Genomic DNA, 72,089 nt, shown 5'->3' with positions numbered 1-72,089 from the left:
GCTGGCCTTGGTGCCTTGGACATGAGCTAGGACCTTAAGATTCTGCATGAAAGGAGGACTAGCACTTGAGTTGCACGGGAGAATGTGAAAAGTGTTCATATGTAGTAAAAACCTGAGAAATCCGTCCGTTTTCGTCATTTGTTATCGAATCGACTTAAAGCCAGATCGTCACTTGGCCGCTCTTCTCTCTGAAATGGTTGTACTTATCGTCTGCAAAGCTATGTCGCGTGCTGCGGTATGCGGAGACACTAAAAGCACCATAGTAGAACACAGATGAAGCTTCTAAGTTGATGTAATAGCCAGTAAGAAGTAGTACAATTCAAGTTTTAGGTACTGATTATTTACTTTTTAGCTGGCTTTGGTGCCTTGGACATGAGCTAGGACGTTAAGATTCTGCATGAAAGGAGGACTAGCAGCCGCGTTGCACGGGAGAATGTGAAATGTGTTCATATGTAGTAAAAACTTGAGAAATCCATCTGTTTCCGTCATTTGTTATCGAATCGACTTAAAGCCCGATCGTCACATTGGCCGCTCTTCTCTCTGAAACGTTGGTACTTATCGTCTGCAAAGCTATGTCGCGTGCTGCGGAATGCGGAGACACTAAAAGCACCATAGTAGAACACAGATGAAGCTTCTATGATGATGTAATAGCCAGTAAGAAGTAGTACAATTCAAGTTTTAGGTACTGATTATTGACTTTTTAGCTGGCTTTGGTGCCTTGGACATGAGCTAGGACCTTAAGATTCTGCATGAAAGGATGACTAGCAGCCGCGTTGGATGGGAGAATGTGAAAAGTGTTCATATGTAGTAAAAACCTGAGAAATCCGTCCGTTTTCGTCATTTGTTATCGAATCGACTTAAAGCCAGATCGTCACATTGGCCGCTCTTCTCTCTGAAACGGTTGTACTTATCGCCTGCAAAGCTATGTCGCGTGATGCGGTATGCGGAGACACTAAAAGCACCATAGTAGAACACAGATGAAGCTTCTAAGTTGATGTAATAGCCAGTAAGAAGTATTACATTTCAAGTTTTAGGTATCGATTATTGACTTTTTAGCTGGCTTTGGTGCCTTGGACATGAGCTAGGACCTTAAGATTCTGCATGAAAGGAGGACTAGCAGCCGAGTTGCACGGGAGAATATGAAAAGTATTCAAATGTAGTAAAAACCTGAGAAATCCGTCCGTTTTCGTCATTTGTTATCGAATCGACTTAAAGCCAGATCGTCACATTGGCCGCTCTTCTCTCTGAAACGGTTGTACTTATCGTCTTCAAAGCTATGTCGCGTGCTGCGGTATGCGGAGACACTAAAAGCACCATAGTAGAACACAGATGAAGCTTCTAAGTTGATGTAATAGCCAGTAAGAAGTAGTACAATTCAAGTTTTACGTATCGATTATTGATTTTTTAGCTGGCTTTGTTGCCTTGGAAATGAGCTAGGACCTTAAGATTCTGCAAGAAAGGAGGACTAGCAGCCGAGTTGCAGGGGAGAATGTGAAAAGTGTTCATATGTAGTAAAAACCTGAGAAATCCGTCCGTTTTCGTCTTTTGTTATCGAATCGACTTAAAGCCAGATCGTCACATTGGCCGCTCTTCTCTCTGAAACGGTTGTACTTATCGTCTTCAAAGCTATGTCGCGTGCTGCGGTATGCGGAGACACTAAAAGCACCATAGTAGAACACTGATGAAGCTTCTAAGTTGATGTAATAGCCAGTAAGAAGTAGTACAATTCAAGTTTTAGGTATCGATTATTGACTTTTTAGCTGGCTTTGGTGCCTTGGACATGAGCTAGGACCTTAAGAATCTGCATGAAAGGACGACTAGCAGCCGAGTTGCACGGGAGAATGTGAAAAGTGTTCATATGTAGTAAAAACCTGAGATATCCGTTCGTTTTCGTCAATTGTTATCGAATCGACTTAAAGCCAGATCGTCACATTGGCCGCTCTTCTCTCTGAAACGGTTCTACTTATCGTCTGCAAAGCTATGTCGCGTGCTGCGGTATGCGGAGACACTAAAAGCACCATAGTAGAACACAGATGAAGCTTCTAAGTTGATGTAATAGCCAGTAAGAAGTAGTACAATTCAAGTTTTAGGTATCGATTATTGACTTTTAGCTGGCTTTGGTGCCTTGGGCATGAGCTAGGACCTTAAGATTCTGCATGAAAGGAGGACTAGCAGCCGAGTTGCACGGGAGAATGTGAAAAGTGTTCATATGTAGTAAAAACCTGAGAAATCCGTCCGTTTTCGTCATTTGTTATCGAATCGACTTAAAGCCAGATCGTCACATTGGCCGCTCTTCTCTCTGAAACGGTTGTACTTATCGTCTGCAAAGCTATGTCGCGTGCTGCGGTATGCGCAGACACTAAAAGCACCATAGTATAAAACAGATGAAGCTTCTAAGTTGATGTAATAGCCAGTAAGAAGTAGTACAACTCAAGTTTTAGGTATCGATTATTGACTTTTTAGCTGGCTTTGGTGCCTTGGACATGAGCTAGGACCTTAAGATTCTGCATGAAAGGAGGACTAGCAGAGGCGTTGCACGGGAGAATGTGAAATGTGTTCATATGTAGTAAAAACCTGAGAAATCCGTCCGTTTTCGTCATTTGTTATCGAATCGACTTAAAGCCAGATCGTCACATTGGCCGCTCTTCTCTCTGAAACGGTTGTACTTATCGTCTTCAAAGCTATGTCGCGTGCTGCGGTATGCGGAGACACTAAAAGCACCATAGTAGAACACAGATGAAGCTTCTAAGTTGATGTAATAGCCAGTAAGAAGTAGTACAATTCAAGTTTTAGGTATCGATTATTGACTTCTTAGCTGGCCTTGGTGCCTTGGACATGAGCTAGGACCTTAAGATTCTGCATGAAAGGAGGACTAGCACTTGAGTTGCACGGGAGAATGTGAAAAGTGTTCATATGTAGTAAAAACCTGAGAAATCCGTCCGTTTTCGTCATTTGTTATCGAATCGACTTAAAGCCAGATCGTCACTTGGCCGCTCTTCTCTCTGAAACGGTTGTACTTATCGTCTGCAAAGCTATGTCGCGTGCTGCGGTATGCGGAGACACTAAAAGCACCATAGTAGAACACAGATGAAGCTTCTAAGTTGATGTAATAGCCAGTAAGAAGTAGTACAATTCAAGTTTTAGGTACTGATTATTTACTTTTTAGCTGGCTTTGGTGCCTTGGACATGAGCTAGGACGTTAAGATTCTGCATGAAAGGAGGACTAGCAGCCGCGTCGCACGGGAGAATGTGAAATGTGTTCATATGTAGTAAAAACTTGAGAAATCCATCTGTTTCCGTCATTTGTTATCGAATCGACTTAAAGCCCGATCGTCACATTGGCCGCTCTTCTCTCTGAAACGTTGGTACTTATCGTCTGCAAAGCTATGTCGCGTGCTGCGGAATGCGGAGACACTAAAAGCACCATAGTAGAACACAGATGAAGCTTCTATGATGATGTAATAGCCAGTAAGAAGTAGTACAATTCAAGTTTTAGGTACTGATTATTGACTTTTTAGCTGGCTTTGGTGCCTTGGACATGAGCTAGGACCTTAAGATTCTGCATGAAAGGATGACTAGCAGCCGCGTTGGATGGGAGAATGTGAAAAGTGTTCATATGTAGTAAAAACCTGAGAAATCCGTCCGTTTTCGTCATTTGTTATCGAATCGACTTAAAGCCAGATCGTCACATTGGCCGCTCTTCTCTCTGAAACGGTTGTACTTATCGCCTGCAAAGCTATGTCGCGTGATGCGGTATGCGGAGACACTAAAAGCACCATAGTAGAACACAGATGAAGCTTCTAAGTTGATGTAATAGCCAGTAAGAAGTATTACATTTCAAGTTTTAGGTATCGATTATTGACTTTTTAGCTGGCTTTGGTGCCTTGGACATGAGCTAGGACCTTAAGATTCTGCATGAAAGGAGGACTAGCAGCCGAGTTGCACGGGAGAATATGAAAAGTATTCAAATGTAGTAAAAACCTGAGAAATCCGTCCGTTTTCGTCATTTGTTATCGAATCGACTTAAAGCCAGATCGTCACATTGGCCGCTCTTCTCTCTGAAACGGTTGTACTTATCGTCTTCAAAGCTATGTCGCGTGCTGCGGTATGCGGAGACACTAAAAGCACCATAGTAGAACACAGATGAAGCTTCTAAGTTGATGTAATAGCCAGTAAGAAGTAGTACAATTCAAGTTTTACGTATCGATTATTGATTTTTTAGCTGGCTTTGTTGCCTTGGAAATGAGCTAGGACCTTAAGATTCTGCAAGAAAGGAGGACTAGCAGCCGAGTTGCAGGGGAGAATGTGAAAAGTGTTCATATGTAGTAAAAACCTGAGAAATCCGTCCGTTTTCGTCTTTTGTTATCGAATCGACTTAAAGCCAGATCGTCACATTGGCCGCTCTTCTCTCTGAAACGGTTGTACTTATCGTCTTCAAAGCTATGTCGCGTGCTGCGGTATGCGGAGACACTAAAAGCACCATAGTAGAACACTGATGAAGCTTCTAAGTTGATGTAATAGCCAGTAAGAAGTAGTACAATTCAAGTTTTAGGTATCGATTATTGACTTTTTAGCTGGCTTTGGTGCCTTGGACATGAGCTAGGACCTTAAGAATCTGCATGAAAGGACGACTAGCAGCCGAGTTGCACGGGAGAATGTGAAAAGTGTTCATATGTAGTAAAAACCTGAGATATCCGTTCGTTTTCGTCAATTGTTATCGAATCGACTTAAAGCCAGATCGTCACATTGGCCGCTCTTCTCTCTGAAACGGTTGTACTTATCGTCTTCAAAGCTATGTCGCGTGCTGCGGTATGCGGAGACACTAAAAGCACCATAGTAGAACACAGATGAAGCTTCTAAGTTGATGTAATAGCCAGTAAGAAGTAGTACAATTCAAGTTTTAGGTATCGATTATTGACTTCTTAGCTGGCCTTGGTGCCTTGGACATGAGCTAGGACCTTAAGATTCTGCATGAAAGGAGGACTAGCACTTGAGTTGCACGGGAGAATGTGAAAAGTGTTCATATGTAGTAAAAACCTGAGAAATCCTTCCGTTTTCGTCATTTGTTATCGAATCGACTTAAAGCCAGATCGTCACTTGGCCGCTCTTCTCTCTGAAACGGTTGTACTTATCGTCTGCAAAGCTATGTCGCGTGCTGCGGTATGCGGAGACACTAAAAGCACCATAGTAGAACACAGATGAAGCTTCTAAGTTGATGTAATAGCCAGTAAGAAGTAGTACAATTCAAGTTTTAGGTACTGATTATTTACTTTTTAGCTGGCTTTGGTGCCTTGGACATGAGCTAGGACGTTAAGATTCTGCATGAAAGGAGGACTAGCAGCCGCGTCGCACGGGAGAATGTGAAATGTGTTCATATGTAGTAAAAACTTGAGAAATCCATCTGTTTCCGTCATTTGTTATCGAATCGACTTAAAGCCCGATCGTCACATTGGCCGCTCTTCTCTCTGAAACGTTTGTACTTATCGTCTGCAAAGCTATGTCGCGTGCTGCGGTATGCGGAGACACTAAAAGCACCATAGTAGAACACAGATGAAGCTTCTATGATGATGTAATAGCCAGTAAGAAGTAGTACAATTCAAGTTTTAGGTACTGATTATTGACTTTTTAGCTGGCTTTGGTGCCTTGGACATGAGCTAGGACCTTAAGATCCTGCATGAAAGGATGACTAGCAGCCGCGTTGGATGGGAGAATGTGAAAAGTGTTCATATGTAGTAAAAACCTGAGAAATCCGTCCGTTTTCGTCATTTGTTATCGAATCGACTTAAAGCCAGATCGTCACATTGGCCGCTCTTCTCTCTGAAACGGTTGTACTTATCGCCTGCAAAGCTATGTCGCGTGATGCGGTATGCGGAGACACTAAAAGCACCATAGTAGAACACAGATGAAGCTTCTAAGTTGATGTAATAGCCAGTAAGAAGTATTACAATTCAAGTTTTAGGTATCGATTATTGACTTTTTAGCTGGCTTTGGTGCCTTGGACATGAGCTAGGACCTTAAGATTCTGCATGAAAGGAGGACTAGCAGCCGAGTTGCACGGGAGAATATGAAAAGTATTCAAATGTAGTAAAAACCTGAGAAATCCGTCCGTTTTCGTCATTTGTTATCGAATCGACTTAAAGCCAGATCGTCACATTGGCCGCTCTTCTCCCTGAAACGGTTGTACTTATCGTCTTCAAAGCTATGTCGCGTGCTGCGGTATGCGGAGACACTAAAAGCACCATAGTAGAACACAGATGAAGCTTCTAAGTTGATGTAATAGCCAGTAAGAAGTAGTACAATTCAAGTTTTAGGTATCGATTATTGATTTTTTAGCTGGCTTTGTTGCCTTGGAAATGAGCTAGGACCTTAAGATTCTGCAAGAAAGGAGGACTAGCAGCCGAGTTGCAGGGGGGAATGTGAAAAGTGTTCATATGTAGTAAAAACCTGAGAAATCCGTCCGTTTTCGTCTTTTGTTATCGAATCGACTTAAAGCCAGATCGTCACATTGGCCGCTCTTCTCTCTGAAACGGTTGTACTTATCGTCTTCAAAGCTATGTCACGTGCTGCGGTATGCGGAGACACTAAAAGCACCATAGTAGAACACAGATGAAGCTTCTAAGTTGATGTAATAGCCAGTAAGAAGTAGTACAATTCAAGTTTTAGGTATCGATTATTGACTTTTTAGCTGGCTTTGGTGCCTTGGACATGAGCTAGGACCTTAAGAATCTGCATGAAAGGACGACTAGCAGCCGAGTTGCACGGGAGAATGTGAAAAGTGTTCATATGTAGTAAGAACCTGAGATATCCGTTCGTTTTCGTCAATTGTTATCGAATCGACTTAAAGCCAGATCGTCACATTGGCCGCTCTTCTCTCTGAAACGGTTCTACTTATCGTCTGCAAAGCTATGTCGCGTGCTGCGATATGCGGAGACACTAAAAGCACCATAGTAGAACACAGATGAAGCTTCTAAGTTGATGTAATAGCCAGTAAGAAGTAGTACAATTCAAGTTTTAGGTATCGATTATTGACTTTTTAGCTGGCTTTGGTGCCTTGGGCATGAGCTAGGACCTTAAGATTCTGCATGAAAGGAGGACTAGCAGCCGAGTTGCATGGGAGAATGTGAAAAGTGTTCATATGTAGTAAAAACCTGAGAAATCCGTCCGTTTTCGTCATTTGTTATCGAATCGACTTAAAGCCAGATCGTCACATTGGCCGCTCTTCTCTCTGAAACGGTTGTACTTATCGTCTGCAAAGCTATGTCGCGTGCTGCGGTATGCGCAGACACTAAAAGCACCATAGTATAAAACAGATGAAGCTTCTAAGTTGATGTAATAGCCAGTAAGAAGTAGTACAACTCAAGTTTTAGGTATCGATTATTGACTTTTTAGCTGGCTTTGGTGCCTTGGACATGAGCTAGGACCTTAAGATTCTGCATGAAAGGAGGACTAGCAGCCGCGTTGAACGGGAGAATGTGAAATGTGTTCATATGTAGTACAAACCTGAGAAATCCGTCCGTTTTCGTCATTTGTTATCGAATCGACTTAAAGCCCGATCGTCACATTGGCCGCTCTTCTCTCTGAAACGGTTGTACTTATCGTCTGCAAAGCTAAGTCGCGTGCTGCGGTATGCGGAGACAATAAAATCACCATAGTAGAACACAGATCAAGCTTCTAAGTCGATGTAATAGCCAGTAAGAAGTAGTACAATTCAAGTTTTAGGTATCGATTATTGACTTCTTAGATGGATTTGGTGCCTTGGACATGAGCTAGGACCTTAAGATTCTGCATGAAAGGAGGACTAGCAGCCGAGTTGCACGGGACAATATGAAAAGTGTTCATATGTAGTAAAAACCTGAGAAATCCGTCCGTTTTCGTCATTTGTTATCGAATCGCCTTAAAGCCAGATCGTCACTTGGCCGCTCTTCTCTCTGAAACGGCTGTACTTATCGTCTGCAAAGCTATGTGGCGTGCTGCGGTATGCGGAGACACTAAAAGCACCATAGTAGAACACAGATTAAGCTTCTAAGTTGATGTAATAGCCAGTAAGAAGTAGTACAATTCAAGTTTTAGGTACTGATTATTGACTTTTTAGCTGGCTTTGGTGCCTTGGACATGAGCTAGGACCTTAAGATTCTGCATGAAAGGAGGACTAGCAGCCGAGTTCCACGGGAGAATGTGAAAAGTGTTCATATGTAGTAAAAACCTGAGAAATCCGTCCGTTTTCGTCATTTGTTATCGAATCGACTTAAAGCCAGATCGTCACATTGGCCGCTCTTCTCTCTGAAACGGTTGTACTTATCGTCTGCAAAGCTATGTCGCGTGCTGCGGTATGCGGAGACACTAAAAGCACCATAGTAGAACACAGATGAAGCTCCTATGATGACGTAATAGCCAGTAAGAAGTAGTACAATTAAAGTTTTAGTTATCGATTATTGACTTTTTAGCTGGCTTTGGTGCCTTGGACATGAGCTAGGACCTTAAGATTCTGCATGAAAGGAGGACTAGCAGTCGCGTTGCACGGGAGAATGTGAAATGTGTTCATATGTAGTAGAAACCTGAGAAATCCGTCCGTTTTCGTCATTTGTTATGGAATCGACTTAAAGCCCGATCGTCACATTGGCCGCTCTTCTCTGTGACACGGTTGTACTTATCGTCTGCAAAGCTAAGTCGCGTGCTGCGGTATGCGGAGACAATAAAATCACCATAGTAGAACACAGATGAAGCTTCTAAGTCGATGTAATAGCCAGTAAGAAGTAGTACAATTCAAGTTTTAGGTATCGATTATTGACTTCTTAGATGGATTTGGTGCCTTGGACATGAGCTAGGACCTTAAGATTCTGCATGAAAGGAGGACTAGCAGCCGAGTTGCACGGGACAATATGAAAAGTGTTCATATGTAGTAAAAACCTGAGAAATCCGTCCGTTTTCGTCATTTGTTATCGAATCGCCTTAAAGCCAGATCGTCACTTGGCCGCTCTTCTCTCTGAAACGGCTGTACTTATCGTCTGCAAAGCTATGTGGCGTGCTGCGGTATGCGGAGACACTAAAAGCACCATAGTAGAACACAGATTAAGCTTCTAAGTTGATGTAATAGCAAGTAAGAAGTAGTACAATTCAAGTTTTAGGTACTGATTATTGACTTTTTAGCTGGCTTTGGTGCCTTGGACATGAGCTAGGACCTCAAGATTCTGCATGAAAGGAGGACTAGCAGCCGAGTTGCACGGGAGAATGTGAAAAGTGTTCATATGTAGTAAAAACCTGAGAAATCCGTCCGTTTTCGTCATTTGTTATCGAATCGACTTAAAGCCAGATCGTCACATTGGCCGCTCTTCTCTCTGAAACGGTTGTACTTATCGTCTGCAAAGCTATGTCGTATGCTGCGGTAGGCGGAGACACTGAAACCACCACAGTAGAACACAGATGAAGCTTCTAATCTGATGTAATAGCCAGTAAGAAATAGTACAATTCAAGTTTTAGGTATCGATTATTGACTTTTTAGCTGGCTTTGATGCCTTGGACATGCGCTAGGACCTTAAGAATCTGCATGAAAGGAGGACTAGCAGCCGCGTTGCACGGGAGAATGTGAAATGTGTTCATATGTAGTAAAAACCTGAGAAATCCGTCCGTTTTCGTCATTTGTGATCGAATCGACTTAAAGCCAGATCGTCACATTGGCCGCTCTTCTCTCCGTAACGGTTGTACATATCGTCTTCAAAGCTATGTCGCGTGCTGCGGTATGCGGAGACACTAAAAGCACCATAGTAGAACACAGATGAAGCTTCTAAGTTGATGTAAGAGCCAGTAAGAAGTAGTACAATTCAAGTTTTAGGTATCGATTATTGACTTTTTAGCTGGCTTTGGTGCCTTGGACATGAGCTAGGACCTTAAGATTCTGCATGAAAGGAGGACTAGTAGCCGCGTTGCACGGGAGAATGTGAAATGTGTTCATATGTAGTAGAAACCTGAGAAATCCGTACGTTTTCGTCATATGTTATCGAATCGACTTAAAGCCCGATCGTCACATTGGCCGCTCTTCTCTCTGAAACGGTTGTACTTATCGTCTGCAAAGCTATGTCGCGTGCTGCGGTATGTGGAGACAATAAAATCACCATAGTAGAACACAGATGAAGTTTTAAGTCGATGTAATAGCCAGTAAGAAGTAGTACAATTCAAGTTTTAGGTATCGATTATTGACTTTTTAGCTGGCTTTGGTGCCTTGGACATGAGCTATGACCTTAAGATTCAGCATGAAAGGAGGACTAGCAGCCGAGTTGCACGGGAGAATGTGAAAAGTGTTCATATGTAGTAAAAACCTGAGAAATCCGTCCGTTTTCGTCATTTGTTATCGAATCGACTTAAAGCCAGATCGTCACATTGGCCGCTCTTCTCTCTGAAACGGTTGTACGTATCGTCTTCAAAGCTATGTCACGTGCTGCGGTATGCGGAGACACTAAAAGCACCATAGTAGAACACAGATGAAGCTTCTAAGTTGATGTAACAGCCAGTAAGAAGTAGTACAATTCAAGTTTTAGGTATCGATTATTGATTTTTTAGCTGGCTTTGGTGCCTTGGACATGAGCTAGGACCTTAAGATTCTGCATCAAAAGGAGGACTAGAAGCCGAGTTGCACGGGAGAATGTGAAAAGTGTTCATATGTAGTAAAAACCTGAGAAATCCGTCCGTTTTCGTCATTTGTTATCGAATCGACTTAAAGCCAGATCGTCACATTGGCCCCTCCTTTCTCTGAAACTGTAGTACTTTTCGTCTGCAAAGCTATGTCGCGTGCTGCGGTGTGCGGAGACACAAAAAGCACCATAGTAGAACACAGATGAAGCTTCTAAGTTGATGTGAGAGCCAGTAAGAAGTAGTACAATTCAAGTTTTAGGTATCGATTATTGACTTTTTAGCTGGCTTTGGTGCCTTGGACATGAGCTAGGACCTTAAGATTCTGCAAGAAAGGAGGACTAGTAGCCGCGTTGCACGGGAGAATGTGAAATGTGTTCATATGTAGTAAAAACCTGAGAAATCCGTCCGTTTTCGTCATTTGTTATCGAATCGACTTAAAGCCGGATCGTCACATTGGAAGCTCTTCTCTCTGAAACGGTTGTACTTATCGTCTGCAAAGCTATGTCGCGTGCTGCGGTATGTGGAGACAATAAAATCACCATAGTAGAACACAGATGAAGTTTTAAGTCGATGTAATAGCCAGTAAGAAGTAGTACAATTCAAGTTTTAGGTATCGATTATTGACTTTTTAGCTGGCTTTGGTGCCTTGGACATGAGCTAGGACCTTAAGATTCTGCATGAAAGGAGGACTAGCAGCCGAGTTGCACGGGAGAATGTGAAAAGTGTTCATATGTAGTAAAAACCTGAGAAATCCGTCAGTTTTCGTCATTTGTTATCGAATCGACTTAAAGCCAGATCGTCACATTTGCCGCTCTTCTCTCTGAAACGGTTGTACATATCGTCTTCAAAGCTATGTCGCGTGCTGCGGTATGCGGAGACACTAAAAGCACCATAGTAGAACACAGATGAAGCTTCTAAGTTGATGTAATAGCCAGTAAGAAGTAGTACAATTCAAGTTTTAGGTATCGATTATTGATTTTTTAGCTGGCTTTGGTGCCTTGGACATGAGCTAGGACCTTATGATTCTGCATCAAAAGGAGGACTAGCAGCCGAGTTGCACGGGAGAATGTGAAAAGTGTTCATATGTAGTAAAAACCTGAGAAATCCGTCCGTTTTCATCATTTGTTATCCAATCGACTTAAAGCCAGATCGTCACATTGGCTGCTCTTCTCTCTGAAACGGTTGTACTTATCGTCTGCAAAGCTATGTCGCGTGCTGCGGTGTGCGGAGACACTAAAAGCACCATAGTAGAACACAGATGAAGCTTCTAAGTTGGTGTAATAGCAAGTAAGAAGTAGTACAATTCAAGTTTTAGGTATCGATTATTGACTTTTTAGCTGGCTTTGGTGCCTTGGACATGAGCTACGACCTTAAGATTCTGCATGAAAGGAGGACTAGCAGCCGAGTTGCACGGGAGAATGTGAAAAGTGTTCATATGTAGTAAAAACCTGAGAAATCCGTCCGTTTTCGTCATTTGTTATCGAATCGACTTAAAGCCAGATCGTTACATTGGCCGCTCTTCTCTCTGAAACGGTTGTACGTATCGTCTTCAAAGCTGTGTCGCGTGCTGTGGTATGCGGAGACACTAAAAGCACCATAGTAGAACACAGATGAAGCTTCTAAGTTGATGTAATAGCCAGTAATATATAGTACAATTCAAGCTTTAGGTATCGATTATTGACTTTTTAGCTGGCTTTGGTGACTTGGACATGAGCTAGGACCTTAAGATTCAGAATGAAAGGAGGACTAGCAGCCGAGTTGCACGGGAGAATGTGAAAAGTGTTCATTTGTAGTAAAAACCTGAGAAATCCGTCCGTATTCGTAATTTGTTATCGAATCGACTTAAAGCCAGATCGTCACATTGGCCGCTCTTCTCTCTGAAACGGTTGTACTTATCGTCTGCAAAGCTATGTCGCGTGCTGCGGTGTGCGGAGACACTAAAAGCACCATAGTAGAACACAGATGAAGCTTCTAAGTTGATGTAATAGCCAGTAAGAAGTAGTACAATTCAAGTTTTAGGTATCGATTATTGACTTTTTAGCTGGCTTTGGTGCCTTGGACATGAGCTAGGACCTTAAGATTCTGCATAGAAGGAGGACTAGCAGCCGCGTTGCACAGGAGAATGTGAAATGTGTTCATATGTAGTAGAAACCTGAGAAATCCGTTCGTTTTCGTCATTTGCTATCGAATCGACTTAAAGCCCGATCGTCACATTGGCCGCTCTTCTCTCTGAAACGGTTGTACTTATCGTTTGCAAAGCTATGTCGTATGCTGCGGTATGCGGAGACACTAAAACCACCACAGTAGAACACAGATGAAGCTTCTAAGTTGATGTAATACCCAGTAAGAAGTAGTACAATTCAAGTTTCAGGTATTGAATATTGACTTTTTAGCTGGCTTTGGTGCCTTGGACATGAGCTAGGACCTTAAGAATCTGCATGAAAGGAGGACTAGCAGCCGAGTTGCACGGGAGAATGTAAAAAGTGTTCATATGTAGTAAAAACCTGAGAAATCCGTCCGTTTTCGTCATTTGTTATCGAATCGACTTAAAGCCAGATCGTAACATTGGCCGCTCTTCTCTCTGAAACGGTTGTACTTATCGTCTGCAAAGCTATTTCGCGTGCTGCGGTACGCGGAGACTCTAAAAGCACCATAGTAGAACACAGATGAAGCTTCTAAGTTGATGTAATAGCCAGTAAGAAGTAGTACAATTCAAGTTTTATGTATCGATTATTGACTGTTTAGCTGGCTTTGGTGCCTTGGACATGAGCTAGGACCTTAAGATTCAGAATGAAAGGAGGACTAGCAGCCGAGTTGCACGGGAGAATGTGAAAAGTGTTCATTTGTAGTAAAAACCTGAGAAATCCGTCCGTTTTCGTAATTTGTTATCGAATCGACTTAAAGCCAGGTCGTCACATTGGCCGCTCTTCTCTCTGAAACGGTTGTACTTATCGTCTGCAAAGCTATGTCGCGTGCTGCGGTGTGCGGAGACACTAAAAGCACCATAGTAGAACACAGATGAAGCTTCTAAGTTGTTGTGATAGCCAGTAAGAAGCAGTACAATTCAAGTTTTAGTTATCGATTACTGACTTTTTAGACGGCTTTGGTGCCTTGGACATGAGCTAGGACGTTAAGATTTTGCATGAGGGAGTTCTAGCAGCCGTCTTTCACGGGGGAATGTGAAATGTGTTCATATGTAGTGTAAACCTGAGAAATCGCCCCGTTTTCGTCAATTGCTATCGAATCGACTAAATGCCAGATCGTCATATTGCCCGCTCTTCTCTCTGAAACGGTTACATTTATCGTGTGCAACGCAATGTCGCGTGCTGCGGTATGCGGAGACACTAAACGCACCATAACAGAACACAAAAGAAGCTTCTAAATTGGTGTGATAGCCAGTCCGAAGCAGTACATTTCAAGTTTCAGTTATCGATTATTGACTTTTTAAACGGCTTTGGCGCCTTGGACATGAGCTAGGACCTTAAGATTTTGCATAAAGGTAGGTCTAGTAGCCGCGTTGCACTGTGGAATGTGAAAACTGTTCATACGTTGTGAAAACCTGAGAAATCCGCCCGTTTTCGTCATTTGCTATCGAATCGACTTAATGCCAGATCGTCATATTGGCCGGTATTCTCTCTGAAGCGGTTACATTTATCGTGTGCAAAGCAATGCCGCTGCTGTGGTATGCGGAGACACTAAAAGCACCATAATATAACACAGAAGAAGCTTCTAAGTTGATGAGATAGTCAGTACTAAGCAGTAATATTGAAGTTTTAGTTATCGATTATTGACTTTTCAGACGATTTTGGTGACTTGGGCATGAGCTAGGACCTTACGACCTTGCATGACGGGAGGTTTAGCAACCGCGTTGGACGGGGGAATGTGAAAAGTGTTCATATGTAGTGTAAACGTGAGAAATCCGCCCATTTTCGTCATTTGCTATCGAATCGACTTAATGCCAGATCGCCATATTGGCAGCTCTTCAGTCTGAAACGGTTACATTTATCGTGTGCAAAGCTATGTCGCGTGCTGTGGAATACGGAGACACTAGAAGCACTATAATAGAACACAGAAAAAGCTTCTAGGTTGATGTGATCGCCAGTACGAAGCAGTTCAATTCAAGATTTAGTTACAGATTATTGACTTTTTAGACGATTTTGGTGCCATGTACATGCGCTAGGACCTTACGTCCTTGCATGAAAGGAGTCTAGCAGCCGCGTTGCACGGGGGAATGTGAAAACTGTTCATATGTAGTGAAATCCTGAGAAATCCGCTCGTTTTCGTCATTTGCTATCGAATCGACTTAATGCCAGATCGTCATATTGGCCGCTCTTCTCTCTGAAATGTTTACATTTCTCGTGTGCAAAGCTATGAAAGCTATGTCGCGTGCTGCGGTATGCGGAGACACTAAAAGCTCCATAATAGAACACAGAATAAGCTTCTAGGTTGATGTGATAGCCAGTACGAAGCAGTACAATTCAAGATTTAGTTATCGATTATTGACTTTTTAGACGATATTTGTGCCTTGGACATGCGCTGGGACCTTAAGACCTTGCATGAAAGCAGTCTAGCTGCCACGTTGGACGGGGGAATGTGAAAAGTGTTCAAATGTAGTGAAATCTTGAGAAATCCACTCGTTTTCGTCATTTGCTATCGAATCGACTTAATGCCAGATCGTCATATTGGCCTCTCTTCTCTCTTAAACGGTTACATTTATCCTGTGCAAAGCTATGTCGCGTGAGGCGGTATGCGGGGACACTAAACGCACCATAACAGAACACAAAACAAGCTTCTAAATTGGTGTGATGGCCAGTACGAAGCAGTACATTTCAAGTTTCAGTTATCGATTATTGACTTTTTAAACGGCTTTGGTGCCTTGGACATGAGCTAGGACCTTAAGATTTTGCATAAAGGTAGGTCTAGTAGCCGCGTTGCACTGTGGAATGTGAAAACTGTTCATACGTTGTGAAAACCTGAGAAATCCGCCCGTTTTCGTCGTTTGCTATCGAATCGACTTAATGCCAGATCGTCATATTGGCCGGTATTCTCTCTGAAACGGTTACATTTATCGTGTGCAAAGCAATGCCGCTGCTGTGGTATGCGGAGACACTAAAAGCACCATAATAGAACACAGAAGAAGCTTCTAAGTTGATGAGATAGTCAGTACTAAGCAGTAATATTGAAGTTTTAGTTATCGATTATTGACTTTTCAGACGATTTTGGTGACTTGGGCGTGAGCTAGGACCTTACGACCTTGCATGACGGGAGGTTTAGCAACCGCGTTGGACGGGGGAATGTGAAAAGTGTTCATATGTAGTGTAAACGTGAGAAATCCGCCCGTTTTCGTCATTTGCTATCGAATCGACTTAATGCCAGATCGCCATATTGGCAGCTCTTCAGTCTGAAACGGTTACATTTATCGTGTGCAAAGCTATGTCGCGTGCTGTGGAATACGGAGACACTAGAAGCACTATAATAGAACACAGAAAAAGCTTCTAGGTTGATGTGATCGCCAGTACGAAGCAGTACAATTCAAGATTTAGTTACAGATTATTGACTTTTTAGACGGCTTTGGTGCCTTGGACATGAGCTTGGACGTTACGACCTTGCATGAAAGGAGTCTAGCACCCGCGTTGCACGGGGGAATGTGAAAAGTGTTCATTTGTAGTGAAATCCTGAGAAATCCGCTCCTTTTCGTCATTTGCTATCAAATCGACTTCATGCCATATCGTCATATTGGACGCTCTTCTCTCGGAAACGATTATTTTTCTCGTGTGCAAAGCTATGTCGCGTGCTGTGGTTGCGGAGGCACTAGAAGCACCATAATAGAACACAGAAGAAGCTTCTAGGTTGATGTGATAGCCAGTACGAAGCAGTACAATTCAAGATTTAGTTATCGATTATTGACTTTTTAGACGATATTTGTGCCTTGGACATGCGCTGGGACCTTAAGACCTTGCATGAAAACAGTCTAGCTGATGCGTTGGACGGGGGAATGTGAAAAGTGTTCAAATGTAGTGAAATCCTGAGAAATCCGTTCGTTTTCGTCATTTGCTATCGAATCGACTTAATGCGAGATCGTCATATTGGCCGCTCTTCTCTCGGAACTATTATTTTTTTCGTGTTCAAAGCTATGTCGCGTGCTGTGGTATGTGGAGACACTAGAAGCACCATAATAGAACACAGAAGCAGCTTCTAGGTTGATTTGATAGCCAGTACGAAGCAGTACAATTCAAGATTTAGTTATCGATTTCTGACTTTTTAGACGATATTGGTGCCTTGGACATGCGCTGGGAGCTTACGACCTTGCATGAAAGCAGTCTAGCTGCCGTGTTGGACGGGGGAATGTGAAAAGTGTTCAAATGTAGTGAAATCCTGAGAAATCCGTTCGTTTTCATCATTTGCTATCGAATCGACTTAATGCCAGATCGTCATATTGGCCGCTCTTCTCTCTTAAACGGTTACATTTATCGTGTGCAAAGCTATGTCGCGTGCTGCGGTATGCGGAGACACTAAAGGCAACATAATAGAACACAGAAGAAGCTTCTAAGTTGATGTCATAGCCAGTACGAAGCAGTACAATTCAAGTTTTAGTTATCGATTATTGACTTTTTAGACGGCTTTGGTGCTTTGGACATGAGCTAGGACCTTAAGATTCTGCATGAAGGGAGATCTAGCAGCCGCGTTGCACGGGGGAATTGAGAAAAGTGGTTATATGCAGTGAAAACGTGAGAAATCTGCCCGTTTTCGACTTTACCTATGGAATCGACTTTTGCCAGATCGTCAATTTGGCCGCTCTTCTCTCTGTAACGGTTACATTTATCGTGTGCAAAGCTATGTTGCGTGCTGCGGTATGCGTAGACACTAAAAGCAACATAATAGAACACAGATGAAGCTTCTAAATTGATGTGATAGCCTGTACGAAGCAGTACAATTCAAGTTTTATTTATCGATTATTGAATTTTTAGACGATTTTGTGCCTTGGACATGGGCTAGGACCTTGTGACCTTGCATGAAGGGAGGTCTAGCATCCGCGTTGCACGGGGGAATGTGAAAAGTGTTCATATGTAGAGAAAACCTGAGAAATCCCCCCGTTTCGTCATTTGCTATCGAATCGACTAAATGCCAGATCGTCATATTGCCCGCTCTTCTCTCTGAAACGGTTACATTTATCGTGTGAAAAGCTATGTCGCGTGATGTGGTATGCGGAGACACTAGAAGCACCATAATAGAACACAGAAAAAGCTTCTAGGTTGATGTGATCGCCAGTACGAAGCAGTACAATTCAAGATTTAGTTACAGATTATTGACTTTTTAGACGATTTTGGTGCCATGTACATGCGCTAGGACCTTACGACCTTGCATGAAAGGAGTCTAGCAGCCGCGTTGCACGGGGGAATGTGAAAAGTGTTCATATGTAGTGAAATCCTGAGAAATCCGCTCGTTTTCTTCATTTGCTATCGAATCGACTTAATGCCAGATCGTCATATTGGCCGCTCTTCTCTCTGAAATGTTTACATTTCTCGTGTGCAAAGCTATGAAATCTATGTCGCGTGCTGCGGTATGCGGAGACACTAAAAGCTCCATAATAGAACACAGAATAAGCTTCTAGGTTGATGTGATAGCCAGTACGAAGCAGTACAATTCAAGATTTAGTTATCGATTATTGACTTTTTAGACGATATTTGTGCCTTGGACATGCGCTGGGACCTTAAGACCTTGCATGAAAGCAGTCTAGCTGCCACGTTGGACGGGGGAATGTGAAAAGTGTTCAAATGTAGTGAAATCCTGAGAAATCCGCCCGTTTTCGTCATTTGCTATCGAATCGACTTAATGCCAGATCGTCATATTGGCCGGAATTCTCTCTGAAACGGTTACATTTGTCGTGTGCAAAGCTATGTCGCGTGCTGCGGTATGCGGAGACACTAAAAGCTCCATAATAGAACACAGAATAAGCTTCTAAGTTGAAGTGATAGAAAGTACGCAGCAGTACAATTCAAGTTTTAGGTATCGATTATTACCTTTTTAGACGGCTTCGGTGCCTTGGACATGATCCAGGACCTTAAGATTTTGCATGAAGCGAGTTCTAGCAACCGCGTTGCACGGGGGAATGTGAAAAGTGTTCATATGTAGTGGAAACATGAGAAATCCGCCCGTTTTCGTCATTTGCTATCGAATCGACTTTTGCCAGATCGTCATATTTGCCACTCTTCTCTATGAAACGGTTACAATTATCGTGTGCAAAGCTATGTCGCGGTCTGCGGAATGCGGAGACACTACAAGCACCATAGTAGAACACAGAAGGAGCTTCTAAGTTGACGTAATAGCCAGTAAGAAGCCGTAAAATAATTCTTTTAGCTATCGATTATTGACATTTTAGTCGGCTTTGGTGCACTGGACATGAGCTAGGATATTAAGATTTTGCATGAGGGAGTTCTAGCAGCCGCGTTGCACGGGGGAATGTGCAAAGTGTTCATATGTAGTAAAAACCGAGAAATCCGCCGATTACGTCATTTGCTATCGAATCGACTTTTGTCAGATCGTCATATTGGCCGCTCTTCTCTCTGAAACGGCTACATTTATCGTGTGCAAAGCTATGTCGCGTGCTGCGGTATGCGGAGACACTAAAGGCAACATAATAGAACACAGAAGAAGCTTCTAAGTTGATGTCATAGCCAGTACGAAGCAGTACAATTCAAGTTTTAGGTATCGATTATTCACTTTTTAGACGGCTTTGGTGCTTTGGACATGAGCTAGGACCTTAAGATTTTGCATGAAGGGAGGTCTTACAGCCGCGTTGCACGGGGGAATGTGAAAAGTGTCCATATGTAGTGAAAACCTGAAATATCCGCCCGTTTTCGTCATTTGTTATCGAATCGACATAATGCCAGATCGCTATATTGGCCGCTCTGCTCTCTGAAACGGTTACATTTATCGTGTGCAAAGCTATGTTGCGTGCTGCGGTATGCGTAGATACTAAAAGCACCATATTAGAACACAGAGGAAGCTTCTATGTTGATGTGATAGCCAGTACGAAGAGGTACAATTCAGGTTTTAGTTATCGATTATTGACTTCTTAGACGGCTTTGGTGCCTTGGACATGAGCTAGGACCTTAAGATTTTGCATGAGGGAGTTCTAGCAGCCACGTTGCCCGGGGGAATGTGAAAAGTGTTCATATGTAGTGAAAACCTGAGAAAACCGCCGATATCGTCATTTGCTATCGAATCGACTTAACGCCAAATCGTCATATTGGCCGCTCTTCTCTATGAAACGGTTGTACTTATCGTCTGCAAAGCTATGTCGCGTACTGCGGTGTGCGGAGACACTAAAAGCACCATAGTAGAACACAGATGAAGCTTCTAAGTTGATGTAATAGCCAGTAAGAAGTAGTACAATTCAAGTTTTAGGTATCGATTATTGACTTCTTAGCTGGCTTTGGTGCCTTGGACATGAGCTAGGACCTTAAGATTCTGCATGAAAGGAGGACTAGCACTTGAGTTGCACGGGTGAATGTGAAAATTGTTCATATGTAGAGAAAACCTGAGATATCCGAGCGTTTTCGTAATTTGCTATCGAATCGACTTAATGCCAGATCGTCATATTGGCCAGTAATCTCTCTGAAACGGTTACATTTATCGTGTGCAAAGCTATGTTGCGTGCTGCGGTATTCGTAGACACTAAAAGCACCATAATAGAACACAGAAGAAGTTTCTAAGTTGATGTGATAGCCAGTAAGGAGCAGTAAAATTCAAGTTTTAGTTATCGATTACTGACTTTTTAGACGTCTTTGGTGCCCTGGACATGAGCTAGGACCTTAAGATTTTGCATGAGGGAGTTCTAGCAGCCGCGTTGCACATGGGAATGTGCAAAGTGTTCATATGTAGTAAAAACCTGATTAATCCACCGATTACGTCATTTGCTATCGAATCGATTTTTGCCAGATCGCCATATTGGCCGCTCTTCTCTTCGAAACGGTTACATTTATCGTGTGAAAAGCTATGTCGCGTGCTGCAGTATGCGGAGACACTAAAAGCACCATAATAGGACACAGAAGAAGTTTCTAAGTTGGTGTGATACCCTAAAGGAAGCAGTACAATTCTAGTTTAAGTTATCGATTACTGATTTTTTAGACGGCTTTGGCGCCTTGGACATGAGCTAGGACCTTACGATTTTGCATGAAGGGAGGTGTAGCAGCCGCGTTGGACGGGGGAATGTGAAAAGTGTTCATATGTAGTGAAAACCGGAGAAATCCGCCCGTTTTCGTCATTTGCTATCGATTCGACTTTTGCCAGAGTGTCATATGGGCCGCTCTTCTCAATGAAACGGTTACAATTATCGTGTGCAAAGCTATGTCGCGTGCTGAGGTATGCAGAGACAATAAAAGCACCATAATAGGTCAGAGAAGTAGCTTCAAAGATGATGTGATAGCCTGTACTAAGCATTACAATTTTTGTTTTAGTTATCGATTAATGACTTTTTACACGTCTTTGGTGCCTTTGACATGAGCTAGGAGCTTAAGGTATTGCATGAAGGGAGGTCTAGGAGCTGTGTTGCACTGGGGAATGTGAAAAGTGTTCACATGTAGTGAAAACCTGAGGAATCCGCCCGTTTTCGTCATTTGCTATCTTATCAGCGTAATGCCAGATCGTCATACTGGCCGCACTTGTCTCTGAAACGGTTACATTCATCGTGTGCAAAGCTATGTCGCGTGCTGCGGTATGCAGAGACACTAGAAGCACAATAATATAAAACAGAAAAAGCTTCTAAGTTGATGTGATAGCCAGTACGAAGCAGTACTATTCAAGATTTAGTTATCGATTATTTAATTTTTAGACGATTTTGGTGCCTTGAACATGAGCTAGGACTTTACGACCTTGCATGAAGTAAGGTCTAGCAGCCGCGTTGCACGGGGGAATGTGAAAAGTGTTCATATGTAGTGAAAACATGAGAATTCCGCCCGTTTTCGTCATTTGCTATCGAATCGACTTAATGCCAAATCGTCATATTGGCCGGTTATCTCTCTGAAACAGTTACATTTATCGTGTGCAAAGCTATGTAGCGTGCTGCGGTATGCGGAGACACTAAAAGCCCCATTATAGATCACAAAAGAAGCTTCTAAGTTGATGTGATAGCCAGTTAGACGCAGTACAATTCAAGTTTCAGTTATCGATTATTGAATTTTTAGACGGCTTTGGTGCCTTGGACATGAGCTAGGACCTTAAGATTTTGCATGAAGGGAGGTCTAGCAGCCGCGTTGCATGGGGGAATGTGAAAAGTGTTTATATGTAGTGAAAACTTGAGAAATCCGCCCGTTGTCCTCATTTGCTATCGAATCGACTTGATGCCAGATCACCATATTGCAAGCTGTTCTCTCTGAAACCGTTATATTTATCGTGTGCAAAGCTATGTTGCGTGCTGCGGTATTCGTAGACACTAAAAGCACGATAATAGAACACAGAAGAAGCTTCTAAGTTGATGTGATAGCCAGTAAGAAGCAGTAAAATTCAAGTTTTAGTTATCGATTACTGACTTTTTAGACGTCTTTGGTGCCCTGGACATGAGCTAGGACCTTAAGATTTTGCATGAAGGGAGGTGTAGCAGCCGCGTTGCACGGGAGAATGTGAAAAGTGTTCATATGTAGTGAAAAGCTGAGAAATCCGCCCGTTTTCGTCATTTGCTATCGAATCGACTTAATGCCAGATCGTCATATTACCCGCATTTCTGTCTGAAACCGTTACATTTATCGTGTGCAAAGCTACGTTGCGTGCTCCGGTATGCGTAGACCCTAAAAGCACCATAAGAGAACACAGAATAAGCTTCTAAGTTGATGTGATAACCAGTACGAAGCAGTACAATTCAAGTTTTTGTTATCGATTATTGACTTTTTAGACGGCTTTGGTGCCTAGGACATGAGCTAGGACCTTAAGATTTTGCATGAGGGAGTTCTAGCAGCCGCGTTCCACCGGGGAAAGTGCAAAGTGTTCATATTTAGTGAAAACCTGAGAAAACCGCCGATTTCGTCATTTGCTATCGAATCGACTTTTGCCAGATCGTTATATTGGCCACTCTTCTCTCTGAAACGGTTACATGTATCGTGTTCAAAGCTATGTCGCGTACTGCGGTATGCGTAGACACCAAAAGCACCACAATAGAACACAGAAGAAGTTTCTAAGTTGGTGTGATACCCAAAACGAAGCAGTACAATTCTAGATTAAGTTATCGATTATTGATTTTTTAGACGGCTTTGGTGCCTTGCACATGAGCTAAGACCTTAAGATTTTGCATGAAGGGAGGTCTAGCAGCCGCGTTGGACGGGGGAATGTGAAAAGTGTTCGTATGTAGTGAAAACCGGAGAAATCCGCTCGTTTTCGTCATTTGCTATCGATTCGACTTTTGCCAGATCGTCATATTGGCCGCTCTTCTCAATGAAACGGTTACAATTATCGTGTGCAAAGCTATGTCGCGTGCTGAGGTATGCGGAGACAATAAAAGCACCATAATAGGACACAGAAGAAGCTTCAAAGATGAAGTGATAGCCTGTACTAAGCATTACAATTTTTGTTTTAGTTATCGATTATTGACCTTTTACACGGCTTTGGTGCCTTTGACATGAGCTAGGATCTTAAGATATTGCATGAAGGGAGGTCTAGGAGCTGTGTAGCACAGGGGAATGTGAAAAGTGTTCATATGTAGTGAAAAAATGAGAAATCCGCCCGTTTGCGTCATTTGCTATCGAATCAGGTTAATGGAAGATCGTCATATAGCCCGCTTTTCTCTCTGAAACCGTTACATTTATCGTGTGCAAAGATATGTCGCGTGCTGCGGTATGCGGAGACACTAAAAGCACTATAATAGACTACAGAAGAAGCTCCTAAGTTCATGTAATAGCTAGTACGAAGCAGTACAATTCAAGTTTTAGTTATCGATTATTGACTTTTTAAACGGCTTTGGTTCCTTTGAGATGAGCTAGGACCTTAAGATATTGCATAAAGGGATGTCTAAGAGAAGCGTTGCACGGGGGAATGTGAAAAGTGTTCATATGTAGAGAAAACCTGAGATATCCGAGCGTTTTCGTCATTTGCTATCGAATCGACTTAAATTCAGATCGTCATATTGCCCGCTATTCTCTCTGAAACCGTTACATTTATCGTGTGCAAAGATATGTCGCGTGCTGCGGTATGTGGAGACACTAAAAGCACCATAATGGATCACAGAAGAAGCTTCTAAGTTGATGTGATAGCCAGTACGAAGCAGTCCAATTCAAGTTTTAACTATCGATCATTGACTTTTTACACGGCTTTCGTGGCTTGGACATTAGGTAGTTCCTTAAGATTTTGCATGAGGGAGGTCTAGCATCCGCGTTTGACAGGGAAATGTGGGAAGTGTTCATATGCTGTGGAAACCTGGAAAATCCGCCCGTTCTCCTCATTGCTATCGAATCGACATTTGCCAGATCGTCATATTGGCGGCTCTTCTCTCTGAAACGGTTACATTTATGGTTTGCAAAGCTATGTCGCGTGCTGCGGTCTGCGGAGTCACTAAAAGCTCTATAATAGAACATAGATGAAGCTTCTAAGTTGCTGTGAAAGTCATTACGTAGCAGTACAATTCAAGTTTTAGTTATCGATTAATAACTTGTTAGACGGCTTCGGTGCCCTAGACATGATCAAGGACCTTAAGATTTTGCATGAAGCGAGGGCTAGCAACCGCGTTGCACGGGGGAATGTGAAAAGTGTTCATATGTAGTGAAAACCTGAGAAATCCGCCCGTTTTCGTCATATGCTATCGTATCAGCTTAATGCCAGATCGTCATACTGGCCGCACTTGTCTCTGAAACGGTTACATTCATCGTGTGAAAAGCTATGTCGCGTGCTGCAGTATGCAGAGACACTAGAAGCACAATAATATAAAACAGAAAAAGCTTCTAAGTTGATGTGATAGCCAGTACGAAGCAGTGCTATTCAAGATTTAGTTATCGATTATTTAATTTTTAGACGATTTTGGTGCCTTGAACATGAGCTAGGACTTTACGACCTTGCATGAAGTAAGGTCTAGCAGCCGCGTTGCACGGGGGAATGTGAAAAGTGTTCATATGTAGTGAAAACATGAGAATTCCGCCCGTTTTCGTCATTTGCTATCGAATTGACTTAATGCCAAATCGTCATATTGGCCGGTTATCTCTCTGAAACAGTTACATTTATCGTGTGCAAAGCTATGTAGCGTGCTGCGGTATGCGGAGACACTAAAAGCCCCATTATAGATCACAAAAGAAGCTTCTAAGTTGATGTGATAGCCAGTTGGAAGCAGTACAATTCAAGTTTCAGTTATCGATTATTGAATTTTTAGACGGCTTTGGTGCCTTGGACATGAGCTAGGACCTTAAGATTTTGCATGAAGGGAGGTCTAGCAGCCGCGTTGCATGGGGGAATGTGATAAGTGTTTATATGTAGTGAAAACTTGAGAAATCCGCCCGTTTTCCTCATTTGCTATCGAATCGACTTGATGCCAGATCATCATATTGCAAGCTGTTCTCTCTGAAACCGTTATATTTATCGTGTGCAAAGCTATGTTGCGTGCTGCGGTATTCGTAGACACTAAAAGCACGATAATAGCACACAGAAGAAGCTTCTAAGTTGATGTGATAGCCAGTAAGAAGCAGTAAAATTCAAGTTTTAGTTATCGATTACTGACTTTTTAGACGTCTTTGGTGCCCTGGACATGAGCTAGGACCTTAAGATTTTGCATGAAGGGAGGTGTAGCAGCCGCGTTGCACGGGGGAATGTGAAAAGTGTTCATATGTAGTGAAAAGCTGAGAAATCCGCCCGTTTTCGTCATTTGCTATCGAATCGACTTAATGCCAGATCGTCATATTACCCGCATTTCTGTCTGAAACCGTTACATTTATCGTGTGCAAAGCTACGTTGCGTGCTCCGGTATGCGTAGACCCTAAAAGCACCATAATAGAACACAGAATAAGCTTCTAAGTTGATGTGATAACCAGTACGAAGCAGTACAATTCAAGTTTTTGTTATCGATTATTGACTTTTTAGACGGCTTTGGTGCCTAGGACATGAGCTAGGACCTTAAGATTTTGCATGAGGGAGTTCTAGCAGCCGCGTTCCACGGGGGAAAGTGCAAAGTGTTCATATTTAGTGAAAACCTGAGAAAACCGCCGATTTCGTCATTTGCTATCGAATCGACTTTTGCCAGATCGTTATATTGGCCACTCTTCTCTCTGAAACGGTTACATGTATCATGTTCAAAGCTATGTCGCGTACTGCGGTATGCGTAGTCACTAAAAGCACCACAATAGAACACAGAAGAAGTTTCTAAGTTGGTGTGATACCCAAAACGAAGCAGTACAATTCTAGATTAAGTTATCGATTATTGATTTTTTAGACGGCTTTGGTGCCTTGCACATGAGCTAGGACCTTAAGATTCTGCATGAAAGGAGGACTAGCAGCCGAGTTGCACGGGAGAATGTGAAAAGTGTTCATATGTAATGAAAACCGGAGAAATCCGCTCGTTTTCGTCATTTGCTATCGATTCGACTTTTGCCAGATCGTCATATTGGCCGCTCTTCTCAATGAAACGGTTACAATTATCGTGTGCAAAGCTATGTCGCGTGCTGAGGTATGCGGAGACAATAAAAGCACCATAATAGGACACAGAAGAAGCTTCAAAGATGATGTGATAGCCTGTACTAAGCATTACAATTTTTGTTTTAGTTTTCGATTATTGACCTTTTACACGGCTTTGGTGCCTTTGACATGAGCTAGGATCTTAAGATATTGCATGAAGGGAGGTCTAGGAGCTGTGTTGCACTGGGGAATGTGAAAAGTGTTCATATGTAGTGAAAAAATGAGAAATCCGCCCGTTTGCGTCATTTGCTATCGAATCAGGTTAATGCAGGATCGTCATATAGCCCGCTTTTCTCTCTGAAACCGTTACATTTATCGTGTGCAAAGATATGTCGCGTGCTGCGGTATGCGGAGACACTAAAAGCACCATAATAGAATACAGAAGAAGCTTCTAAGTTCATGTAATAGCTAGTACGAAGCAGTACAATTCATATTTAGTTATCGATTATTGATTTTATAGACGGCTTTGTTGCGTTGGGCATGAACTAGGACCTTCAGATTTTGCATGAAGGGAGCTCTAGTAGCCGCGTTGCTCGGGGGAATGTGCAAAAGTGTTCATATGTAGTGAAAACCTGAGAAACCCGCCCGTTTTCGTCATTTGCTATCGAATCGACTTATGCCAGATCGTCAGATTAGACGCTCTTCTCTCTGATACGGTTAAATTTATCGTCTGCAAAGCTATGGCGCGTGCTGCGTATGCGGAGATACTAAAAGCACCATAGTAGAACACAGATGAAGCTTCTCTGTTGGTGTAATCAGCGAGAAAGAACCAGTAATAAGTTGTACAATTCAAATTTTAGTTATCATTTATTGACTTATTAGCCTGCTTTGGTACCTTGGATATGAGCTAGGGCCTTAAGATTTTGCATGAAACGCGGTCTGGACGCCACGTTGCACGGGATGATGTGAAAAGTGTCCATTTGTAGTAAAAACCTGACAAATCCGACCGTTTTCTTCATTTACTGTCGAATCGACTTATTGGCAGATCGTCACATCGGCCGCTTTACGCTCTGAGACGGTTAAATTTATAGTCTGCAAACTTATGTCGCCTGCTGCGGTTTGCGGAGACACTAAAAGCACCACAGTAGAAGACAGAAGAAGGTGTTAAGAAGATGTATTCGGCCAGTAAGAAGCAGTACAATTCAAGTTTTAGTTATAGATTACTGACTTATTAGCCGGCTTTGGTGCCTTGGACATGATCGAGGACCTCAAGCTTTTGCATCAAACGAGGTCTGAACGTCACGTTGCACGGGGAAATGTGAAACGTGTTAATATATATTAAAAACCTAAGAAAACCTTTCGCATTTATTTAAGTTCCTTTAGTACAATAAGAATCTGTTAAAAAACTATCTACAATAATCATAATCTTGCTGTACAAGGGAAGTAGCTACTATTATTAACAGTATTTATCAACAGCAAATAAAACAAAAGGTAAAACAGAAAGATTATCAAACGTCTAATGCCACAGTAACGAAACTGAAAACAGTTCGCGACAATTTCTTCTGAAATTATTTCACCAGGAAACAACAAGAACACCGATTGAAGACTACTAAAGTTCCAAAATAAACCACTATACACAAACAACTAATTAGTACTTAGCTATGGATGCGCCGCTACAGCTGCAACTGGTCAGCGCGGAATGTAAACACAGGTAAGAAGTTAAGTTGCTCGATACGAAACACTCGCAAATATCAGGTCACAACCCAAGAAAGGCGGAGGTGAATGAAGAAACCATTAATAAGTATCTTATATAGTAAATATTATCACAAAAACCGTTAAAATATGTATCTGAAACCTATAAATGTATGAAAACTTAGAGAGCGATTTCACACGCACTCACGCGCCTAATCGTAATGCCAGATCGTCGCAGTGGCAGCTTTGCTCACGGAACTGTTTACATATACATTTGGAAACTTACGTCATGTGCTGAGGTATGCGGTCGCACCACAAACAACAAAATAGGAGCTTCTCATTTGATGCAATCGGCAGGTAAGAAGTAGTACTACTCAAGTTTTAGGTATCGAAAATTCAACTGTAGGCCGGTTCTGGTGTCTTGCAGTTGATAGAGGACCTTGGAACATGCCTGTCTTTTTACCCCCCTCCCCCCTCGTAAGATGACTGTCTACGTACACCCGCCACCCCCCCCCCCCCCTCGTAATATGTCTGCCTACCTACTCACGCCTTCTGAAAATGTGTGTCTACCCACTTCCCCCTCAGAAGATGACTCTCTACTTATCCCCCCAACCGGAAAACGTCAGTTTTCCCACCCCCTCCCCCCTCAGAAGATGACTGTCTACCTACACACCCTCGGAAGATACCTGTCTACTTAACCCCCCCCCCCCCCCCCCTCGTTTGGAACATGTCTGCCTACCTACCAGCCTCTCAAAATATGTCTTTCTATCTACATCCCCCACCCCCTCAGAAGATCACTCTCTACCTACTCCGCACGTGGATGATGCCTGTCTCCCTAACCCACCCTTCAGAAGATGTTTGCCTACATACCCCTTCTTGGAAGATGTCTGTCTACCTACACACCTTTGGAAGAGGCCTGTCTACCAACCCTCTCCCCACCCCTTGGAAGATGTCTGCCCAGCTACCCTCCATCTAAGAAAATATTTGTCTACATACACCCCCTTCGGAAAATGTCTGTCTACCTACTACTGCTCTGATGATGTCTGTCTCCCTACCCCACCCTTCAGAAGATGTCTGCCTACCTTCTACTCCATGGAAGATGTCTCTATACATACCACCTATCGGGTGATGTTTGTCTACTCCCCCCCCCCCACCCCATAACATGCCAATCTAACATCCCCCCCTGTGAAGATGCCTATCTATCGCCTAGCTCGGAAGCTACCCCAACTCAGAAGATTCCTATCTACCTGCACTTGGAAGATGACTATCTCTCCATCACCTTCAGAAGACTCTTATCTACCCCCTCAGAAGATGGCTGTCTACATACCCCACCCTCAGAATATGACTGTCTCTGATCTCCCACCCTATCTGTCTGTCTACCATTCTCACACATCGAGAGAGGTGGTACAGTGGTTAGCACACTGGACTCGCATTCGGGAGGACGATGGTTCAATCCCGTCTCCGGCCATCCTGATTTAGGTTTTTCGTGATTACCCTAAATCGTTTCAGGCAAATGCCGGGATGGTTCCTCTGAAAGGGCACGGCCAATTTCTTTCCCAATCCTTCCCTAACCCGAGCTTGCGCTCCGTCTCTAATGACCTCGTTGTTGACGAGACATTAAACACTAACCACCACCACCACCATTCTCACAATCAGAAACTGTCTGTCTACCTACCTCCCCCCCCCGAAGATGTCTGCCTATCTTCCTAGGTACCGCCATTTAGAAGGTGTCTGCCTACCTACACCCACTTCAAAAGATGTGTAACTGACTACCCCACCCCCGAAGATCTCTGTCAAACCCTCCTCCCATCCCTGGAGGATGTATGTGTGCAGACCCCCCTCTTGGAAGACATTTGACAACCGAAAAAACCGCTTTGGAAGATGTATGACTTCCTACCACTACCCTCGGAAGGTGTATGTCTACCTAGCACCCCCTCGAAGATGCCTGTCTATCTACCGAACCACGGTATATGCCGGCCTCACCCTGTCAGAATATGTCTGTCTACATACCCCACATGGAAGATGTCTGTCTACTTACCCCCCCCCCCCCTTGGAAGATGTTTGTCTACCTAGCCCCTCTTGGAAGATGTCTGCCCACATAAACACACACTCGGAATATGTATGACTAGCCACCACTCCCCTCGGAACATGTATGTCTACCTACCCCACCTCCGGACATGTCTCTCTACCTACGCCCCCACTCATAAGTTGTGTGTCTACCAGCCCGCCATTTGAAGATGTCTGTCAACCTGGCCCTCCCACATAAAATGTCTGTCTACCTGCCCACCTTGGAATATTTATGTCTACCAAAACCCGGAGGATGTCTGTCTACCCAACACCCCCCCCCCCCTCTCAGAAGATGATTGTCTACCTACCCCCGGAAGATTTCAGTCTACCTGCCCCCCCTCACTTCTGAAAGATGCCTGTCAATCAACCCCTCCAACAGAAAATGTCTGTCTACCTACCGCCCCTCGAAAGTTGTATGTCTACCACCCCTCCTCGGGAGATGTCTGTCTACCTACCCCCCTTCAGAAGATGTCTATCTACCTACCCCCCATCCCCTCGGTAAATGCCTGTCTACCCAACCCCCTCTCGGGAAAAGTATGTCTACCTATCCCCACTCGGAAGATGGCTGTCTACCTACCACCTCCCTCGGAATATGTCTGTATATCGAACCCGACCTCGGAATATGATTTTCCACCTAATGCATGGGAGATGTCAGTCCACCTGCACCCCACTTTGTAAAATGCCTGTCTACTTTCCACCCCTTTGGAAGATGTCTATCATCCCACCTCGGAAGATGTCTGTCTACCTACCCCCCTCTGAACATGATTGCCTACTGAACCACAACTCAGAAGATGATTGTCTACTGACCACCCAGAAGATGGAAGCCTACCTGCCCCCTCCCACTACAACAGAAGATGACCATCCATCTAACCCCCTTGGTGGATGTCGGTTCATCTCCCACCCCCCCCCCCCCCTTGGAGGACTTTGTCTTCCTACCCCCTCGGAAGATGTATGTATTCCATTCGCCCCTCAGAAGAGGTCTATCTTCCAACCCCCCTAAGAAGATTTTTGTCTACCTACCCTGCCTTGGTATATGTATGTCTTCCTACACCCCCTCATACGATGTCTGCATACCTACCCCCCTCGGAAGAAGTCTATCATCCCTCTGTTAGAGAATTTCTGTCTACCTTGCCCCCCCCCCCCCTCGGAAGATATATGTCTTCATATCCTCTACCCTTGGTGCCTACATACTCAACCTCAGAAGATGTCTACCAACCTACCCCACCTTATAAGAAATCTTTCTACCTACCCCCCCCCCCCTCATAATATGTGTGTCTACCACCTCATGGAGGATGTATGCCTACTCCCCCCCCCCCCTCGTAAAATGTCTATCTTTCCCAGTTGGAAAGATGTCTATCATCCCACTCTTAGAAGGTGTCTGTCTACCTGTCCTCCCACTCTGAAAATGTCTGTGTACCTACCCTCCCTCAGGAGATATCGGTCTAATTGCCCACCGGGACTATGTCTATCTACATACTCTCAGCCTTGGAAAATACGTGCCTACCTACCCCACCCCCTGTAAGATATCTGTCTACCTACAACCTGCCCTCGGATACTGTCTGTCTACATACACCCTCTAATAAGATGTCTGTCTACCTACCCCACACTGTCTGTCTTCCTACCCCAACCATCCTTGGAAGATGTTTGTCTACCTACCCCTCCTTGGAAAATGCCTGTCTACCTAAATCTCGCTTGGAAAATATCTGTCTACCTACCCCCCATCCTTGGAAGGTGTCTGTCCACCAACTCTCCTGTCGGAAGATGTATGGCTACCTAACCCCCCTCAGAAGATGTCTGTCTATCTATCTGCCTGTGGAATGTGTATGTCTACCTAACTCCCTTAGACAATGTCAGTCTACATACCCCCCTCGGAAGATACCTGTCTACCAATACTCTTCCCTCTACATGCCAAAACTAATAAGATAGCTGCCAACCTAACCCACCTCAGAAGGTCTCTGTTTATGCACACAAACTGAACATGTATGTCTATCTACCCCCCAGAAGTTGTCTGTCTACCTGCCCCCTCAGAAAATGTCAGTCGACCTACCCCCCTTGGAAGATTTCTGTCTACCTATAACACCTCACGGAAAATATCTGTCTACCAGCCCCCTCTCAGAAGATGTCTGTCTACCTACCACCCCCCTCAGAAGTAGTATATCTATCTACCGTACCCTTGGAACATGTCTACCTACCCCCCCTCCCAGTCAGCAGTTGTCTGTCCACCACCTACATAAGTTGTCTATCTACACCCCCTCGGAAGATGTCTGTCCAATACACCACCCTCAGATGATATCTGTCCTACCCCTCTCGAAAATGTTAGTCTACCTACACCCCAGATAATGAATGTCTACCAACCCCACCTTGGAAGATGTTTGTCTACCTACCCCATGGAAGATGTGTTTACCTACCACCACTCGTAGTATGTGTGTCTACCTACCCCCATTGGAAAATATCGGTCTACCAACTGCCCTTTGAAGATGTATGCCTACATACCCAACACCCTCGGAAGACGTCTGGCTACCTAGCTCCCCCCCACGAAGATATCTGCCTTCATACCCACTTCTCTTGGAAGATGTCTGTCAGCGGACCCAAATTCAGAAAACGACTGCCTACCTACCCCACCTCAAAAGATGTCTGCCTACCAACCACCCCTCGGAATATGTATGTCTACCTACACTCATTCGGAATATTGCTTTCTACCACCCCTCCCTCTGAACATGTCTATCTACCTACCTCCCTCAGAACATGTCTATCTACCAACATCCCCCACCTCTTATGAAGTCTCTCTCACTACCCCCCCCCCTTCGAAAGTGACACCCTACCTACCATCCTCAGGAAATGTCAGTCTTCCTACTCCCCATACCTCAGAAGGTGTGTCTAACTATCCCCATGGACAATGTCTGTCTACATACCCCTAGCCTCAGAAAATACTTGTCTAACTACACCCCTCAGATTATTTCTGTCTACCTACAACCCAGCCTCGGATAATGTCTGTCTACCTACCCCCTCACTAATTGTCTCTCTACCTAAGCTACCTTAGAAGATATCTGTCTACATATCCCTCATCCTCTGAAGCTGTATGTCTACTACCCCTGCTCAGAAGATGTCTGTCTACTTAAAAACCCCTCAGAACATGTCTGTCTAACAACCCCCCCCCCCAGTTGTCTGTCTACCTACCCCCTTGAAGATGTCTGTCTACCTACCCCCAGTAAAATGTCTCTGTACCCATCTTCCCCTCAGAAGATGATTGTCTACCTACCCCCGTACAGAAGATGCACCCCTTTCAGAAAATGTCTGTCTACCTACCCCATCCACACACGGAAGATTCCTATCTACCCACTTTGGACAATGCCTTTCTACCGCAACTCAGAAATGTCTATCTACTACCATCTCAGAAGATGTCTGTCTACCTACCCCCCATTGAATATATCTGCCTACCCAACCCATCTTTGGAAGATGATTGGCTACCTACCCCATGGAAGATGTCAGGCAACCTGCCCGCTCACTTAGGAAGATGCCTACCTCCCCCTTGGAAGTGGTCTATTTTCCACCACTCAGAAGATGTCTGTCTAACTACCCCCTCTGAATGTATATGTCTATCAACTATGTCTGTTTACCTACTCCCATAAGATGTCTATCATCCCCCTCAGAAGGTATCTTCCTATATACTCCCTCCCCTTGGAAGATGTCTGTCTACATACCCAAACTAAGATGATGTCTGGCAATCTACTCCCCCACAGAAGATGTCTGTCTACCTACCACCCTTGGAACATCTATGTCTTTCTACTCCCTGGAAGATGTCTGTCAGTCTGCCCAACTTGGAAAATGTCTGTCTACGTGCCCTCCTTCGGAAGATGTCTATCATCCCCAGCCTCAGAAGAATTATGTCTATTTGTCCCGCACCAACAGTAGATGTCTGTATACCTACCCCCTTAAGAAGAAGTCTGTTTAGCAACCCCCCTTCAGGAGATTCTCAAACCACCCACCAGGAAAGTCTCTGTCTACCTATCCCTCCCCCCCCCCCCCTTTGGGAGATATGTGTCTACCTACAACACAACTCGGTAAATGTCTGTCTACCTACCCCTCAGAAGATGTCTGTTTATCCACACCTCCACAGATGATGTCTATCTACCTACCCCCTGCCCCCATCCTCCGAGGATGTCTGTCTTCCTACACCCTCAGAAGATGTCTGTCTACCAACCCCCCTTGGAAGATGTTGGTCTACTTACCCCTCTAGATGATGTCTGTCTATGTACACCCCTCAGAAGATGGCTGTCTACCAATCCACCAATGGGAGATGTCTGTCTACCAACCCCCTCGAAAGGTGCCTTTGTGCCTACCCCCTCAGAAGATTGTCTACCTACGAACACTCAGTAAATGTATGTATACCTACCCCCCCCCCCCCCCACAGAAGAAGTCTGTCTAATTATTCCCCACCCCTTGGTAATTTCTGTCTACATATCACTCCCTTGCAAGATGTCTGTGTACCTACTCCCTCTTGAAAGATATCTGTTTACCTACATCTTCTGTGGGGAGGTAGGAAGACACACATCTTCCGCGAGGGGTAGGTAGACAGACATATTCCAAAGCAGGGTACATGGTCAGACATCTTCTGAAGGGTGGTAGGTAGACAGACATCCTCCAAGAGGGGGGGGGGAGACATTTTCTGTGGTGATAATGGTAGACAAACAATTCCAAGGAGGGGTAGTTAGACAGTCATCTTCTGAGTGGTTGTTTCTTAGTCAGACGTCTTCAAGGGGGAGGATTGGTAGACCGACAGTTTCCAAGGGGGGAGACATTATTCGATTGGGGCCAAATAGGTAAACAGATATCCTTTGAGAGGGAGGTAGACATTTTCCGGGGGGGGGGGGAGATATTTTCGAGGGGGAGAGTAGATTGACATCTTCTGGGAGGGGGGAGATAGTATTCTTCCATGGGGGGAGGTGAGTTGTCAGACATCTTCAAAGGTTGGGGGGGAGGGGGGTCGGTAGACAGACATCTTCCAAGAAATGTCGGTAAGTAGACAGACATCTTCTGTGGGAAGTGATGGTATGTACACTTACATCTTCTGATGGGTTCGGGTAGATAAACAGGCATCTTTCATAATGGGGGGATAGAGCTCCTCGAAGATGGGGTGTAGATGTCTTTGGCAAGGAGGGTAGATAGACATATTCCGAGAGGGGGTTAGATAGATTTCTTCCATAGCGGGGATAGATAGACTTGTCCCGAGTTTGTGAGGTAGACAGACATACAGACATCTTCCTAGAATTTGGAGGTAGACAAACATATTCAGAATGGGCAGTAGACACATTCCAAATGAAGGGAGGCTGTAGAAATCTTCTGAGTCTAGGATAAATGTTCTCTGAGAGGAGGGGCTAGATGGAAATCTTAACAGGGGTGGGGTAGGTAGTCAGACATATTCTGAGAGGAGGGGGTTGATAGACAGGCATCTTTCATGAGGTGAGTTATAGACATCCGCCTGGGGGATAGACATCTTCTGAGGTGGGGATAGGTATCTTCCAGTGGGTGTAGATATCTGTGGGTGGGGTAGATAGACATCTTCTGAGGTGTTGGTTGATAGTCACCTTCCTAGTGGAGGGATACAGATATTTTCCGCCTGGGCTGGGTAGATAATCTTCTGAAGGGGGGTAGACGTCTTCCAAGGGGGGGTAGAGAGACAGCTTCTGAGGTGGGTAGATAGACATTTTCCAAGGATGGGGGCAGATACACATCTTCTGAGGGGGTAGATACACCTCTTCCGAGGAAGGTATGGATAGATAATCTTATGAGGTGGGTGTTGGTAGGCATCAGCTGAAGGGGGCTAGATTGGCATCTTCCGATGTGGAAGGGTTTAGGTAGGCATTTTTAGAGGGAGGGATTTCTTCCCAGGGGTTTAGATAGGCATCTTCCAAGTGGGTGTAGAATGACATCTCAGAGAGGGGGTAGACAAAATCTTCCGAGAGGGGGTAGGTAGAAAGACATCTTTCGATGGGAGAGTAGGTAAGCAGACATCTTTTGAGTGGGGTTGGTAAACTGACATCTTCCAAAGGGGCAAGGTAGACATATAGTTTCTGAGGGTGGGGCATAGGTAGACTGACACTTTCCGATGTGTGGTAAGTAGAATTACATCTTCTGAAGTGATGGGGTAGGTAGACAGACATTTTCCGAAGGGGTGTAGGTATACAGACATATATCTAGGGGGAAGGTAGACAGACATGTCCCGAGTGGTGGTAGGTAGACAGCCATCTTCCAGTTGGGTAGGTACACAGACATCATCCAAGGAGGTTAGAAGGACAGACATTTTCCATGTGGGGGTTGGTAGACATAAATCATCTGAGGGGGGAGAGACATCTTTTGAGGGGAGGGTACATAGACGGACATCTTCAGAGAGGAGGTAGTCATCCTCCGAGAGGGAGATAGTCATCCTCCGAGAGGGGGAGTAGATGTCTTCCGAGATGGGAGGCAGTTGTACATCTTCCACTGGTCTTAGCTAGGCAGACATCTTCTGAGGGAGGGTATGTAGACAGACATCTTCTGAGGGGGATAACGTCGACAGTCATCTTCTGATCGGGGTGGGTGGGTAGACAGACATCTTCCGAGTGGTGGTAGGTATGGAGACATCTTCTGAGGCTGGATTCGGTAGACAGGCATCTTCCAAGGGGGGGTGTTGGAAGACAGATATTTTTCAAGGGGTGGGAAACATCTTCTAAAGGATGCAGTTTGGTAAGCAGTATCCTCCGAGAGAGGTCTAGACATTCTGTGAGGGGGATAACGTCGACAGTCATCTTCTGATTGGGGGGGGGGGGGGGGGGTAGGTAGAAAGACATCTTCCGAGGAGTGTTAGGTATGGAGACATCTTCTGAGCCTGGGTGCGGTAGAAAGACATCTTCCAAGGGGTGGAGGGGGGTGTTGGAAGACAGACATCTTCCAAGGGGTGGGAAGCACCTTCTAAAGGATGCAGTTTGGTAGACAGACATCCTACGAGAGAGGATGTAGACATTCTCAGATGGGGAGTGTATATCTTCTGAGAGGAGTGGTAGATTGACATCTTCCGAGAGGGGGGAGATACTTTTCTTCCATGGCGGCAATAGATAGATATCTTCCGAGAGGAGGTACATAGATAGACATGTTTAAATGTGTGGTGAATGTACACAGACAACTTTCGAGAAGGGGGGTAGGTATACAGACATCCTCAGAGGGGGTGGGTTGGGAGACAGACATCTTCCGAGATAGGGATAAGATAGAGACAAATCATTCAAGGTGTGGTAGATAAATATACAGATTCTGAGGGGTTTAGGTAAACATTCATATTATGACGGGTTGTGGGTGTAGGTAGACAGAAACCATCCGAGGAGGGGTATTTAGGCAGATAATGTCTGAGAGGGTTTATGTAGACTGGCATCTTCTGAGGGGTTGTAGGAGGACAGATATCTTCCAAGTGGAGGGTTGGTAGACAGACATCTTCAGATGTGGGGTGGGGTAGGTAGCCAGACATCTTCCAATAGGGGGTTGGTAGGCAGACATATCATGTGAGGGGATGGTTTAGACAGCCTTCTTCTGATGGGTGGGTGGGTAGACTGACATCTTCCATGATGGGGCGTAGGCAGAGAGACATTGTCTGAGGCAGGGTGACTATAGACATTTTTCGAGAGGGGGGGGTAGTTAGACAGACTTCTTCTGGGGGGTTGTAGGTAAACTGACCTCTTCAGAGGGGTGGCGTAGAATGACATTTGCCAAGAGGGGTAGGTAGAGAGACATTTTCCGATGGTGGAAAGTAGACAACATCTTCTGATGAGTGTAGGTAGACAGACATCTTCCGAGGGGGATGTGTAGGTGGACATACATCTTCCGATGGTTGGTGGGTACATAGACAGACATATTCCAATGGGTGCGGTAGGTAGACAAACATCTTCCAATTGCGGGCGTCGTAGACAGATATCATACAAAAGTTCATGTAGGTAGACACACATCTTCTGAGGGGGTGTAGGGAGACAGACATTTTCTGAGGGGTGTACATAGACATACATTTTCCACGTGGGGTCTAGGTAGACAGACATCTTCAGATGAGGGGGTAATTAGACAATCATCTTCTGGGGTAGGCTGACAGACATATTCAGAAGTATGGGTTGGTAGACAATACTTTATGACTGGAGGGATGTAGAGAGACATCTTCCAAGGGGTGTAAGTAGGTAGACAGACCTCTTCTGTTGTGGGATTTGTAGGTAGGCAGACATCTTCCGAAGCAGAGGTGTTGGTAAACAGACAATTATCATGGACAGGGTTAGGTAGGCAGACATCTTCCCAGTGAAGTTTTGTAGACAGACATCTTCCAACGAGGGGTTAGGTAGACTGACACCTTCTGAGGCAGGGTAGGTAGATAGTCATCTTCGGAGGAGTGTTTGGTATACAGACATCTTCCGAACGGGTGTAGGTATACAGACATATACCTAAGGGGGAGGTAGACAGACATCATGGGAGTGGGGGTACGTAGACAGACAGGTGGGTAGGTATACAGACTTCTTCCGAGGGGGATTAGGAGGACAGACATTTTCCATTTGAGGGTTGATAGACTTACAACATCTGAGGGAGGAGACATATCTTTTGAGAGGAGGGTATGTAGACAGACATTTCAGAGAGAGGGTAGACATCATCCGAGAGGGAGGTAGTCATCCTCCAACACAGGGGTAGATATCTTCCAAGAGGGGTGTAAATAAATATCTTCCAAGATGCGAGGTAGATGGACCTCTTCCGAGGGTTTTAGGTAGGCAGACATGTTCCGGGGTGTGGCATGTAGACATACACCTTCTGAGGGGAATAAGGTAGACAGTCATCTTCTAATGGGAAATGGGTAGGTAGACAGACATATTCCAAGGGAGGGGGGGTAGGTAAGGAGGAGATATATTCTGAGGGTGAGTTCAGTACTCAGACATCTTCTGAGGGGTGTTCATGGTAGACAGACATCTTTCAAAGGGGGGGGAGACATCTTCCAAAGTATGCGTTTTGGTATACAGACATCCTCCAAGAGGGGTGTGGACATTCTCTGATGTGGGAGTAGATATCTTCCCAGAGGAGTGGTAGTTTAACAACTTCCGAGAGGGGGGGGTTGGGTAGGCAGACAGATATCCTCAGAGGTAGGGGTAGGGAGACAGATATCTCCCACAGGAGGGATTAAATCGAATCATTTGAAGGGGGTAGATAGGCATACATCTTCTGAGGGATTTAGGTAGACATTCATCTTATGACAGGGGAAGGGGGTAGGTAGACAGATCATGCGGGGGGGGGGGGGGGGGATATGTAGACAGATATCTTACGAGAGGGGGGTAGTTAGGCAGACATATTCTGAAGAGTTGTAGGAGGACGGACATATTCCAAGGGGGTAGGTAGACAGGCATCTACAGAGGGGGTTAGGTAGACAGTCTTATCAGAGGTGTATAGGTAGACAGACATCTTCTAAGGGGTTTGGTAGACCAACATTTCCTAAGGAGTGGCAGGTAGACAAACTTCTTCCGAGTGTGGGTGGGTATGTAGACAGACACCAGTAAGGAATTGTAGGCTGACAGACATCCTTTGTGACAGATGGTAGGTAGGCAGAAATATTCCGAAGGGAGGGTTGGAAAACATACATCTTCCAATGGAAGGGGTAGGTAGTCATACATCTTCTGAGGGCTGGGTTTAGGTATACAGAGATCTTTCCAAGGGGGGGGCAGGTAAGTAGACAGACATATACTCAGGGTAGGGGGATGAGAGACAGACATTTTCCGAGGGGGAGGGGTAGGTAGACAGACATCTTCTGATGGTTGGGTAGGTAGACAGACATCTTCCGGGGTGGACAGCTAATCGGACATGGTTTGAGGGAGCTTAGGTAGACAGACATTTCCGATGGGGAGTGTAGGTAGACAGACATATTCTAAGGGTGGGGAGATGAGAGACATTTTCTGATGTGGAGATAGGTAGACAGACGTCTTCTGAGGGGTTGTAGGTAGACAGACATCTTCCAAGCGGGAGCTGTAGGTAGACAGACATCTTCAGAAGGAGATTGTAGGTTGATGGACATATTTTGTGCAGGTAATGATAGATAAACAAATTCCAAGGGGTGGTAGTTTAACAGACATCTTCCCAGGGGGGCTGAGTAGATAGACAGACATCATCCAACGTGGGTAGACAGACATATTCCAGGTGGAGTAGACATCCTCCAAGGGGTAGACATCTTCGAATGGTGGTGAGGGTAGGTAGACATCCTATGAGAGTGGGGTTAGAGATTCTCTGAGAGGGAGGTGTAGATAGCTACCAAGAGTGGAGGTAGATAGACATATTCCGAGTGGGGGGGGGGGGGGGGGTTGGATAGAAATCTTCTGGGGGTTGAAATTTGGCAGTTGGTAGACTGGGCTTTTCTGAGACTGTGTTTGGAAGACATTTTCCGAGGTGGGAGGTAGACAGATATATTCCGAGGCAGTTGGTAGGTAGACAGACTAATTCCAGGGTGGTTGGTATGCTGACAGACATCTTCTGAGGGGGGGGGGGGGGTAGACAGACATCGCCTGAGGGGCTGGAAGACACCTTCCAAAGTTTGGGGGTCTCTAGACATCTTCCGAGACAGGGGTAAACAACTTCCGAGTGGGGGGGCTGAGTAGGGGTTGGGATAGGTAGACAGACAAATTCTGAGAGGGCAGGTAGGTAGATAGACTTCTCCTTAGTGTGGGGGGGGGGGGGGTGTTGAGAGACATCTTTCAGGGTGATAGACATCTTACGAGGTGGGGAGAGAGTTTTTGTGGGGGTATAGATAGACATCTTCACAGGATGAGGTAGGTGGACAAACATCTTCCTTAGGGGGGTGAGGTAGGCAGACATCTGACGAGGGGGCAGGTAGACAGACATCTCCTGTGGAGAGTTACGTAGACTGACATTTTATAAGGAGCAAGTAGGTAGAATTACATATTAGGTGGTGGGGCGATGAGAGACAGACAGCTTTCGATGGGGTAGAGGTAGTATGAAATCTTCCGATGTGGGAGGTGTAGATAGATATCATCTGAGAGGGGTAGGTACACAGACATCTCCCGAGGGGTGGGGTAGGTAGACATTCATATTCTGTGGGGAGGGGTAGGTAGTCATACATATTCTAAGGGGGGGGGGATTTAGGTAGACACACATATTCCAAGGGTGTGGGTAGGTACACAGACATCATCTGAGGGGGGAGGGGAGGTGCAGGTTGACAGAGATCTTCCATGGATGGGTAGCTCGGTAGATATCTTCTGAGGGGGATAGATAGGCATATTTCGAAGGTGGGGTAGATAGCCACCTTCCCAGGGGGGGAGGGGGGCAGATCATCATGGGTGTGACGTCACGTGAGCTGCACTGCTGTTGAAATAGCTTGTTAATGTTTTATAAATTTTAGACTTCATTTACGTATTTTAAAGTTTTTTTGTGTTATTATTTTTGCCGTAAAAGCAAATTATTAGTGGATATTCATTTATCTCAGTGTTTCTTCCTGTGGTATTGACTCGAGTGGTCTATTATGTGTAAGTGTGCTTCCATGGTTCGTCTAAGCCTCGCGCCTCATCAGCGTGTTTACATTTTGCGGCGTGCACTGCATCTGCAGCGGTTATAAGCTAAGTACTGACGAACTTGTTTGTGCTCTGTAATACGTTATTAAACTGAATAGATTGCAGTGGTGTTGCTTGCCATTTTTGGCGAAATAATGACTTAATAAACTCTTGTAATCGTTCGCTCCTGTGTTTTATAGAGTTCTCAGTGTGTTGAAGTCGTTTAGTAAATTTCGTGCTTTAGTTTTCAACTGGCGTTTAGTTTAAATTTTTTGGTTTTAGCCAATAATTTTGTGAAGTTTTGCTGGTATTGGTATCGGCTGTGTTGTAGTAGTATTAATACAAGTAGCTGCTTTCTTAGTAGGCAGAGAATTTCGAGACCATAGTTGTTAGTTCTTAAATAGTGCTGCTTTTGTAACTGAACTTTGGTAACGTAGACGTATAGTTTTTTTTAGTAACTGTAAAATTTTATCGTGAGTGAGAAGTGATTGCTATGTCGTAGGTTTGTGAGTAGTGGATTAAGCTGTGGGATTTGTTCAAAGTATTTTCATTGGGGGGAATGCGGTGGGGAAGCCAGTGGTCATTTGAGGGTGATCCTGTCCTGGGAATGTAGAATCTGTAATAGAAACAAGTTAATAGAGGAGCAGGAGCGTAAGATCTGTGCCCTTCAGGTGCAGTTACAATGCGCAAAGGAGGAACTAGATAAGTTGAGGAGGGTGAAGGGTGCTGGGGAATGGGAACTGGCAGTTGACAAGAAGATAGATAGGAAAAGGAGGTAGTCAGACAGTTTTACTTTGCATACATGCAATAGATACGACAAACTGTCAAAGTTGAGCGGAGAGGAGCCTCGTGTAGCTGTATATGGAGGTAACTTGCAGCCGTCCTCAGCAATTAGGAGGCCTAGGTTCTGCTGCTAGGTAGTTACCGGGTAGAGGTGTGGGCCAGCATTTGCAAGAAGTTTTGTGGAGTGAGTACCAGGTCACAAGCATTGTGAAGCCTAATGCAGGGTTGGCTCAGGTGGCTGAAAGCATAGGGGAGTTATGTAAGAATTTTACAAAGGAGGATCAGGTAGTGATAGTGGGTGGTGCTGGGAGCAGTCGCAATAGGTACAGGGGGTATGATGTCAGTGGTGACTTGGTTAAGATAGCTACTCAAACTGGTGGCACTAATGTGCTTTTCGTGCAACTGTTTCAGCATAATGATCGGCCACACCTTAATGCGGCTGTTGGGGGCGTAATTGTGGGGCTGGGGAGTGCAGTGATGGGAGAGGGCATGGATCACATCTCAGTGGTGCCAGTTGGGTCTATCAGTAGATGGGGTTTCACTAGGCATGGCCTGCACCTCAATAGGTATGCGAAGGAGAGGCTACCTAAGCTTATAGGTGACAGTGTAGTGGGTGGTGGTGGCGGTAGTGGTGTCACTCATGGAAAAATTGCTGTAGTATTTGGTGTTAGAGCTGCACCTTTTTAATACTGAAGTCAGCTGATTGGTATACCAGCTTAAAGGAAGTGCCTCTAAGGTTCAAAAATGGTTCTAATGGCTCTGAGCACTATGCAAATTAACATATGGGGTCATCAGTCGCCTAGAACTTAGAACTAATTAAACCTAACTAACCTAAGGACGTCACACACATCCATGCCCGAGGCAGGATTCGAACCTGCGACCGTAGCAGTCGCGCGGTTCCGAACTGAGCGCTTAGAACCGCAAGACCACCGCGGCCGGCGTGCCTCTAAGGGCTCTCCTCCAGAGGATGTAATGTTTCCAAGTAGAGAAGGAATTGTCATATTTCATCAGAATATAAGAGTTATTAGAGATAAAGTTAGTGAACTGCTAACAGATGTTAACGCTGAAATTATTTGTATATCAGAGCACCACTTCAATAAATTGATAATTTATAGGCTTCCTTTACCAGGCTACATATTACCTGGCTGTTTCTCAAGGAGTTCCTTGCGGGGTGGGGAGGTGTCTCCGTACATAAAAAACAATACGTTACTTGAGTCCATAGACTTATCACGACACTGCACTGAACAGATATTTGAAAGTTGTGCAGCATTTGTTGAATTTAGTGAAACTCAACTTCTAATTGCTGGTGTTTATAGGGCCTCTAACTCAAACTTCAGAGCATTTTTGCTTAAGCTAGAGAGGGTTCTTGATTCACTTTGTAGGAAGTACCAGAAAGTAGTTATATGTGGGGACTTCAATATTAATTTTGTATATGATTGTGCAAGAAAAAGGGGGGTTGGGTTGTTTGGGGAAGGAGACCAGACAGCGATGTCATTGGTCTCATCGGATTAGGGAAGGATGGGGAAGGAAGTCGGCCATGCCCTTTGAGAGGAACTAACCCAGAATTTGCCGGGAGTGATTTAGGGAAATCACGGAAAACCTGAATCAAGATGGCTGAACGCGGGACTGAACCGTCGTCCTCCCGAATGTGAGTCCAGTGCCTTAACCACTGCGCCACCTCGCTCGGTCCCAAGAAAAATGATGTTGGTAGATCTCCTAAATTCATATGATCTGATGCCAACTGTGTTTTGTTTTGTTTTTTTTTTCAAACTAGGGTGCAGGCGAATAGTAGCACAATTATAGACAATATTTTTATTCGTTCTTCAATACTAGATGGGCATCCTGTTAGTAAAAAAGGGAATGGCCTTTCAGACCATAATGCACAAATTTTAACACTAAAAGGTTTTTGTACTCAACCCAATGTCATATTTAGTTACAAAGAACGTAGGAAAGTCAATCCAACAGCAATAGAGTGTTTTTAAAACTTGTCAAGGAACAAGAGTGGCAAGATGTTTATAGTGTCAATAATACACATGATAAATACAATGCCTTCCATGGCACATTTCTCATGCTCTTTGAGAGTTGTTTTCCATTAGAACATTCTGAATGGGGTACTAGCAGTAATAGACAGCACAGTTGGCTGACTAGTGGGATAATGATTTCATGTAGAACATAGGGCGAATTATATCAAAATGTTAGAAGTAGTCACAATCAAGCTAAATAAAAATTTAGTTTCAACAGGAAATCATACAAATTTCTTCGCAAATACCTTTCTGAGATTGACGTCTGAAATACTCCTCTGTGATACAAACAAGAGAGAGATTGAGTCAATAACTATATCACTGAAGACTAAGGACTCTCATGGATATGATGGAGTGCCTAGAAGCATATTAAAGTACTGTGCTGCACATGTTAGCCCTCTATTTAGCCATATTTGCAATTTTTCCTTTAGAGTTGGTCAGTTTCCTGACCGATTAAAGTACTCATCAGTAAAGCCGCTTTATGAAAAGGGAGAAAGGGATAATATAGATAATTTTAGACCTACTTCTATGCCATCAGTGTTTGCAAAAGTTACCGAAAAGGCTGTGCATGTAAGGTTAATTGATCACTTGATATCACACAATTTGCTGTCAAATGAACAGTTCGGTTTTAGAAGCCGTCTGACAACTGAAACTGCTGTATTCTGGCGTACAGACGTACCTTTATGCAAAATCGTAAGGTCCTAGCTCTTGTCCAATGCACCAAAGCCGACAAATAAGGGAATAACCGATAACTAAAACTTGAATAGTACTGCTTCTTACTGGCAATTACATCTTCTTTGAAGCTTTTTCTGTATTCTAATATAATGTTTTCAGCTTTTTCCGCATACCGCAACACGCGACATAATTTTGCAGACGATAATTGTAACCGTTTCAGAGAGAAAAGCGGCCAATGTGAAGATGTGGCAATAAAGTCGATTCGATAGCAAATGACGAAAGCGGGCGGATTTCTGAAGTTTTTACTACGTATGAACAGTTTCCACATTCTCCCGTGCAACGTGGTTTCCAGACGTGGTTTCATGCTGAATCTTTAGGTCGTCGGTCATGTGCAATGTACCAAAGCCGGCAAATAAGTGAATAACCGATAACTAAAACTTGACTACTACTGCTTGTTACTGGCCGATAAAATCTTCTTAGAAGCTTCTTCTGTGTTCTACTATGGTGCTTTTAGTGTCTCCGCATACAGCGGCAAGAGACATAACTTTGCAGACGATGTATGTGACCGATTCAGAGAGAAAATCGACCAATATGACGATCTGGCGTTAAGTCGATTCTTTTGGCAAATGACGAAAACGGGCGGATTTCTCATGGTGTTACTACATATGAAAGCTTTTCTCATTCTCCCGTGCAACGTGGCGTACAGACGTACCTTCATGCAAAATCTTAAGAACTTAGCTCATGTCCAATGTACCAAAGCCGGCAAATAAGTGAATAAACCGATATTTAAACTTGAATAGTACTGCTTCTTATTGGCTATTACATCTTCTTAGAAGCTTTTTCTGTGTTCTAATATGATGTTTTCAGTTTTTCCTGCATACCGCAACACGCGACATAATTTTGCAGCCGCTAAATGTAACCGTTTCAGAGAGAAAAGCAACCAATATGACGATCTGACATTAAGTCGATTGGATGGAAAATGTCGAAAACGGGCGGATTTCTCATGTTGTTACTACATATGAACATTTTTTATATTCTCCCGTGCAACGTGGCGTACAGACGTACTCTCATGCATAATCTTAAGGTCCTAGTTCATGTCCAATGCACCAAGGCGGCAAATAAGTGAATAACCGATAACTAAAGCATGTATATTACTGCTTCCTACTTTCGATTATATCTTCTTTGAAGCTTTTTCTTTGTTCTAATATAATGTTTTCAGTTTTTTCCGCATACCCCAACACGCGACATAACTTTACAGACGATAAATGTAACCGTTTCAGAGAGAAAATTAGCCAATTTGACGATCTGACAATAAGTCGATTCAATGGCAAATGTCGAAAACGGGCGGATTTCTCATGTTGTTAGTACATATGAACACTTTTCACATTCTCCCGTGCAACGTGGCGTACATACGTACTTTCATGCAAAATCTTAAGCTCCTAGCTCATGTCCAACCGTGCGACTGCTAAGGTCGCAGGTTCGAATCCTGCCTGGGGCATGGATGTGTGTGATCTCCTTGGGTGAGTTAGGTTTAAGTAGTTCTAAGTTCTAGGGGACTAACGACCTCAGCAGTTGAGTCCCATTGTGCTCAGAGCCATTTGAACTGATGTTTAATGCACCAAAGCCGGCAAATCAGTCAATAGTATAGTTCTGCTTGCTACTTTCGATTACATCTTCTTAGAAGCTTTTTTTGTGTTCTAATATGATGTTTTCAGTTTCTTCCGCATATTGCAATACGCGACATACATTTCCAGACGATAAATGTAACTGTTTCAGAGAGAAAAGCGGCCAATGTGACGATCTGGCATTAAGTCGATTCGATGGCTAATGACGAAACCGAGCGGATCTCTCAAATTTTTACTACATATGAACAGTTTTCACATTCCCCCGCGCAATGTGATTTCCAGACGTCGTTTCATGCGAAATCTATAGGTCGTCGGTCATGTCCAATATATCAAACCCGGCAAATAAGTGAATTACCGATAACTAAATCTAGAATAGTACTGCTTCTTATCGGCGATTACATCTTCTTCGAAGCTTTTTCTGTGTTCTAATATAATGTTTTCAGTTTTTTTCCATACCGCAACACGCGACATAATTTTGCAGACGATGGATGTAACCTGTTCAGAGAGAAAAGCGGCCAATGGGACGATCTGGCAATACATTCGACTCTATAGCAAATGATGAAAGCGATCGGGTTTCTTAGGTTTTTACTACATATGAACGCTTTCCACATTCTCCCGTGCAACGTGTCGTACAGACGTACTTTCTTGCAAAATCTTAACGTCCTAGCTCATGTCCAAGGCACAAAAGCCGGAAAATAAGTGAGTAATCGATAACTAGAACTTGACTAGTACTGCTTGTTACTGGCCAATTACATCTTCTTAGAAGCTTCTTCTGTGACTACTATAGTGATTTTAGTATCTGCGCATACCGCGGCAAGCGACATAACTTTGCATACGATGAATGTAACCGTTTCAGAGAGAAAAGCCACCAGTGTGACGATCTGTCATTAAGTCGATTCGATGGCAAATGACGAAAACGGGCGGATTTCTCATGGTGTTACTACATATGAAAACTTTTCTCATTCTCCCGTGCAACGTGGCGTAGAGACGTACTTTCATGCAAAATCTTAAGGTCGTAGCTCATGTCCAATACACCAAAGCCGGCAAATAAGTGAATAAACCGATAACTGAAACTTGAATAGTACTGCTTCTTACTGGCAATTACATCTTCTTTGAAGCTTTTTCTGTATTCTAATATAATGTTTTCAGCTTTTTCCGCATACCGCAACACGCGACATAATTTTGCATACGATAAATGTAACCGTTTCAGAGAGAAAAGCGGCCAATGTGAAGATGTGGCAATAAAGTCGATTCGATAGCAAATGACGAAAGCGGGCGGATTTCTGAAGTTTTTACTACGTATGAACAGTTTCCACATTCTCCCGTGCAACGTGGTTTCCAGACGTGGTTTCATGCTGAATCTTTAGGTCGTCGGTCATGTGCAATGTACCAAAGCCGGCAAATAAGTGAATAACCGATAACTAAAACTTGACTACTACTGCTTGTTACTGGCCGATAAAATCTTCTTAGAAGCTTCTTCTGTGTTCTACTATGGTGCTTTTAGTGTCTCCGCATACCGCGGCAAGAGACATAACTTTGCAGACGATGAATGTGACCGATTCAGAGAGAAAATCGACCAATATGACGATCTGGCGTTAAGTCGATTCTTATGGCAAATGACGAAAACGGGCGGATTTCTCATGGTGTTACTACATATGAAAGCTTTTCTCATTCACCCGTACAACGTGGCGTACAGACGTACTTTCATGCAAAATCTTAAGATCTTAGCTCATGTCCAATGTACCAAAGCCGGCAAATAAGTGAATAAACCGATATTTAAACTTGAATAGTACTGCTTCTTATTGGCTATTACATCTTCTTAGAAGCTTTTTCTGTGTTCTAATATGATGTTTTCAGTTTTTTCTGCATACCGCAACACGCGACATACTTTTGCAGCCGCTAAATGTAACCGTTTCAGAGAGAAAAGCGGCCAATATGACGATCTGACATTAAGTCGATTCGATGGAAAATGTCGAAAACGGGCGGATTTCTCATGTTGTTACTACATATGAACATTTTTTATATTCTCCCGTGCAACGTGGCGTACAGACGTAATCTCATGCATAATCTTAAGGTCCTAGCTCATGTCCAATGCACCTAGGCGCAAATAAGTGAATAACCGATAACTAAAGCATGTATACTACTGCTTCCTACTTATGATTATATCTTCTTTGAAGCTTTTTCTGTGTTCTAATATAATGTTTTCAGTTTTTTCCGCATACCCCAACACGCGACATAACTTTACAGACGATAAATGTAACCGTTTCAGAGAGAAAAGTAGCCAATATGACGATCTGACAATAAGTCGATTCAATGGCAAATGTCGAAAACGGGCGGATTTCTCATGTTGTTAGTACATATGAACACTGTTCACATTCTCCCGTGCAACGTGGCGTACATACGTACTTTCATGCAAAATCTTAAGCTCCTAGCTCATGTCCAACCGTGCGACTGCTAAGGTCGCAGGTTCGAATCCTGCCTGGGGCATGGATGTGTGTGATCTCCTTGGGTGAGTTAGGTTTAAGTAGTTCTAAGTTCTAGGGGACTAACGACCTCAGCAGTTGAGTCCCATTGTGCTCAGAGCCATTTGAACTGATGTTTAATGAACCAAAGCCGGCAAATAAGTCAATAGTATAGTTCTGCTTGCTACTTTCGATTACATCTTCTTAGAAGCTTTTTTTGTGTTCTAATATGATGTTTTCAGTTTCTTCCGCATATTGCAATACGCGACATACATTTCCAGACGATAAATGTAACTGTTTCAGAGAGAAAAGCGGCCAATGTGACGATCTGGCATCAAGTCGATTCGATTGCAAATGACGAAAGCGAGCGGATCTCTCAAATTTTTACTACATATGAACAGTTTTCACATTCCCCCGCGCAATGTGATTTCCAGACGTCGTTTCATGCGAAATCTATAGGTCGTCGGTCATGTCCAATATACCAAACCCGGCAAATAAGTGAATTACCGATAACTAAATCTAGAATTGTACTGCTTCTTATTGGCGATTACATCTTCTTCGAAGCTTTTTCTGTGTTCTAATATAATGTTTTCAGTTTCTTTCCATACCGCAACACGCGACATAATTTTGCAGACGATGGATGTAACCTGTTCTGAGAGAAAAGCGGCCAATGGGACGATCTGGCAATACATTCGACTCTATAGCAAATGACGAAAGCGATCGGGTTTCTCAGGTTTTTACTACATATGAACGCTTTCCATATTCTCCCGTGCAACGTGTCGTACAGACGTACTTTCTTGCAAAATCTTAAGGTCCTAGCTCATGTCCAATGCACAAAAGCCGGAAAATAAGTGAGTAACCGATAACTAGAACTTGACTAGTACTGCTTGTTACTGGCCAATTACATCTTCTTAGAAGCTTCTTCTGTGACTACTATAGTGATTTTAGTATCTGCGCATACCGCGGCAAGCGACATAACTTTGCATACGATGAATGTAACCGTTTCAGATAGAAAAGCCACCAGTGTGACGATCTGTCATTAAGTCGATTCGACGGCAAATGACGAAAACGGGCGGATTTCTCATGGTGTTACTACATATGAAAACTTTTCTCATTCTCCCGTGCCACGTGGCGTACAGACGTACTTTCATGCAAAATCTTAAGGTCGTAGCTCATGTCCAATGCACCAAAGCCGGCAAATAAGTGAATAAACCGATAACTGAAACTTGAATAGTACTGCTTCTTACTGGCAATTACATCTTCTTTGAAGCTTTTTCTGTGTTCTAATATAATGTTTTCAGCTTTTTCCGCATACCGCAACACGCGACATAATTTTGCATACGATAAATGTAACCGTTTCAGAGAGAAAAGCGGCCAATGTTACGATCTGGCATTAAGTCGATTCGAACGCAAATGACGAAAACGGGCGGATTTCTCATGTTGTTACTATTATGTACAACTTTGTCATTCTCCCGTGCAACGTGGCGTACAGACGTAATTTCATGCAAAATCTTAAGGTTATAGCTCACGTCCAATGCACCAAAGCTTGCAAATAAGTGAATAACCGATAGCAAAAACTTGAAAGTACTGCTTCCTACTTTCGATTACATCTTCTTAGAAGCTTTTTTGTGCTCTGATATGATGTTTTCAGTTTTTTCCACATATTGCAAACACGTGGCACAAATTTCCAGACGATAAATGTAACCGTTTCAGAGAGAAAAGCGGGACGATCTGGCAATACATTCGATTCGTTAGCAAATGACGAAAGCGATGGATTTCTCAGGTTTTTACTACATATGAACACTTTCTACATTCTCCCGTGCAACGTGGCGTACAGACGTACTTTCATGCAAAATCCTAAGGTCCTAGCTCATGTCCAATGCAATAAAGCCGCAAATAAGTGAATAACCGATCGCTTAAACTTGAATAGTACTGCTTAATACTTTCGATTACATCTTCTTAGAAGTTTTTTTGTGTTCTAATAAGATGTTTTCAGTTTTTTCCGCATATTGCAATACGCGACATACATTTCCAGACGATAAATGTAACTGTTTCAGAGAGAAAAGCAGCCAATGTGAAGATGTTGCAATAAAATAGATTCGGTAGCAAATGAAGAAGGCGGGCGGTTTTCTCCAGTTTTTACTACATATGAACAGTTTCCACATTCCCCCGTGCAATGTGGTTTCCAGACGTCGTTTGATGCAAAATCTTTACGTCGTCGGTCATGTCCAATGTACCAAAGGCGGCAAATAAGTGAATAACCGATAACTAAAACTTGAATAGTACTGCTTCTTATTGGCGATTACATCTTCTTAGAAGCTTTTTCTGTGTTCTAATATGATGTTTTCAGTTCTTTTCCGCATATTGCAACACACGACATAAATTTCCAGACGGTAAATGTAACCTTTTCAGTGAGAAAAGCGGCCAATATGACGCTCTATCATTAATTCGATTCGATGGCAAATGTCGAAAACGGGCGGATTTTTCATGTGGTTACTACATGTGAACACTTTTCACATCCTCCTGTGCATCGTGGTTTCCAGACGTCGTTTCATGCAAAATCATTAGGTCGTCGGTCATGTCCAATGTACCAAAGCCGGCAAATATGTGAATAACTGATAACTAACACTTGAATAACACTGCTTGTTACTGGCCGATTACATTTTCTTAGAAGCATCCTCTGTGTTCTACTATTTTGCCTTTAGTGTCTGCGCATACCGCGGCAATCGACGTAACTTAGCAGACTATGAATGTAACAGTTTCAAAGAGAAAAGCGGCCAATGTGACGATCTGGCATTAAGTCGATTCGAAGGATAATGTCGAAAACGGTCGGATTTCTCATGTTGTTACTACATATGAACATCTTTTACATTCACCCGTGCAACGTGGCGTACAGACGTACTCTCATGCAAAATCTTAAGGTCCTTGCTCATGTCCAATGCACCTAGGCGGAAAATAAGTGAATAACCGATAACTAAAGCTTGTATATTACTGCTTCCTACTTTAGATTACATCTTCTTAGAAGCTTTTTCAGTGTTCTAATATAATGTTTTCAGTTTTTTCCGCATATTGCAATAAGCGACATAAATTTCCAGGCGATAAATGTAACTGTTTCAGAGAGAAAAGCGGCCAATGTGAAGATCTGGTAATACTTTCGATTCGATAGCAAACGACGAAAGCGATTGAATTCCTCAGGTTATTACTACGTATGAACACTTTCCACATTCTCCCGTGCAACGTGGCGTACAGACGTACTTTCATGCAAAATCTTAAGGTCCTAGTTCATGTCCAACCGTGCGACTGCTAAGGTCGCAGGTTCGAATCCTGCCTGGGGCATGGATGTGTGTGATCTCCTTAGGTGCGTTAGGTTTAAGTAGTTCTAAGTTGTAGGGGACTAATGATCTCAGCAGTTGAGTCCCATTGTGCTCAGAGCCATTTAAACTGATGTCCAATGCACCAAAGCCGGCAAATTAGTAAATAACCGATAGCTAAAACGTGAATAGTACTGCTTCCTACATTCGATTACATCTTCTTAGAAGCTTTTTTCGTGATCTAAGCGGGCGGTTTTCTGTAGTTTTTACTACATATGAACAGTTTCCACATTCCCCCGTGCAAAGTGGTTTCCAGACGTCGTTTCATGCAAAACTTTAGGTCGTCGGTCATGTCCAATGTACCAAAGGCGGAAAATAAGTGAATAACCGATAGCTAAAACTTGAATAGTACTGCTTCTTACTTGCGATTACATCTTCTTAGAAGGTTTTACTGTGTTCTAATATGATGTTTTCAGTTTTTTCCTCATACCGGAAAACACATCAAAATTTTGCAGATGATAAATGTAACCGTTTCAGAAACAAAAGCGGCCAATGTGAAGATGTTGCAATAAAATAGATTCAGTTGCAAATGACGAACGCGGGCATTTTTCTCTAGTTTTTACTACATATGAACAGTTTCCACATTCCCCCGTGCAATGTGGTTTCCAGACGTCGTTTCATGCAAAATCTTTAGGTCTTCGGTCATGTCCAATGTACCAAAGGTGGCAAATATGTGAATAACCGACAACTAAATCTTGAATAGTGCTGCTTCTTATTGGCGATTACATCTTCGTAGAATGTGCTTCTGTATTACACTATGTTGCTTTTGTGTCTCCACATACTGCGGCAAGCGAAATATCTTTGCAGACGATGAATGTCTTTACTACATATGAACACTTTTCACATTTTCATATGCAACGCGTCTGCTAGACCTCCCCTCATGCAAAATCTTAAGGTACTAACTCATGTACAAGGCACCAAAGTCGGCTAAATATTCAATTTTCGGTAATTAAAACTTGAATTGTATTGCTTCTTGCCGGCTACTACATCAACTTAGAAGCTTCTTCTGTGTTCTACTATGGTGCTTTTAGTGTCTCCGAATTCCGCATCACGCCACATAGTTTTGCACACGATAAATGTAACCGTATCAGAGAGAAGAGCGGCCAATGTGACCATCTGACATTAAGACGATTCGATAGCAAATGACGAAAACGGGCGGATTTCCTAGGTTTTTACTACATATGAACACTCTCCACATTCTCCCGTGCAACGTGGCTGCTAGTCCTCCCTTCATGCAAAATCTTAAGGTCCTAGCTAATGTCCAAGGCACCAAAGCTGGCTAAAAAGTCAAAAATCGTTAACTAAAACTTGAAATGTACTGCTCCTTATTGGCTATTACATCAACATAGAAGCTTCTTCTGTGGTCTACTGTGGTGCTTTTAGTGTCTCCGCTTTCCACAGCAAGCGACATAGCTTTGCACACGTTAAATGTAACCGTTTCAGAGAAAAGAGCGGCCAATGTGACCATCTGACATTAAGTCGATTCAATAGCAAATGACGAAAACGGGCGGATTTATTAGGTTGTTATTACATATGAAAACTTTTCACATTCACCCGTGCAACGTAGCTGCTAGTCCTCCGTTCATAGAAATTCTAAAGGTCCTAGCTCATGTCCAAGTAACCTAAGCCGGCTAAAAATTCAATAATCGATAGCTAAAACTATTATTTTACTGCTTCTTACTGCCTATTACATCAACTTAGAAGCTTCTTCTGTGTTCTACTATGGTGCTTTTAGATTCTCCGCATTCCGCAGCACGCGACATAGCTTTGCACACGATAAATGTAACCGTCTCAGAGAGAAGAGCGGTTAACGTGACGATATGACATTGAGTCGATTTGATAGCAGATGACGAAAAGAGGCGGATTTCTTAGGTTTTTCCTACATATGAACGCTTTTTACATTCTCCCGTGCAACGTGGCAGCTAGGCGTCCCTTCATGCAAAATCTTAGGGTCCTAGCTCATGTCCAAGGCACCAAAGCCGGCTAAAAAGTCAAAAATCGTTAACTAAAACTTATAATTGTACTGCTTCTTATTGGCTATTACATAAACTTAGAAGCTTCTTCTGTGTTCTACTATGGTTCTTGTAGTGTCTCCGCATTCCGCAGCACGCGACATAGCTTTGCAGACGTTAAATTTAACCGTTTCAGAGAGAAGAGTGGCCAGTGTGACGATCTGACATTAAGTCGATTCGATAGCAAATGACGAAAACGAGCGGATTTCTTAGGTTTTTACTACATGCGATCTCTTTTCACATTCTCCAGTGCAACGTGGCTGTTAGTCCTCCCTTCATGCGAAATATTAAGATCCTACCTCATGTCCAAGGCACCAAAGCCGGCTAAAAATTCAAAAATCGATAGCTAAATTTGAGTTGTTCTGCTTCTTACTGGCTATTACATCAACTTAGAAGTTTTTGCTGTGTTCTACTACGGTGCTTTTAGTGTCTCCGCATATCGCAGTACGCAACATAGCTTTGCACACGATAAATGTAACCGTTTCAGAGAGAAGAGCGGCCAATGTGACGATCTGATATAAAGTCGAATCGATGGCAAATGACGAAAACAAGCGGATTACTTAGTTTTTTACTACATTCGATCACTTTTCACATTCTCCCGTGCAACGTGGCTGCTAGTCCTCCCTTTATAGACATTCTTAAGGTCCTAGCTCATGTTCAAGGCACCAAAGCCGGCTAAAAAGTTAATAATCGATAACTAAAACGATTATTTTACGGCTTCTTACTGGCTATTACGTGAACTTGGCAGCTTCTTCTGTGTTCTACTATGGTGCTTGTAGTGTCTCCGCATATCGCAGCACGCGACGTAGCTTTGCACACGATAAATGTAACCGTTTCATGTAGAACAGCCTCCAATGTGACCATCTGACATTAAGTCGATTCGATAGCAAATGACGAAAGCGTTCGGATTTCTTAGGTTTTTACTACATATGAACACGTTTCACATTCTCCCGTGCAACGTGGCTGCTAGTCCTCCCTGCATGTAAATTCTTAAGGTCCTACCTCATGTCCAAGGCACCAAAGCCGGCTAAAAATTCAAAAATCGATAACTAAATTTGAGTTCTACTGCTTCTTAATGTCTATTACATCAACTTAGAAGCTTGTTCTGTGTTCTACTATGGTGCTTGTAGTGTCTCCGCATTCCGCAGCACGCGACATAGCTTAGAACACGATAAATGTAACCGTTTCAGAGAGAAGAGCGACCAGTGTGACGATCTGACATTAAGTCTTTTCGATAGCAAATGACGACAACGGGCGGATTCCTTAGGTTTTTACTACATGCGATCTCTTTTCACAATCTCAAGTGCAACGTGGCTGTTAGTCCTCCCTTCATGCAAAATATTAAGATCCTACCTCATGTCCAAGGCACCAAAGCCGGCTAAAAATTCAAAAATCGATAGCTAAATTTGAGTTCTTCTGCTTCTTACTGGCTATTACATCAACTTAGAAGCTTTTTCTGTGTTCTACTATGGTGCTTTTAGTGTCTCCGCATATCGCAGCACGCAACATAGCTTTGCACACGATAAATGTAACCGTTTCAGAGAGAAGAGCGGCCAATGTGACGATCAGACATTAACTCGATTCGAAAGCAAATGACGAAAACGGTCGGATTTCTTTGGTTTTTACTACATATGATCACTCTCCACATTCTCCCATGCAAGGTGTTAGCTAGTCCTCCCTTCATGCAAAATCTTAAGGTCCTAGCTCATGTCAAAGTCACCAAAGCCCCCTAAAAAGGCAAAAATCGATAACTAAACTTTAATTGTACTGCTTCTTACAGGCAATTACATCAACTTCGAAGCTTCTTCTGTGCTCTACTAAGGTGCTTTTAGTGTCTCCGCATATCACAGCACGCGACAAAGATTTGCACACGATAAATGTAACTGTTTCAGAGAGAAAAGCTGCCAATTTGACGATCTGACATTAAGTCGATTCGATAGCAAATGACGAAAACGGGCAGATTTCTCAGGTTTTTACTACATATGAACAATTTTCACATTCTGCTGTGCAACGTTTCTGCTAGTCCTCCCTTCATGCAAAATCGTAAGGTCCTAGCTCATGTCCAAGGCACCGAAGCCGGCTATAAAGTCAAAAATCGATAACTAAATTTTATTTGTACTGCTTCTTACTGGCCATTACATCAACTTAGAAGCTTCTTCTGTGTTCTACTATGGTGCTTTTAGTGTCTCCGTATATCGCAGCACGCGACATAGCTTTGCACGCGATAAATGTAACCGTTTCACAGAGAAGAGCGGCCAATGTGACTATATGACATTAAGTTGATTCGATAGCAAATGACGAAAACGGGCGGATTTCTTAGGTTTTTACTACATATGAACACTTTTCACATTCTTTCGTGCAACGTTGGTGCTAGTCCTCCCTTCATGCAAAATCTTAAGGTCCTACCTCATTTGCAAGGCGCCAAAGCCGGCTAAAAAGCCAAAAATCGAAAACTAAACTTTAATTGTACTGCTTTATACTGGCTATTACTTCAACTTAGAAGCTTCTTCTCTGTTCTACTATGGTTCTTTTAGTGTCTCCGCATTTCGCAGCTCGCGACATAGCTTTGCACAAGATAAATGTAACCGTTTCAGAGCGAAGAGCGGCCAATGTGACGATCTGACTTTAAGTCGATTCGATAGCAAATTTATTTATTTATTTATTTATTTATTTTTTTATTTAACCTGACAAGATTAGGGCCATCAGTCCCTCTCTTACATCTAACCAGGCATTCTACTTATTTTACAGTCATATGTTGTAGTAGGCATGTTAAACTACATCTAATACAAAAAGTGAGATAAACAATTAGAAAGGTACACCTCGAAAAATACATTATTGAAGAGAAAGATTTCAGATAGGAGTGCTGGCAGCAGGGAGTGTGGGGGGAACTCATGGTGAAGGGAGGAGAGGAATAGAGGGACATGATGAAACATAATTAAGGAAAATATAAAGGAAAAGAAGACTGCGTGGCTAATAGAGATAGATGAAGAGGAAGGCATCTCAGAAGCAAGATAGGAGACGCTAGCTTTGCTATTTGACATATGAGAGGATTGGCCTTGCACATTAATTTTGTGGAGAATTTTCATGCGGATGATAGTAGGAAATGCTTCAACTTCTTCTTAAAAGCAACAGGAGATTGAATTTTCCTCAAGGTGAGGGGCAGTTTGTTCCAGAGGCGAACAGCGGCAACTGAGAAGGAGTTTGCAAAAGTTTTTGTTTTGTGAGTGGGCACAGCTAGGATACCAGATAAGAGCGACCTCGTGTTTCGATTATGATGGCATTACACGTTTTTAATCTCTGAAGCTAGGTACTGGGGTGCTTGCGCGACGAGGAGTCGGTGAAGTAGACATATAGTGTGGTAGTCACGCAGTTTGTCCGGCCGCAGCCACCCTAGCTCGGAGTATGAAGCACTAACATGATCATATCGGCGAATGTTGCAGGTGTAACGCACACAGGCATTCATGGTTAGCTCTAGCCGTCTTTTGTTTTCAATACTCATGCCTTGTTGAATCACATCACAATAGTGGAGGTTCGGTAGAACGAGTGCTTGCACGAGCTGGCGTTTCAAGTTCTGTGGGAATATGTTCCGAAACTTTTTGAGAGCATAGAGAGAAGCAGACGTCTTTCGGCACACTGCGACTGTATTCTCCGCCCAGTTTAGATGCTCGTCCAAAGTTACACCCAAGTTTTTCACTGTTTTCTGATATGGTATTGGAGTACCTTCGAGCAGAATAGGAGGTAGCCGTTCGCGGAAATCTGAACTTATTAATTTCTGATGGGCTATTAAGATTACTTGCGTCTTTTTTGCGTTTAATTTAAGCCCCTGGTTTTTCGCCCATGTCACTACTGAAGACAGATCATCATTCATCAGAGCGATTGCAGTGTTTACGTCTTCAGGTCTGACGCTTAGGTAGAGCTGGAGGTCGTCGGCATATGTTTACAGGAGGACAAAACCGACGAAAACAACAGTGGTCCTAAGACTGATCCTTGTGGCACTCCCGAAGAAACATGTTTCGAGGAAGATTTTTCATTTGCGCAGACAACACATTGCTGTCTGTCTTTTAAGTAGCTTTCAAACCATCTCATTGCACTATCAGAGAAATTAAGCTGTTGCATTTTTCTGAGTAATATGTCAAAGTTAACAGTGTCAAAAGCTTTGCTGAAGTCCAGTAGCGTCAATATTGTTGCCTTTCGATTGTCGATGGCATATTTCAGGTCATCAGTTACTTTAATTAGAGCAGTGTTTGTGCTGTGATGTTTACGGAAACCAGATTGAAATTTGTCATATAGACTGAATTCATGCAAGTGTTCAGTGATTTGGTCATGAACAATATATTCAAGTTCTTTGGAAACAGCTGGCTGTATGCTAATTGGTCGGTAATCACTAGGCAGTTGCGGGTTTTCGATCTTAGGGATGGGTCGAATTATGCTTCTTTTCCATGCAGTGGGGTATATTCCGTTCACGAGGGAAAAATTAAATATGTCAGTTAAGACAGGTACTAAGATATCGGCAACATTCTTAATCATGGTTATACCGATAATGTCGTTGCCTATTGCATCAGAAGAGATTCTCATTATTGCTATTCTTGCCGTATTTGTTGTTACATGTTTTAGATGGAAGGTATCGTTGTTAGTTATTCTGTTTGGGGATTCTTGTGGACGGTAATTATCAGCCGTGCTGGTAATCAGAGGTGCAGAGAAGAATTCATTTAATTCGTTAGCTGACACATGAAAAGTAGTTTCCGATTTTGCCTTTCCGACCCCCAAGCTACGGAGATTCTTCCATAGAGTCGTGGGTTTCAGATCGCTGCATACAAGGGAGCGAGCGTGCCTGATTTTGGCATTGCGAATGCATTGTTTCACTCTGTTCCGTAGCTTTCTATATTCTTCGAAACGCTCGGTTTTCGGATCTGCCTTGAAACGCCTGTGGGCAGCATCATTATTAGTCATCCTTTGACGTAATTCATCTGTCAGCCATGGAGCAGGAGATTTTCTTACACGGACTGTGTGCGCAGGTGCATGTTTGTCATAGAGGGCAAAGAGTTTATCACCAAGTTCATTAATTTTGCCGTCGATTGAAGGTTCTCTGATTATTTGATGCCATGAGATTTCTGAGCAATCGGCTGTTAGAGCGTCAAGGTCAATACTTTTCATGTTCCTACAAGTTATGTAACGCGTAAAGTCAAAAATCGATAAATAAATTTGAATTGTACTGCTCCTTACAGGCTGTTACATCAACGTAGAATCTTCTTCTGTATTCTACTATGGTGCTTTTTGTGTCTCCGCATATCGCAGCACGCGACATAGCGTTGCACACGATAAATGTAACCGTTTCAGAGTGTAGAGCAGCCAATGCGACGATCTGACATAAACTCGATTCGATAGCAAATGACGAAAACGGGTCGATTTCTTATGTTTTTACTACATATGAATATTTTTCACATACTACCGTGCAACGTGGCTGCTAGTCCTCCCTGCATGCAAAATCTTAAGTTCCTAGCTCATGTCCAGTGCCCCAAAGCCGGCTAAAAAGTACAAAATCGATAACTTGAATTGCACTGCTTCTTACTGGCTAGTACATCAACTTAGAAGTTTCTTCTGTGTTCTACTATGGTGCTTTTAGTGTCTCCGCATTCCGCAGTACACGACATAGCTTTGCACACGATAAATGTAACCGTTTCAGAGAGAAGAGCGGCCAATGTGACCATTTGACATTAAGTCGATTCGATAGCAAATGACGAAAAGGGGCGGATTTGTTAGGTTTGTACTACATATGAACACTTTTCTCATTGTCCCCTGCAACGTGGCTGCTAGACCCTGCATGCAAAATCTTAAGGTCCTAGCTCATGTCCAAGGCTCCAAAGAAGGCTAAAAAGTAAAAAATCGATAACTAATCTTGAATTGTCCTGCTTCTTACTGGCTATTACATCAACTTAGTAGCTTCTTCTGTGTTCCACTATGGTGTTTTTAGTGTCTCCGCATATCGCAGCAAGCGACATAGCCTTCCACATGATAAATGTAACCGTTTCAGAGAGTAGAGCAGCCAATGTGACGATGTGACATTAAGTCGATTCGGTAGCAAATGACGAAAACGGTCGGATTTGTTGGATTTTTACTACATATGAACACTTTTCACATTCCCCCGTGCAACGTGGCTGCTAGTCCTCGTTGCATGCAAAATCTTAAGGTCATAGCTTATGTCCAAGGCACCAAAGCCGCCTAAAAATTGAAAAATCGATAACTAAACTTAAATTGTACTGCTTCTTACTGGCTATTACATCAACTAAGAATCTTCTTGTGTTCTACTATAGTGCTTTTAGTGTCTCCGAATATCGCAGCACGCGTCATAGCCTTCCACACGATAAATGTAACCGTTTCAGAGAGTAGAGCTGCCAATGTGACGTTCTGTCATTAAACCGATTCGATAGCATATGACGAAAACGGGCGGATTTCTTAGGTTTTTTCAACATATAAATAGGTTTCAAATACTCCCGTGCGACGTGGCTGCTAGTCCTCCCTGCATGCAAAATCTTAAGTTCGTAGTTCATGTCGAAGCCCCAAAGCCGACTAAAGAGTCAAAATCGATAACTTGAATTGTACTGCTTCTTACTGGATATTACATCAACTTTGAAGCTTCTTCTGTGTTCTACTATGGTGCTTTTAGTGTCTCCGCATATCGCAGTACGCGACATAGCTTTGCACTCGATAAATGTAACCGTTTCAGAGAGAAGAGCGGCCAATGTGACCATCTGACATTAAATCGATTCGATCGCAAATGACGAAAACGGTCGGATTTGTTAGGTTTTTACTACATATGAACTCTTTTCTCATTGTCCCCTGCAACGTGGCTGCTAGACCTCCCTGCATGCAAAATCTTAATGTCCTAGCTCATGTCCAAGGCTCCAGAGAAGGCTAAAAAGTAAAAAAATCGATAACTATACTTGAATTTTACTGCTGCATACAGGCTATTACATCTACTTAGTAGCTTCTTCTGTGTTCTACTATGGTGCTATTAGTGTCTCCGCATATCGCAGCACGCGACATAGCCTTCCACACGATAAATGTAACCGTTTCAAAGTGTAGAGCGGCCAATGTGACGAACTGACATAAAGTCGATTCGATAGCAAATGACGAAACCTGGCGGACTTCTTAGGTTTTTACTACATATGATCACTTTTCACATTCTCCCGTGCAACGTGGCTGCTAGTCGTCCCTGCATGCAAAATGGTAAGGACCTAGCTGATATCCAAGGCACCAAAGAAGGCTAAAAAGTCAAAAATCGATAAATAAACTTAAATTGTACTGCTTCTTACTGGCTATTACATCAACTTAGAAGCTTCTTCTGTGTTCTACTATGGTGCTTTTAGTGTCTCCGCATATCGCAGCACACGACATAGCTTTGCCCACGATAAATGTAACCGTTTCAGAGAGAAGAGCGGCCATTGTGGCGATCTGGTATTTCGTCGATTCGATAGTAGATGCCGAAAACGGGAGGATTTCTTAAGTTTTTACTACATATGATCAGTTTTCACACATTCTCGTGTAACGTGGCTCCCAGACCTCGTTTCATGCAAAATCGTAACGTCGTCAGTCATATCCCTGGCGCCATAGGCGGCTAATAATTCAATAATCGATAGCTAAAACTTGAATTGTACTGCTTCTTACTGGCCGATTACATCAACTTAGAGCCGGCCGCGGTGGTCAAGAAGTTCAGGCGCTCAGTCCGGAACCGCGGGACTGCTACGCTCGGAGGTTCGAATCCTGCTCGGGCATGGATGTGTTTAATGTCCTTAGGTTAGTTTGGTTTAAGGAGTTCTACGCTCTAGGGGACTGATGAAAACAGATGTTAAGTCCCATAGTGCTCAGAGCCATTTGAACCAATAACTTAGAAGCTTCTTCTGTGTTCTATGGAGTTGCTATTAGTGCCTCCGCATGCCGCAGCCAGGGACATAAGTTTCCAGACGATAAATGTAACTGTTTTATAGAGAAAAGCATCCAATGTGACGATATGTCATTACGTCGATTCGACGGCAATTGACGAAAACGGGACGATTTCTTAGGTTTTTACAACACATGAACACTTTTCCAATTTTATCGTGTAACGTGTCTTCCAGACTTCGTTTCATGCCAAATCTTAAGGTCGTCGGACATGTCTGAGGCACCAAAGCCGGATAATAAGTCAATAATCGATTACTAAAACTTGAATTTTACTGCTTCTTACTGGCTGATTACATCAACTTATAAGTTTCTTCTGTGTTTTACTGTGTTGCTATTAGTGCCTCCGCATACCGCAGCACACAAAGTAAGTTTGAAGACGATGAAGGTAACCGCTTCACAGAGAAATTTCAAATTCTGTGTCTGTGTCTATTGCCTGCTCATATTGTTTAAAGCAGGTTGCTCTAAATGCCCAGTGGATCTGATTCCATTGATACCTATTCTAAACATTCTCGGATTGGTAAAGACCAAGCTCTGCTTATACTTATAGTCTGGGAAGTTGACATATCTTAGACAGTAAAATATGATGGTTAAAGATGTCCACTGAGTATTCCCATATACACTGAAGTTAGCTTTGAACAACAAATTATTAATTGGCCACCTACTCTTGACTCAATAGCTACTAAGATCTTTCACTAGTGAAGGAGGTGACGACGTTGTTATGTCCACTAGAGGCTTCTGTAGTTTGCTGAAAATGATGTGATATAATTGTGCCTTGTGATTTTCTGTGGAGTTCCAGAGTAAGTTCTATACTGGTGCAGGACATTCATTCGTGCTGTTCTCATTCGAGGCAATCCTGGATTCTGAATCTCAAGCACCAGAGGATTATAAACAGCAATGCAACCTCTGTCTTCCTGGCTGTGCACTATTTCAAAGTGCTCTGGTTGACAGTCTCTTCTCATTGTGCAGTGCTTGTAGATTATTGTAAATGGATTATCTGCATTATTTAGAACATCTCATTCTAAACTTTCTAAAGAACGAGACTTTTCTGTCATGACCACTTTTTGTGTGAGGTGATAAATACCAGGAATTTGATTGCATTTTGAGAACCTAATGGTAACTAACATTATTGTCTATGTAAATTAATGGAACTGGATTTTTCCTGAGGTCAGCAGTTTTCCAAAGGTCGTCGTTTTTCCCGAGGTCGTCGTTTTTCCCAAGGTCGGCGTTTTTCCCCGAGGTCGGCGTTTTTCCCCGAGGTGGGCGTTTTTCCCCGAGGTCGGCGTTTTCTCCCAACAGCGGCGTTTTTCCCCGATGTCGGCGTTTTTCCACGATGTCGTCGTTTTTCCCCAAGGTCGGCGTTTTTCCACGATGTCGTCGTTTTTCCCAAGGTCGGCGTTTTTCCCCGAGGTCGGCGTTTCCCCCCGAGGTCGGCGTTTTTCCCCGAGGTCGGCGTTTTTGCCCCGAGGGCGGCGTTTTTCCCCGAGGTCGGCGTTTTTGCCCTAAGGTCGGCGTTTTTCCCCGAGGTCGACGTTTTTTCCCGAGGTCTGCGTTTTTGCCCCGAGGTCGGATCAAAGATTTTTTTTCCCGAGGTCTAGAAATCTATCGATATATTGAAAATCCAAAGTATTTTCATGTATGTAGACTATACTGTTATGTCATGTCATCTTGAAACATTTATCCGACCACTAGATAATGGTATTTATCAAGATAGCGATATATTTCGTTATATCTATTTATTTCGATAATCGTTTTCTTAGGGGTACAGATTTATTTTGAGACGTCCATACTTTTCCCATTATCGATTCAATTCGATATATCGACTTACGTAGATGCGCACATTAAATCATGATATCGGTTTATTTCGAGATATCTATCTATATTGAGGAGTCTATTTATTTCGAGATATCGATTGATTTAGAGTATCCGATTATATCGAGATATCGATTTATTTTGATATACCGACACAATTAAGGTTGTCTATATATTTCCAGGTATCGATATATTTCCATGTATTGGTGTACTACAGATATCGATTCTTATCGAGATATCGATATAATTCAAGGTACCTCCATATCTCTAGTAATCCATAAATTTCTAGATATCGCTATTTTGAGAGATATCTTTATATTACGTGGTACCAATATATTTCGAGATATCGATATATTTCTGTACCTCAATTTATCTCGATATGTCGACTAGCATCGAGATTTCGGTCTATATGGTAAGCCGAAATGCGTCTAGATGTCGATATACTTCGGGATATCGACTCATTTCGGTGTAGCGGTTGTTTGGAGGTGTCGATTTATTTCGAGGTTTCGATTTATTTCACGGTGTCGATTTATTTCGAGGTTGCGATTTTTCGAGGTTGCGATTTATTTCGAGGTGGCGATTTATTTCGAGGTGTGGATTTATTTCGAGGTGTCGATGTATTTCTAGGTGACGATATATTTCGATGTTACTTGTCGACTGCATCAGCTTAGAACCTATTTCGTACAGACTGGTGCGACTGCATACCTCAGCAGGCGACATTGATATCCAGACGATGAATTTTACCGTTTCCGAGAGAAAAGCGTGCGATGTGATGAATTGGCACTACTTCATTATGAAAACAAATGACGAAAACGTGAGGTTTTCCTCGGTTTTTCTGCCACTGCTGCCAACTTTCAGCCCACCCCCTCCTCCCCTTCCCCAGTCGTGGCGATCAGCTTTTGTGATGGAAATGGACACAGGAAAGTAATAACGTTCCATGAAATCCCATTCTAGGGACGTTCAAGGGTAAATGTTCCAGACGGTTTATTTGCATTAAGACACGCATACTGCGCATCTACAATGTCACATCTGCCACATCGTTTCTATTGTCAACAGTGGAAAACAAAACAGCGTACTGAAGAAGCCATAGTGAGACGCGGTTTTTGGTAGACGAAATAATAGGAATTCTCTAGCCATTGATAATGATGATCTAATGAGAATTCTGTTATTGTTTTGAAAGATGCATTTAAATATGCATTGAACGTAGCTCCAAATTATTTTGAGAATTATAATTGCGGTATTATGAATCTACATTGGAGATTTGGTAATGCAAAACATTTCGATCTGAGAATACTTTACGTGATAGTACGGCATTGACCTTGTGTGTCATTAGGGTAAAGTTAATTTGCCGCCATTCACATAAAATTTATCCGCCATTAACATAAAATCTATTTTTCAGCGTACTGCAATAAGGACTCACTTCAGATGATTGGACAATTAAAGAGAACTCAAACCGTTATTTTAATAGTATTCGTAGGTCCATTGCAGCATTTACCGTGGACAGTCCCTGAGCCTAGACTGTCAGTTTTATGCAGAGAGTACTACTTTAAAAAAGCACTCCGTGTTCAGGTCACAAGTGGCCAATCAGGACCATCCGACCGCCACGTCATTCTCACTGAGGGTGGAGGAGGAGCTGGCTCTCCCACTCGTTATGGTAGTTTCCTTTGACTGGAGCCGCTACTATTCGGACGAGTAGTTCCTCAATTGGCATCGGAAGGCTGAGTGCAACCCGAAAAATGCCAACAGCGCATAGCGGCCCATATGGTCACCCATCCAAGTGCCGACCACGCCCGAAAGTGCTAAACTTCAGTTATCTGACGGGAACCGGTGTATCCACTGCGGCAAGGCCATTGCCCCTACCACTTTTTATGATATTTTTGATCGTAGTTCAGGTCTGATGGCTGGGAAGAATGGACGTTTACCATGTTATGCACATTTATATTTTCACTACGTCGACACAGCTGGTCCAATTTCGACCAGCGGTGATGGTAGCCATAATGATCGAGCCAAGCATCCTGTGTACATTGGTTGCACCCAAGTGTGTGGGGATCACAGCATTCGTGACATTTAAATTTGTTACTTCTTTGCTACTATATTCGCAATAAATTTTGCAGACAGTATCCGCATATGACGCTGAATGCACCTACAAAATTATATCATTGTACGACACATGTTTCAGGAGATACGTCATAAAAACTCAGGACAAGGCCAGACGCTGCATAGTACGGACGTGGACGCACAGCTCTAAATAAATGCCTGGTCAACACCAAGCTTTTCCGCTAGTCATCTATAAAGATAAAAAATCCCCAATATTGTCTACCAGCGTATTTTTGAAAAACCTTTATTTTGTCATCCATTTTTTTCCTGTAAAAATCGTAAAAGCCGTGCATCATTGTGTTTTTAAAAAGCGTTTCTTATTGTCATCTCTTTTTATGTATTTTAAACCATCTATCGCTTGTGTAACCTGTGGCTACAAGTCCATTCCCTTTATGGTGTAATCGAAATAATAAACAACGCAAAAAAGTGTGGGTCAATTTCTTCCTCATTTTTCGGAACTTCTGATAATAGTAAATCGTTGGCTCTTTGAGGGCGTGGTAGGTACATACAAGAGATTAGTGTAAGATTAGAATTTGGGTTAGATGCAGTGCCAGGAGGTTCTGTTTCTATCTGGCTAGCTTCAGAGTACTTCACCATCTACTAAGTGATGCGTTTCATTGTGAATGGTGTGTTCTGTGCTAGGTCTACCCTTTTACTGCACAATGCTGTTCCTTCGATGCTATTAAAACCAGGATGTTATCAAAATATATGCACAGTGGCAGACTGGAGTCTGCAGAAATATTTCCAGTGGTGGGGAGGGGGGAAGGCGGGTCGGGGCTGGAGTGCATGATTCTGAAACTGGCACTCTGTGTACAAATCAGCTGGTCAGTTACGAGGTGCATCAAGCTACAAGACCCTAACTCTATAAGCGCTACAACTGGCCAAAGCTAAGGTTTATCAGTATTGTGGAGAATTCTTATCTGGAAGAGTATACTGTAACGAATAAAAACTCTTTACTCCAGATTCCAGGGAGGGTTGGGGGCGATGGGTGAAAGTGCCCTTTTGCCTATCCTCCCCTCCCGACCTCCTCCCCTCCCCCTCCCCTTCACCCTCGCAGACGCCAATGGCTGGCCCGTTCATTTTGAGAACATCAGAGCTCCAGTAACCTTTCTGAGAAACTGTTCTTGTTGTCCTTGTGCGTCAATCTTACCACTCAGAACACCTGTGGGAATGTTGGTTATCGCTGAAATAACTGGTTTTCGGCTCTTATCAGTTTCCCAACCCTTCTTTAAGCTAATTGTTAAAGCCCGTCACAATACCAGTTCTTGTAATAACCGATTTTCAGTCTTTTATTTACATTATTTTCTCTAGTAAACGTAGAAATCAAACAAAGATTAAACAATTTTTACTTTCTCAGTTTCTTGATAAATGGAATCAAAATGTCAAATTAAATACCCTTATGATGACCTGCAACCGTTCAGAACGAAATTAGAATTATATTAATACCGTCAGCTGCTCACGTGTGTCGATATATATCAACGGCGACAGGTGACAATGTGTGCACGTCTGGGACTCGAACCCGGGATCTCCTGCTTACATGGCAGGTGCTCTGCCCATCTGAGCCACCGAGGGCACAGACGATAGTGTGACTGCAGGTACTATCTCGCGCACGCCTCCCGCGAGACTCACATTCTCACCTTGCATGTCCACACACTACATTCGTAGTGTCCCACACCGACACACTCATTACTCGTGGAACACATTCTTACCAAGTCCAGTTCGGGGAATACGTGTGCATCTTCACAGAAGAAGGTCATGGCTGGTATTGCCAGAACCATATACTTATATTGATATGGACATGTCTTCCACGAGGAATGAGTGTGTTGGAGTGGGACTCTACGACTGTAGTGTATGGACATTCAAGGTGAGAATGTGAGTCTCGCAGGAGGCGTGCGCGAGATAGTCCCTGCAGTCGAACCATACACTGTGTCCTCTGTGCCTCAGATGGATAGAGCGTCTGTCATTTTAGCAAGAGATCCCGGGTTCGAGTCCCGGTCGCGGCACACATTTTCACTTGTCCACGTTGATATTTATCAACGCCCGCGAGCAACTGACGGTATTAATATAATTCTAATTTCTTTAAATTAAATAGTCAAATAAAACTTTGTCCGATCTTCGCTGCTGGCGAGTGCTTCTATACTACAGAAAACTGGCAATATTATCCTACTGATTATAGTTTTTAGAAGCTCTGCTCAAAAATTATATTGTAATCGGTTATCACAGCACTATGCAGGCATTACGTATAGTCCAGCGATAAAGAGTGAAAACTGCGGCAGGAGAACTCTCATTTTCGTTTTAATTTCTCTGTTTTTAAGGGCTAAAAGCAGATAACGGCATACTACGTAGACACAGCAGCAGATCAGGCACTTTCTACTTTTATCCAGAACTATGAATGATTTGTTAAATTTTAACTTTTTTCCTTGTATGATGTCGCAAGTCGACCAAATCTAACTTCACTCGTACCGCATATCGTAAAATACTTCCAGACTTCCAGATGGTGCCATTCTATGTTACAACTGACGTTCGACAACAGCGAGAAACTGTGTCCAGTCTCGCGCTCTGCTTGTATAACAGGCACAGTATTGTCTCGGCAATGTTGGACCAATCCATTTGTTGCTCGTTTCTATCAGCAGTGTTATTAAAGTGGCATACATAACTTTTCCCATTTTTTTCTGTAATAACGCCGTATTTCAGTGCTATGGAAATCTTACGAATAAAAATTACTCGTCTTTTTTTAAAAAGGTTTATTAGAAAACTAAAAATTTTACTACGACATCTGTGGCTAATTGATATATCTGTTTTTACGTGGTTATCAGGAAAAAATGAAAAGATACTTGTTATAACCGAGAGCAAACAAATACTGAAAGACATCGGTTATTCAGAACTAAAATAGCCATGTCGTTTTAACTGATCGGTTTTTCTATCTATAAACTGCAGTGTCGCCATAGAAAAGTGTGTCGCTCCATCAATGTCCATAGCAACTTTGAGATATGTGTTTATGCGCAATATCGGCAAATGGAAACACGAAGAGGTAATAAGCACCTGAGCGATAGAATTTATTTCACAGTCAGAAAAGTCGAGTGACAGGCAAGACTGAATCACTGTAATAGAAATTATATGGAAAGCTGTGTAAAGGAAAATTTCCAGTTCTTTCGTGGATTCCAAAATTGAAGCAAATTCCGGGACACCAAGGTGACATAGTCTTATACGGATAGTATTCCATGACTAACGTAATTGGCCCATATACTGTACTGGTATACGGATAATATTACACGACTAACGTAATTTACCTGAAATAATTTACAAACATGTTACTGTAACATTCGCTACTACTCATTACGCTAATTCACCTTCAGCCATTAAGCGCAAGTCTCAGTTATGATACGTGCGCCAAACAAAAATTTATCAACCTAGTAACTCAAGACAACTACAAACGATCATTGTGTGCAAAATAAATAGAACACTTCATAAGAAGAACATGACGGGTTTGAATCATTCCCACCGCAAAGGATGAAAAATTCAGGCTCGCTCACAAGACCACTTGATAACTAACCAGAAATTCAGATTAGTTGTAGCTTCGGTGACAATCGCCTTTTTTACATTTTCCCCGTAAACTAGATAATTATGAAACGTAAGCAACTACTGTAAAATATCTGCGGCAACGGCCTTGCCGCGGAGGTTGCATCGGTTCACGTGGGATCACCGAAGTTAAGTGCGTTGTCGGGCGTTGAAGGCACTTGGATGGGTGATCATCCAGGCCGCCATGCGCTCTTGCCATTTCTCGGGGTGCACTCAGCCTCATGATGCCAATCGAGGAGTTACTCGACCCAATAGTAGCGGCTCCGGTCAAAAAATACCAACATAACGACCGGGAGAGCAGTGTGCTGACCCCCGCCCCTCCTGTTCGCATCCTCCACGGATGATGACACGGCGGTCGGATGGTGCTGTCCCAGTAGGTCACTCGTGGCCTGAAGACGGAGTGCTTACAAAGCAAACTACTCTCCAGTGGATGGTCGTACTACTGAGACCTTGATGCCCGGCATCAATAACAGATGGCAGCACAAGAGGTTGGCTTACGCCTACTGCCGAATTTTGCGATCTGTCGTAAGCCTGCGTAAGCACGTAGGGCCTTCCGTCTTAAGTGCAAGCATATCCATTGCGTTTTCTGTCACGCGACTTGAGTGGAATATTTCATTATTTCTGAAATTTTATAGAAATGTTTTTCGTTGTATATCCTCACCATCGGTACTGAATTTACTGTAAAATTACTTGCTCACTTTTCGGAACTTCCGTTCATAGTAAATCGATACTATTTGAAGCCGTGGTAGACACGAGTCTAGTGTGCTTCACCTTCAGCACCTTCTGTGTCAGTCTCGGTTAATATGTCGCTGATTTCACAACGAACAGTTCGTTGTCTACTGAGTATACTGTCTGTTGCACGACACTATCCCTCCCACGCTGCTAAATGTAGGTCGTCGGCAAAATATGACTGCAGTGGAACAAGGGCGTCTGCAGAAATTTCCCCAGGAGGTGGTGGTGGCATTGGTAGTGGTGTGTGTGTGTGTGTGTGTGTGTGTGTGTGTGTGTGTGTGTGTGTGTGTGTGTGTGGAGGACTATCGCTATGAAACTCACACAGTCCAGACCGCCAAGGAAAATAAACCTTGAGATTTGGAAAGAGTGTTGATCTTATACCGCTTATACTGCATATTTCAAAATTCCACCTCTAAGGGGGAGACACAGGACATGAAAGGATTTCTGAATCATGTAGCTATTAAGGTAATTTTGAAGCTAGGCATACGAACATTTGTATCTGGTTTCTAGGTCAGAAATAAAGAAATATGTGTTCCAGTATCTTTGGGAATTTAACCTCTATGAGGTGAAATAGTGGATGAACATTTTATTTTGAGATAAATAATTATGGAAGAACTATGAAAGTATTTTTAAGGCTACATCTACGAAAATTGGTATTTGACTTCAAGGCTACAAATAAGAAAATACGTGTTTCGGTGTTTTTGGAAGTTCAACCCCTAAGGGGATGAAATAGAGTGAGCTGGTGCGTTTCTGGCGCCAGTTTCCGTCGATCGTTGTTTCGATCTTTGAGTCGCGGTCCAGAGGACACTGCTCCCTAAGCGACTGTAGTAGTTCTCTGTGCAGCCCAACATCGGGCTTACCACGCTTACACTGGACACAGTTGCCAACAAATCGCCTGCCATCGCGATATAGGTTGGGCCAAAACATGTATTCCTGAACTCGGTTCAAGGTCTTGAAGAACCCCAAATGACCCCCGTCCGCCGACTCGTGGAAATATCTGAGTGCCATGCTAACTCGTTCCTGTGGAATACAGACCTTCACTTGGCCACGGTTGGCTCCCCCTTTACACAAGAGGCCCGCACGAAGGCAACAGCCAGTGACGACGTCGCCATCCACAAACTGCTGCATATTCGGTCCCCACCCGGCGTCCTCGGCCTGTTTGCCGGCTAAGTCGAAGAAGAAGCCGGGTGTCTCGGAGAGAAGGAAATTCACCCCCAGATCCGGCTCCACGTTTCTGAAATTGGTTCATTATGAAAGCATTATGAAAGCATATCTGACAATTCGTATTCGGCTAATCTGTTACAATTTTTAAAAACTACGTGTTTCACTGGTTTTTAACTTCGAGCATAAGGGGATGAAAATTTTAATGAAATATTTATTGCGTTATATTAAAATATTTTAAATCTGCATCTACGAAAACCGGTATTTCACTTCTCAATTAGATATAAAGAAATATGCGTTATACAAACAAGAATACA

The sequence above is a fragment of the Schistocerca gregaria genome, unplaced genomic scaffold (genome assembly GCF_023897955.1).
Source record: "Schistocerca gregaria isolate iqSchGreg1 unplaced genomic scaffold, iqSchGreg1.2 ptg000371l, whole genome shotgun sequence".
Taxonomy (NCBI): Eukaryota; Metazoa; Arthropoda; class Insecta; order Orthoptera; family Acrididae; genus Schistocerca; species Schistocerca gregaria.
This window is presented reverse-complemented; position numbering follows the sequence as displayed.